Source organism: Podarcis filfolensis (assembly GCF_964270895.1).
Source record: "Podarcis filfolensis genome assembly, chromosome: 1".
Lineage (NCBI taxonomy): Eukaryota > Metazoa > Chordata > Lepidosauria > Squamata > Lacertidae > Podarcis > Podarcis filfolensis.
Genome location: NC_139604.1, coordinates 43,266,779 through 43,338,867, shown reverse-complemented (window position 1 = coordinate 43,338,867; position 72,089 = coordinate 43,266,779).

Here is a 72,089-nt window from a genome sequence, read left to right as displayed (position 1 = left end):
TACAAACATGAGTCTGACCAAACTGCGGGAGGCAGTGGAAGACAGGAGTGCCTGGCGTGCTCTGGTCCATGGGGTCACGAAGAGTCGGACACGACTAAACGACTAAACAACAACAACAGTTCCTTACTCAGTGTAAGCCTAATAAATTGGCATCATAGCCTAACAGCACAACTGGAGTCAGTGTGGTGTAGTGGTTAGCGTGTTGGACTAGGACCCAGAAGACCAGGGTTCAAATCCTCACTTGGCCTTGAAGCTCACCGGGTGACCTTGGGCCAGTCACTGCCACTCAGACTAACCAACCTCACAGGGTTGTTGTGGGGATTAAATGAGGAAGGGAAGAACCATGTACGCCACCTTGAGCTCCTTGGAGAAATACAATTAATCAGTAATGCTTGAAGTAGATAGGAACGTCACTGGGAAAAAGATGGAAGTAGTGTGTGTGTGGAAATGAGCATAGAAGTAACCTTCCCATTGGCACCTGGTTGGCCACTGTGAGAACAGGATGCTGGACAAATGGGCCTTTGGTCTGATCCAGGTTCTGATGCTCTTATGTTAATAGCTCTGAAGACTGGGCATTCTTTCCAGGATTGGGGTAATTCAAGGCAGGGGAGAAAAAGATAACTGGAACACAATGCAGTCTTCCTTCTATCCACCTCTGGCCACTGCCATTGCCCTGAGAGAAACACTATAAGAAATTTGAGCTCCCCCCATCCATACCATACATACATCTACCACCTTCAGTTTCACCCCAAAATCCACTGAATAAACTGCTTATGTTACTTACATTGCAGTGGCCAACCAGATGACTATGGGAAGTCCACAAGCAGGGCATAAGTGTAATAGCAATCTCATGAGGTCCAGCGCCAAGGGCCTTCTGGTGGTTCCCTCACTGCAAGAAGCAAAGTTACAAGGAACCAGGCAGAGGGCCTCCTTGGTAGTGGCTCCCGCCCTGTGGAACGCCCTCCCTTCAGATGTCAAAGGAATAAACAACTATCTGACGTTTAGAAGACATCTGCAGGCAGCCCTGTTTATGAAAGCTGTTAATGACTGGTGTTTTAATGTATTTTTAATTTCCTGTTGGAAGCTGCCCAGAATGGCTGGGGAAACCCAGCCAGATGGGCGGAGTATAAGTAATAATTTTTATTATTTATTTATTTATTATTATTATTAAGCTTGGTGAAATTTACAAACCATAAAAATAGGTTCTGGATTTGCAGCCACTATGGCCACCTGGCTTTGAAATAAAATCATGGAATTATAAAAGGAATTTGGAGTTGAAAGGGACAGTGAGCTTGACAGTGGGGTGTGTGTATGTGTGTGTGTGTGTTAATAAGACTTAAATTCATGGCGTCTTCGTATTATCTCGTGAGTTTATATTATCTCATACTGAGTAACTGTAACCAAGGAGTCATCTGGGCTTACGACTGCTGCCAAACCTTTTCCAGAGATTTTCTGTGAGCTCACCATATTTAATTCACATTCCCTTACAAAGCTTATACAGCCCCATAAAATAACCTGCTTTCCTGAATTGCCTCTTACTTACAAGATATAATTTTATTCTATTTCACATGATCTCATTATCTCATTTTTGTCACTTGATCTCATTTTTCTTGGGGTTTCGCAAAGGATGTAACAATGAACGATAAGGATGAAATTATCAGCACAAAAAATAGACAATAATTAAATGTCAGTCATCCCTGTGACAGAGCAAATGCAATTCTGTATTGCACTATTTTTGGTGCTGACTAGTGCGATACTCATTAAGGTTTTCTTTTCTTTTTTTATACTCTTAATGCCATGAGTTTTGCAGTTATTTCAAACAGATGAAATGCATTCCACTTACCCACCTTTCATTCATTCGCAGATCTGTTTCTTTCCACTGGAAGATTAGCTAGAAAACCAGCTAGAATTTCAAATAGGATTGTTTATGCACCACAGAATAAGTATTAATAGCAAAAAAATGTATTTGAGGTATATGATTGTTTTCTCCTGATGAAAATGAATTGCCACTTTAAATGAAAGAAAGAAAGAAAAGCAACCTATTCATTATAGAAGATTTGTCCTGATACCTTGCAATCATGCTCCCACATTATAAATAAATACGTATGCATAGGTCATTAAGTAGTCTACAGCAGTGAGCTTGGTATCTAGTTATCCAACTTTTTGCAAAATACTAGTAGGGTTTTCAATCAATTAAACATTGTATTGATTAACTGTTCTTCTTTATCCAACTGATTTCTCCCCCACCCCCTGCCAAAATAAGAGCTGGATGGGAAAGAAGAGTGAAAACAGAATATTCTTACTTTTCCACTTGGTTGGTGGAGCATGAGATTCTTAACCATAGGGTCGTGAGTTTGATCCCCAGGTTGGGTAGAAGATTCCTGCATTGCAGGGGGCTGAACTAGATAACCCTTCTGGTCCCAACTCTACAGTTCTATGATTCTATGATCAGCAAATGAAACTGGCAGAAGTTGTGATGTCCACAAGTTTGAATGGCTTTAGAAGACCACGTGACAGAGTAACAGGTAAGTCAGTATCATCTTCTAATAGCCATGATAGCTAAAACGGAACCATCCATATCCAGAAGTGGTGTCCCTTCTGATGGCTGGGTATTGTAGGCAATCAGTAGCAGGTGGTGCCACCACTATTGTTGTGTACTTCCCTGTGGCATCTGGCTAGACAGACTTGAAGAAAGATATCTAGACTTTCTTTTTTTGTCCGCTCCAGCATGACAATTCTTATAATTTTTCTTTCTTTCTTTCTTTCTTTTTTGGCTTTGTACCAAAAAAAAAAAAAGTTTTCAGTTTATTGGTATGGAGAAGTTACATGCCAAGTCATAAATTCAATTATAGCAGCCAGGTAGCTAATGGAAAACACAACCCGTAGGCTCTATTATATACCTTTCTGAGTTATAGGGTCATCTCTTACTTGTGAAAATATGTCACATATCATGTAACCTTCTCTCTCTCTCTCTCTCTCTCTCTCTCTCTCTCTCTCTCTCTCTCTCTCTGTGCTTGCTACTAGTATATGTATTGAACTCCAGATAAATAATTAGTTAGGAAAGCATCTAGTTTGAAAATAAGAAGGCAACAATATTGCAACACTGAAACAAATGGAGAGTCTGAATCTTCCCCTGGGTTTTTCAACCATTTTTCAGTCGCCCCCCCCCCCCATCTTCATATTATTGTATCTTCCCATCTTAGAGATAAATCACCTACTTAAGGTATTTCTAAAAAAATACCACCCATTAAAAATGAACTAAAATCAAACACAGTCCAACAAATAAGTGAAATTGCAGCAATCCAGGCAGCATAGCTAACCAGACGGGCAATTATGACAACTGGGTGGCATGCAGTACGAGGGCAAAGTGATCCAAAGCAGGATTGAGGAGGAGTAGAACTGTGGTTCCACAGTGGCATTCCAAACCCTGCAATCTCACAGTGGCCAGGGCAGAAAGTGCGATCTCTGTATGTGGAGATGTGCTTCCCTCCATTTTTATCTTTTTGCCATGGCAACTCTAGGATTGGGCCCTTTAGGGGATGTGCTGTACTGTTGTTACTTGAAATTTAGTATTGAGTGTGGGCAGGTGAGTAGCTGTGGATTACTGGTAAGCACCCTGAGGGACACTTGGGTGGAGGGCACTTCTCCATCTACCTTCCTTGGCTGACTCCTTGAGTGACCTGATGCTCTTGGGGTCTGGGGGTGCTTCCTGCTGAATGTTGAACATTTACTCTCCAGGGCCTGCAGGCTAACCAACTGTGATGCCCCCCAAGACCTTGGTGATTGGGTGGGGATATATGCAACCAGGTTGTCAGTTTTGTGCACTAACTAGACACACTGCTAGAGCAATGAATAGCAGCATTCTCTCCCAAAAACATGGAGAGCAGCAGCAGCAGTTCAGACACAAGTGTTTTTCTGCCCTATACTGTTAATCATTTCTGCTAATGCAGCACCCCCAAAATCACTGGACTTTCCCACCAAAAGTGAGATTTTTTTTTGTTTATGACCCCTATAGATTCCTATGACTGCCTACTTGCTATATGTGTAAGTTTAATTGGTGTGTTGTACCATCTATGGATGGGATGCAGGTGGCGCTGTGGGTTAAACCACAGAGCCTAGGGCTTGCTGATCAGAAGGTCAGCGGTTCGAATCCCCGTGACTGGGTGAGCTCCTGTTGCTCGATCCCAGCTCCTGCCAACCTAGCAGTTCGAAAGCACGTCAAAGTGCAAGTAGATCATTAGGTACCGCTCCGGCGGGAAGGTAAACGGTGTTTCTGTGCGGTGCTCTGATTTGCCAGAAGCGGCTTAGTCATGCTGGACACACGACCCGGAAGCTGTACGCCGGCTCCCTTGGCCAATAAAGTGAGATGAGTGCCACAACCCCAGAGTCGACCACGACTGGACCTAATGGTCAGGGGTCCCTTTACCTTTACCTTACCATCTATGCACTACGAGAATATTCTCTTATGTCTGCACAGAAACTGCCATATAACATTCCATCACTGCAAGTCATTTTCTTCTGGGATATTGATATTCTTATGTTGGCTTAAGCCCCATTAATGTTCCTGTAAATTTTCCAATTAATATGTTATATATATATATTGAATTCAACATCATGCTCCTCTGGTTATTCCATCAGAGCAAACACATAAGCTTGCCAGATGGAATAACCAACCCTCCCGCCATGTTCTGTTCTGGGGGTTCACAGGGAAAGGAGATGGGGGAAAGCCCCATTGTGTTAGCAGGAGCCCTTGAGCAGGCATGCAAGGTTAGTTGAACCCAAGCCCAAGTTTTTAAGTCCCTTCTCTAGTTCAAATGCCACAAGAGGCCAATTTTTATTTCCTCTGATTGTGGGATCATGTCTGAAGTGAGCATCCTGCACCTGCTGACCTTTTGACCTGCCTCCTCCCTTGTGATCTCTCCTTTCACCATTCCCCTCAAATGACTGTGATATAGGCACCCTGCCAGTAGCAGAAGGCATGGCGGGGGGGTGGTGCTCACCTGGTGTGTTCCGTTGCTGCTTCTTACCAGGAGGAAGAGGGTGAGGGTTGAGGTGGTGGTGAGGTTGGTGCTGTGCAAACACACCAGTGTTCCCACCAGGTTGGTTCTACTAGTGCATTTGCACCATACCAACCTATGTTACTTCCCCACAACTCAACTCGCAGCGCCTCACAACCACCAGCAAGCATTAGCAAATAAAAACGGCATTTCTTAAGAGAAAATAAATATACAAGGAGAAAGTGCAAGAAATGCAAGAAATGTGTCAAAGCAATACAAAATGGCAAAAGCACAAAATAACAATCAATCACGCTAGATATATGTTAGGAAAACCACTTAGCCCTGTGGCAGAAAACAGAGCATCAATCAAGCCACCCTACCTCTCTCTTAGGGTGTTCACAAACTCTCCCTGGCTCACCTGGGGTGACGGGTTCCACTAAAAGGCACTCACCCTGGGGCAGAAACCACTTCTCTCTCCCACCTCAGTCAAGCAGCTGGAAGAGAAATACACAGCAACCCCATGTTAAAACAAGCAGCACACAAAAGAGGTGTGTGTGTGGGGGGGGGTTCTTACAAACCTGACATGTAACAGTAGCAGCTTATAAACATTCTGTACAACTAACACCACATTGTTACACAGGAGCCTTGCTTAAAAGACCACATCAGGTCAGCCAAAGAGCAGGCTGCCAAAGCAGTCAAATAATTTTGCCATGGAAACAAGCATTGCATAATTGCAGCCCCCTCCCATGTACTTAATGGCTTCACAATTTCTGAAAGTTTAGATCTCTAGTAATTTAACAGGAAATTAAAATAAACTTGCATGAACTGACCTGCTACAAATTAGTAACATTCCATGCAAATTGCTCTCTGGGACTCACCACCTTTTAACATTTGCTGTACTGTTCTTAATGTCTGCCAAAAAATTATTTTGTACATGCAAGTTTACACAGACATTATATATATATATATATATATATATATATATATATATATATATATACTGTTGACTTAAGTGCAATATTTTCTTTCCCCATCTAAGTCTTTTAGCCAATCAAAATGAGAGTAGACTCCTGGTTAATTGTCAGGTTTCTGGGACGAACCTTTGAACCTCCTGTGTAAAACATCCCTCTTGTCTGAAATGTACCCACTTGTGCTTTTAACCTCCCTGTGAAACCAACCAATTTAAAACAACCAAATAGAAAACAAAATGGTGGAGTAGTTCCATTCCTTCCTGGGACCAAGAACTGATACACGTGTTTAGCTGTCTGTACTATAGCTGTGTTGGAATGCCTGGTTTTGCTGATTCTCTGTGTCTACCACAAAGAAAAAAGGAAGGGATGGAAAAAATCTATCAATTTTCTCAGTTTCCCATTTCTCTAATCTTAAACTTGGTTCTCTACATTTCTGCAGCAATTTGCAATTTTAATTTTTTTTTAATCCTCATGAAAGTTCATCAGGACTTTAGTAAGAATTTATCCTAATGAGAACATTTATGCAAGCAACATTCCCCAATATAATGCATTTTAGTAAGTTGTTTTCACAAATATATTCATTTTGATGCACAATTTCCTGCAACATGCATCTTTGGAAACATGGTTAAGTTGGAAAACTGCACTGCAGAATTTAGTCAAATACTGGAGGCTAGATGTGTTTCGGTTGGCATATTGTTTTGGAAAGTGTAGACTTCAAATACAAACTGCATCAATTCCCCCCTCCCCCCTAACTGCTCTACACATGGCAGGCTCAACTAGTGGGTTCCATCTAGCCTAGAGGCTCATAAGTTGTGTAGGCCTGAGTTACAACAGCCTCTTCTGGATTTTCAAATCACATTAGTGCATTATTTTGTTCCCACGTGTAAATTTTTATTGCACCACAAAATCTTTCTCTGAAAGCTTTCTTCGGCCTATTTTAATTGTGCTACAGAGAGTCAAAAGCTTTGAAGACTGTCTCAAGTCAACCAAAGGAACAATGAACCAAAAGAACAACACTACACCTCGTCTAGTCACTGATCAGGCCTTAAAAGGGGGTAAGTAACACTGTGGATTTTAAAGAGCAAAAAAGACCAACAAGCAAAAATATATATTTAACAGTACATCCCCCAGGACAGCATACCTGCTACACAAGGCTGTCTGCTCTACTTTTCCTTTTATCAATATTGCCAAGAAAGTAAATTTGTCACTGTAGAGCTGAAAATCTCTCCCAGATCTACTTTAATGTTTCACGCTACGTTTGCAAAACAAGAGTAATAAAAATAATGACACCATTATTACTCTTCCCTCTTTGTTTTCAGTTCATCACTTGCATATTTGAATAATGAATTATATTCACATTATCTCTACATTCTTGCTCTTGAGTTCCTCTGCTGGCTGAAAGTAAAGCTATTATCCACTTGTCAGCTCTGAAGAGCCATTCAACATAGCAAGCCAGTGATCCTGACATGCAGATATACTACTATGCAAAATTATCTAGAGTGCAATTTCAAGTCATAGAAGAGAAAATTACCAGCCAATGTGTAAATGAATCTTGGCCAGTTGTGAAATATTAAAAACCTCATCTAGGCTGAAATTCAGGATGTTAAAAAGAGAGAGAGAGAGAGAACAGAATTAGTTGTGGATTATAAGGGGCTAATTAATATATTTGTATTTTGCTGACTGGCTTGTGCTGCTAGATCACTGCTTTATTCATTGCATCTAGTTCCACAAGGGCGTGTGAACCTACCATGTTTTGTTAGCACAGCCTTCTTGATATTTTGAGTTTATTATTATTATTAATTAAACTGGTTAGCAACTTTATCTTGCCCAAGACAACCCAAATGACTTTATTCACAAGAGGAAATGCATTTTAACAGCCCTTTCCCTAACCAGCACCTTGCACACACCTCTGGTTTTGTCACATGTGTCTCCACTTATCTGATATATTAATCCTTTTTGTTAAATGCATTGTCAAGCTGTACACACACCTCCTTTGTCAATGGACCCTAGGATGTTAAGGGACCCTACCACTTCCCATGGAGTTAGCTTACCATAACTAGTGGAAGACAGCAGGCTTTCAGTTTCAACATTTGAAAGAGCTGGCTTCTGTCACTTCTACTGAACCCAGAAATCAAAAGATATTCATAGGCCTAAGTCACCCTTAGGAGAGTGGGAAGGGAAAGACCATCCAAACTGTTGCATAACACCATATTAAAACTACTTTACTACCTACTATTATGGTAAGAAATTGTTTAGTGAGACCTACAGAGTAATAGGTCTTCTTCACAACTCTACCCCGACTCTATTCTTGTTTACAAAGCCAAATTTTAAAATTCAATTGCTTGCAAAAGAACTGAGAACCACCTATAGTCCTCCAGATGTGGATGAGTTCCAGTTCCTGCCAGTTCCAACCAACATGGCCAATGGTCAGGGATGAGGGCCACAGGTTCTCCAACCTCTGCTCTAGGGCTTCCTGTGTTTTCCTTGTAATGGGATTCTAATTTATTTCAGTGCCTCAAGAGTACAAGACATAGCTATTAGCAGATCATTAGGAAGTCAACACTCTTTGGCGGAGTCCCAATGTCTAGTAAGCTGCACTTACTAGAAAGGAATCCCCATTGAACACTCTTACTTCTTACTTCTGAGCTAATTCTCATAGGATTGCACAGCTTATGCACTGACTATGGAAACTGTTGGGTTTTTTAAAAAGTAAAGATGTATGCCTATTAACCTGTTGATATATGAAGCAGGCGAGTTGAGCAGGCTTCTGATTTATTCTCAGCCTGTGAATTGGATTTAGATAATAGATAGACCTAATGCAGCACTTTTCTGATGATAATATGTTCAGTGTATTTCCAGTATGCCTCCTGACATCAGAATCACTACAGCCTACTTGAACAGGGCTGAGGCAGGGCAGAGTTGGTGTGTGTGTGTGTGTGTGTGTGTGTGTTGGTGTGCATGTGGACATGCCAGCAGGAGTGCTAGAATGCCTTTACCAATATATCTGTGCACCCCAAACCTTGCCACCAATCATGTCCAGGTAAGCTGCTGATGTCAGGAGGGTAGCATTGCCCCACCACACTGGCTGCTAGTGTGCATTTTTGTAATTTGGTATCATGTTTTCTAATCAATGCATTTCTAGTTGAAAAGTGTGTATTTCTACTTTTGGGGGGAATTCTATATTTTGCTGGTTTGTTTTACTTGTTTCTGTTAGGATCTCTGAAGACACTTCTTTGGCTCCCCTGGCGCAGACTTCTTTTTGTTTTAAACAGATCTCTGCAGCCATTTATGTCAGCACAAACCTCCTTCCTGGTATAGGATAGTACCAAGGAGTAACATTTGAACTGATCAACGAAACATAGGAATGTAGATCTGGAAGGGGTCCAAAGACTCATCTAGTTCAACCCCTGCAATGCAGGACTCTTCACTAAAGCATCCATGGCAGATAGTCATCAAATGTCTGCTTAAAAACCTCCAATGAAGGAGAGTTCACAATCTCCTGAGGGAGCCCATTCCACTGTCAAACAGCTTTTCCTGTCAGAAAGTTCTTCTTGATGTTTGGTTGCAAGTAACTTGAATCCATTGGATCAAGTCCTACGCCCTGGAGCACGAGAAAACAAGCTTACTCCACAGCCCTTCATATATTTGAAGATGGTGATGATATTGCCTCTCGTTCTCTTTTCTAGGGTAAACATACCCAGCTCCCTCAACCATTTCTCATAAGGCATGGCGAATGGTGAATTTCTGCCATCGATCTTGCACAGGATGTTGATGTAGCAGAATCAATGTCATTGGAATCAGGAAGATGGAAACTGATCTCTTGTTCACAACAAAAGCGCACACTGCTTTTGGGCCCCAAATCAGGGTTTCCCAAATTAGGATCTCCAGCCATAGGAGCCAACTCTTAGGGGCTGAGGGGTCTTTGCCCCCCCCCCAAGGTGATGGGGGTTGTTGATGGGATAAATGAGAAGCCAGCTGCCAATTCCTATCCCCACTGCCACTACCACTGGCAAGGTAATCCTTGATTGGTTCATAGGCAGACACTACTACCTGTCTGCTTATTCTGCACAGGAAAGTTCCTGGTTCATGTGAGATGAAGTGTATGTGCCTCAGCTGACCAGGAGCAGATGTGTGAGTTGCCTCTTTGAGTGTGGCTTGCTGAGGGATCTCCAGACCCCTGTGGAAAAGGAAGGACCAAGTGGTGGATGGAGAGCCACCTCCTTCCCTCTTCCCCATTGCCACAGATATTACAAAGTCCCCACTCATTGCTGCATGTATTGGGTTAGGATGCTCTGATTTCATGGCATCACAATGCACTATGTGCTTTGATTGGCTGAGCTAACTGTGCTGTCCAGTCAATCAAAGCCCTCACTTCATTGTGAAGTCATGAAGTCTTCATGGTCTGGGAATGGTAACTGCAATTGTTCTGTCATCTTGTTTTTAAAAACAAACCAACAAGCCCATAATGTAACACTGGAGCAGCCTCAGAGAAAACTGGAATCTTGAAGGCAGAGAGTCAAAAGCGTTTCTATAGCACAACAAAGTTTTGAGTGTCTGATCCCTGTCCATTCCTTATGGTCCATGTGTCCTTTTGATAGGAAACAAAACAAAACAGTGCTTCTAGAGACAGAGAAAGACAGTCAGAAGGAATGCTTGTGTGCTTCTACTTCATCAAACAGTCTACTTTTCAGTTATTAGAGGTTGATGCATTTGCTGCTGCATGTACAGCAGGTTTTCCCCCCCTGAACAGAATAATTTTGCAAGAGGTGGGTGGGTACTTAGACATCACCTCTTTCCCCCAAAGTAAGAGAAAATAACTGGAGCCACTCTGTTTTCTTCATGGCACCAATACTTTCCATGGCATAAAAAATTGCTTCTAAGGAATTTCTCTTTCCTACCATGCTGAAATGGCAAAAGAGCTGCAGAGAAGCCCCTTAGATAAGAAATCTTTGTAGTTTTCTTGAATGCATGCCAGTGTTTATTTCATGGAGCAATTAAATTCTTTACCCAAGGAGATCAGTGGCTAGCTGGGCATGTAAGAACATAGCCACGCACATACACATGTGTGAGCCAAATATCCGAGAACGCATAAATGTGTATAAATAAACAATAGTGCATCACTTTGCTGCAGATTCCTGGAATGCGTTCCATTTTTTAATTCCAGTTTTAAGGGCTTTGTGTCCTTGAGGATGCTGTTTCAGACAATAGGGTCCAAGGAGAGAAAGTGATGTCCGGCACAGTAACCACATCTAAACATGCACACACATGTATATATTTCCACATCTATCTCAATGTTCTGAGCCACAAATTATTGCACCAAATTAGAAGACAGTCCGCTCTGAATCAGTGCTATTTGAATTGAATTAGTGTCAGCCCTGCTACACTCCACTCCCATTAACCTACAAAATTTATGAAGGAACACCGAGAATTAATCTGCAAATATATACTAATTCACACTGACCTTTTTCCAAGCTGAAGCCCTTTTAGCACTCGCGGTAGGTTTAACATTGCCCTACTGAGTGTTATTACAATGCGCTCAATGGTTGTCCGTAATTACATAATGCAAATGACATTTGCTTTTTTTGTTTGAGCATATTCCCTCAGATGTTTCCTCCTTTTTATCACACTCCTCGCACATCTGTGTCCCTAAAATGGCAGCGCAAACTCCTCCTCTTTCAGTCCCCAAGTTTCCCTTTCTCTCTTTGCTGTCTGTCACAGAGAAGCAGAGAGCACTTTAGAATTAGCGCGGCTATGACATATCCTTCTGACACAGGTTATGTTGCCAGCTGGTAGGAACAGGTGTACACTGATTCTTACCATCAAATGGCAACACAGATTTGGCACTCCCCCAACGCACAGGCATGAAAAACCTGTTCTCTTCACAATTTTTTTTTTTGGGGGGGGGGGGGGAGATGAGATTGATGGACTTTTCTTTGACAAAACGTGAAGTGACTGTTCAGTCCCCTTTCCTTTGTCACATTGTTTAGGATTTTTCACCGGGACTTCCTGTGCGCCAGGCAAATGATTCATTCCTTTGTCCATGTTCTTGATCAGATTAAACCTTTGGCAGTAACTGCATTAAAGCTGCTGCTTCACAATCCAGTGTTGGAAGGGCTGCATTGATTCCTCAGAAGCCAGCCTGTACTGCATGCTAAAGAAACTCAGAGGAATGTTTTGCTTCAAAGGGTAAACATGAATCACAAAAGCATGGCACTGGGATCATTTTCCAACTTCTGCAGAAAATCAGCATGTTGAGAGAGAGAGAGAGAGAGAGAGAGAGAGAGAGAGAGAGAGAGATGGTTGTTGTGTTTTAATGATATAATAAATTCTCCAGGAGGATTAGGGAGTTAAGCTGCAATCCTATACATGCTTATCTGGGAGTAAGTCCTATTGAACACAGTAGGATGTACTTCAGAGTAGATGTGCCTATGATTCATGTGAGATGCTCACGCATTACACTCAACAAGTATAACAATCTGTGTACACATCAATAAGTGCAAACTCTTTTGTACAAATAGAGTACACATAGAGAGGCAGCTTGCACCTCTGTTCAATGTCACATGTGAACATGCCTACTGTCAGTGTACTATCAAGATCCTAGACTGATGGAGGAGAGGAAGGGAAATTCCCATCTGTATTATGTAGGGAACTGATTGTGCAGAAGGTTGTTAAGTCTTTTCTGCACAATCATTAAATAAAGTGCCGACACCCTCTCTTGTGTTATTCACAATGCTGTATTTGGCCCAACCTGCCGCTCTGTCCTCTTTTCCCAAGAACTGCATGTTGCATAAAATTGTTTGCAAAGGAGCCTCAATGCATAAGCCGTTGCACACGTGTGAAGCTTCTGCAGGATCTGGCACTCTGTCGCACAGGTCTTCTGACTTCATGGAGTCCTTACATAGCAGCATACTCTCACAGGTTGGTGTCTTTGTAGAGAATCATGTACTGCACATAGGTGCTGAAGGAAGGAAATGCTACGAGGTCCCACTCCCAGTTAAATATAGCATTACCCTTCACACAAGTAACATGGGAGCGCATGTTATGATTATGTACAAACCTATTCAGCAAGTGCAGCAAGCAATTTTATAGACTGTATTATGGCACCAATGGCTCCAGGTATTTCCTTTGGGGAAGCCCTTCAATGTTCTGATCAAAGTCCAGTCAAGCACGGATGGCTATCTTTTTTCAGACTATGGTATACACATCATATATCCACATGCCGAAGAACGGTACACTCCTTCTATCTGGGATGGTCGTCCTCTTCCACCGAGCGCACAGTTTCGGGAGGGACGCACATGGAGCGGTGAGGGAGGAAGGGGACACCCGCCTAGCCAGCCAGAGCAGCCGAATCAACCCTGGCGATCAATGGGGTGACAGATGTCGCAGCCAGATCGCCCTCACATCCAGAATAAAATGCCACTGAGTTTGGGCGAGGTAATAGGGCCCTGCTAGCCCAGAGCAAGAAGCCATCTAAGTCCACCATCCTGTTTCTTCCAGTAGTGACCAGCCTCCCTAGTGTCTCGGGAGTATGCAAATAAGATATGAAAGCAATCCTGGTTGTTTGTCTTTAGCAGTTGGTATTCAGAGACACACTGCTTCTGAACATGCATTTTAGCTCCCATTGTTAATAGTTGTTAATATTCTTCTCATCCATTGATTTTTCTGGTCCAGCTTTCCCCAATCTGACGCTCCCTAAATGATGTTGGACTTCAGCTTCCAGCAACCCCACCCAATGGGAAGGGATGATGCAAGCTGCAATTCCAACAATGCTTGGAGGGCATCAGGTTGGGGAAGGCTTCTCGAGTCCCTCTTTTAAAGCCAGCTAACTCAACAACCTATAAGTACAGCTTGTAACATTAAATGCCATAAAATACCTGATATGTTCTGGCTCATTCATCACTCCCAATGTCCTTTTTGAGTGATCGAGATACACAGGGCAAAGTCAATAAATAGTTGCACCAGGGCTCTTGTCCAAGACATATTGCTGCCTGTGCTGCTCCACCACATTGCAAGATAACCTAACTGCCAGTTGAGTCTTACTTCAGCACTGTTGATAGAACAGCTTCTTCCACTGTGTCTGAGGGCAACAGTCTAGCTTATGTGGGCACACAGGGCAGCCTGAGTGGCACTCACAATCCTATCCTTCAACAACCCTCAGCCACTCCCTGCTTCCCATCATCTACTACCTGAGTCTGCTGCCTCAATCTGCCTACTGACCTTGCTCCTACCCCATTTTTACAAGCAACTGACAAGGCCCTGGCATACAAGGGATTATGCCACAATTCATGTGCTTTTATTAGTGCCTTTATTATTCAAGAGAATACAGGGGTTACAATGAGTTGTTTTAAAGGAATACCCTTCAGGCTGCCTGACTGCTGCATTTTCTCCACCCTGCAACCTGAAGCAGCATTTCCCATTCTTTGGTGCACAAGTCTCATGGGGGATAAATTTATCAGTGGTTACTAGTCATGATGGCTCTGCGGAACCTCAGCAGTATGCCTACTGAACATCAGTTGCTAGAGAGCAGCAACCAAAGAAGGCTGTTGCGTTCATACTTCCCAGAGGCATATGGTTGGCCACTGCGGTAAACAATGTTGGATGAGATGGACCATAGGTTTAATCCAGCACAGCTCCTGAATGATGTTTTTGCTAGAGTGCTTCCTATTGAATAGGAGAGTCCTAGCAGAGCCTGGGTGATGGATGCTTTGTTTAGCAGTTGGTTGGATGAGCAGGGTATAAGTAATAAATTTGTTGTTGTTGTTGTTGTTGTTGTTGTTGCTCTGATCATGTGGGGAGCCTTAAGTCTCCTTACCTTTTGCAACAGACTCCACGGCTAAAGTTTTTAGACAGGTACAAAGAGGAGAGCATGGTTTGGCTAAAACTGAAGCATGTAGCTTTTGGAACCATTCCTGTATCACCACCATTGTTTGAGCACTGTAGAGCATGGAATGAAGCACTGCTGAAACCTGGACTGAATTAATCACCCAGATGATCTACACTGGGAAGTTACCTGCTTGAAATCTCATCAATGACATCAGTGATCAATGGAGGCAGGAGGGGAGATGGGTCATAAAAGGAAATTGCCACAGTCACCCCTACCTTGCACACCAGCACATCTCCCTTTAGTTCCCCACCTCTTTCCCATCATCTCAATAAATATATCTGTATTTTAAAAGGAAGGTTCCCTAGGCAATTCACGCAGCTGCTGTTCTCTCAGCAAAATGACTGTAAGGTGATTCTCTGAAAATATAATTGGCTTCTCACTTCTGTGTATCGTTGTGCTATTCCATCACCTTTCCCTAACCCAACGCTCTCCAGATGTTTTAGACTACAATTCCCACCAGCCAAAGCAGCAGCACTCACATTGGATGCAAGTTTTGTGCAGTGCTTTGAAAACTGGAATGGGATTAGGACCTTGGGAGACCTGGGCTCACTGGGTGACCTTAGGCCAGTCACTGTCTCCCATCGTAACCAACCTCATAGGATTGTTGTGAGAATAAAACAGGGAGGATGAGAACCTTGCCCACCATCTTGAGCTCCATAAATGCATGAATGATTAAATCAGTGGATGAATTAAAACAATATTTAGTTTAACAGATCTGCTGCTAATCTAAAAGGAATGCTATTTTATTGCTTTTGTGTAGAATAATGATAATTTAAAAAGATGCAAGGGAGAGGCAGAGATCCCCCAAAATGTTGATTTTAATCAGTTGCTCTCTTGCCATTTCAATTCATGGTACAGCTCAGATGAAAATTTTGTGTTATATTCCTTTAGCAGAAAGAAGTTGCTTCGATATTATATCACATTGGTGATTTATTTTGTTTTAGTATGAGATACTAACATAAAGGGGTATATGTTTACATAAAAGTGCAACACTGAACGATGTTACAATAGACAAGCATTTGCATAGAAATGCATATAAGCTTTGTAGCTGTGCTACAAAAACATTTCATTTCTCCTCCTCCAAATAGTTAATTAGGATGCAAATACTGATTATTTTAAGCTTTACAAAGGAGTTCATTACATAATAGAGTGGCTGTTTCATGCGGCTCATATGATAAAATTCTCACCAGTCTTAAAATGACAGATGTAATATTACCTTTAATAAGTGTCTACCGATGCATGCAAATTGAATTAAATAGTGGGAGTACAAATTTGTCTGATAATTAAGATAAAAATTCATGTCAGCTTAAACCCTGGTGTATATTAGTAACCCTGTATACTTCTTTTGCCACTGTTCTCAACCAATTATTTTAAATGTCGAATTCTTGATTACTGCTAATATGCAGACTTAAGAAATGTTTAAAAATGATCTATGGAAATTATTAAACAAACAATAGGCTTCTTTTTAAAAGCATCTTCAATATGAGCAAATTATCACCATAATTTCAAAAGTCATATGGATTTCTAAATTGCTCCCAATTTCAAATATGATACATTTATATAAGACTAACACTTTTTAAATAATACAGTCACAGAGCTAGTTATTCATCCTTTAAGGTTCCATTGGGGTTCTTATCTTAACTTGAGACATTTTTTAAAGTGCTGCTAAAGAACTGTTTTTAGCTTGGAACGTAGCAGGTGTGGCTGCTATTAATAGAAGAGCTCATTTCAAGCTGGGTGTACATTCTAGCAAATAAAGGTTTTACATGCATTTTTCAGATACAGGATTTGGGATGCAATCCTATGCCTACTTACCAGGGAATGCATTCTACTGAAACAAGTGATATATGCTTCTGAGTAGACTTGTATAGGATGCACTGTGAATCATTACTTGTAAAAGCAGCTTAATAGTGAATTTCTATGCTAAAGTAAGTCCCATGGGTGCAAATATGGCTTACTCCCAGGTAATTGAGTATAGGAGAATAAGATAAGTGAGCCTAAATGCACATCTACCAAGAGGATGTTCGATTTGAAGCATGGTATGATGAAGCCACAGAACTAGAGCCATTGTTCAGTCTAGGCAAAAATGGATCAGCTGATGAAAAATGTCTAACCATGACTCCTCTTTGAAATAAAGAGGCTGACAGCAGTGAACTTTGCCAGGGACAAAGGAGAGGAACAGAGAGATGTGGACCCACCACACTGCTTGCTGAGCTCACTCTGTCCCCCATGTACACACCACCAAGAAAGGGGTTGAAAGAGGTTGCAAATCTGCTTTAAAATCACCTATGCTGGTTTAAATGCATTGATGTGAATGCAGAAACTGACTTAAGCATATACAATCTGTGTCACCATAGGATGTGACCAGGTGACCTGTGTGGCTGCTGTCCAAGGTGCTGCTCACAGTTAATGGGCACCTTCAAGACCCACCTGCTATACCTTCTTTTGGTTCTTTATCTTTAAACTAGTATTGGGCAACTCTGCAACTAGAGGGCTGCCCTCTGACAGCCCTTGAAAGAATGGCTCCCCTATTCTCCCACCTAACACCTTTGGCAGCACCAAATCATCTCGTGCTGTGAGCCATAAGGGAGCCAACAGCTAAGCTAAGTCTAGAATCCATTTACCATCTTTCCCTTTCTTGATTGGTCACATCAGAAAGGGCATGAATGCTACAGATATGCATGGTGAATGGCAACTGTTCATGCAGTCCGGGTGTGGTTGTGTGTGCAAACAGATGGCGGCAGTGGGTCGAAGTTCCTGGAAGCTGCCATGTGCATTCCTCTGCCTCTCTTAGAAGGCCACTTCAGATATGAGCTGGAGGTGGCAAAGTGTCCCCTGGTAGCTATTCTTCGATAGCAGAAGGATCCCCTGGTAAGCTTATAGGTAGTAGTAGGCAGCGGGAACAATGCCATTATCTGCAACAGGGAGCTATACTCCACAGTTCAATTTAATTATCCACAATGCCCTGGTCTCGTATCTCTCAGGGACATTGCAGGGCATTAGAAATGTCAAGTAGCCATTAGTGATGGTGGTGGTAGGCAAGGCTGAATGTGGAGCTGGAGTTGGCCCAGGCTCTCCAGGTTGCTGCAGCTCCAGTGGCACCTCAAGGATGCAAGCAGTAGGAGTCAAAGTGATGAGGCAATGCCACAGATACACCCTCCCAACACTGGCATTACTACTGCAGCTTACTTGGACAGTGCACACTTAGCCAGCATTGTCCCATTGAACTCAGTGGGGCTCACTTCTAAGTCAATGGATATAGGATTGCATTGTAAATGTCTTTCCTGCCAGGAGTAATACAGTCTTTACTCAGTCCTTCTCTTAAATATAAGCGATGCAGTCAAGATGTCAACAAAGCAGGCCATTGCATGGAAACTGCTGAGTGGAGTCAAGATTGAAAATAACAGGTTGTCTGTCAAACTGACAAAGCTAGTACAGATATTGTCTTTCTTGGCACGGACCAGCCCATTATATCATAAAAACAAAACAAATCACAACACTGAGGCTGTAGCTCTATGCAGGCTTATTTGAGAGTCAGCCCCATTGAGAACAGCAGGATTTAACATCTGAAAAAAGAGGCATGGGGTTATATATATATTATTCATTTGTTGCATTTATATCCCACATCTACTATTTCTTTCTCTCACCTAACCTATAGTCTAAATTTCTCCGTCTCTATTCCTTTTTGGGTTTTGTTACAGCATTTCCAATTCCAACAAAGTCCTTTATGATTGGGTGTGTGTTCCAGCTTGATGTCAGCCCTGTAAACTAGGTTGCAACCATTCCCATTTTATAGATGGGAAACAGAGCAATAATTACTCTATTACAACATGTCTGTGGCAGAGGAGGAGCCCAGTCTCTCAGACAAAGACTGCAAAGGGTTATAAATGACTTGATCAGGATGATGACCTTGCATAACATCACAAAGCTCTTCAGTCCTTCCCACCAACGGAAGGTTAAGTAATACACAATTAAGTTCCACATGCTCAGAATCTCTCAACGCAAAGCCCACACAACCAGTAATAAACTTTGGATAACTTCATGCTGGTAGTATTGTCTCCATTTGTTACAACAATGTCTAATTTGGTTTGTGAAGTGTAAGGATTATAAAGGATTGCATTGCCTAATATGTGGAATTACAGAGCTGAATTAAGTTTGAAAGCCAAGAATGGCCTAACAGAGAAAGAGCCTATGATTAACCATCACCACCCTTTTCCTGCCACACCTGAACAAGACAGTCATTACATCAGTGTTGGACAAGTGGAAGGCCACAGAGGTGTGTTTTACATCTCAATTTTCACCCTTTCAATGGCATGGCCCTGGCAAGAGACAGACAAATTCTGCATGGCTGTACTTGCTTAAATGTGTCTCAACCTAAAACTTATATAACTGCGCAGTAGATACTTTCTACCAAGGGAAAAGAGCAAGACGGAAATTCACAGTGCCATATCCTAAAGTGAAAGAGTGTATCACTGCTTGTGAGGTTAGCTAGCAACGGATCAGAGGCTGGATAGTGAGCTGCAAAGTGTGTGGCTTCCGCAGTTGTGTAAGGCACAATTTCCTTCCTTTTGCTGAACAGCAGGCCGGTACAAATGTGTGTGTTTTAGGGTAGTACAGTCCTTGTGTGTGTACTGTAGCCCCTCAGTTTCTAAGCAGGCTGGAAAATCACTTTTTAAAAAAGAACTATACATATGGAAACCATACTCTGGGTGTCAAGCATAGGGAGGGAACAACATTGGAGGAGCCTGTTTGTATGGAACTTTGTGTGCATATATGATCTCTATGTGCATCCCAGAACTGTAAGGCAGGTCTTAGGCTGTACTTCAAAATGGACAACTCTTCAGTGGAAATCTGAGAAAGTATATTGGGATCATCAGCAGTAAGCAGACGGGTGGCAAATCTCCTTCCTATTCCTGATACTGGATCACATAATCAGCTGAAACAGGGATGGGAACTCTGATTCTCCAGACACTGTTGAACTTTCATAATCCCTAAACTTTGACCATGTTGGCTGGAGATTTCCCCACCCTGAGTGTAAAATATGCTACACATAGGGACATGATAACTGCCTCGCTGAATCAATCCAAGGACCTTTGGGTCTAGCATATTGCTTCCAGTAGCAGCCAGGCAGGTGCCACTGGGCACTCAAGAATTACATGGCGGTGATGGTCCTCCCCTGTTTGTCTCCAGCATCCGAAATTCATGGATGTACTGTTTCTGCTCATGGAGGTTTTGCTCATTGATAGGTCTTTCCCCATGAATGTTTGAGAGAAGACTAGGTCATTATTTTTGGTTGTGTGGTACTCTCCATGATGTGTTGGGATGCAGCCCCAATCCCAACCAAAATTGTTCAGAATCACATCAGTCCCACTGCATTAAGTTGGTCTTGCCCCCAGATCAGCACACAAAGGGTTGCTGCCTTAGCCAAAGCAAGTCTCTAGAAAGTGTCTGGCCCAACAATATTCCTTGGGTCCTACAATCAGATTCTGTCCACTTGATCCTGTGTATTTTCTGAGTGCTACCATGTTCTTAATGGAATAAAGAGTAAGAGGGCTGGTATGTTAATGCACACAGCCACTCCTGGCTATAAATGACTATTCAATCTGCATTTCTTCAATGAAGTGCTAGCCACTTCTCAAAATGAGAATACACCGGAGGGGAAATGGCTAACTGTGGTCTTTAATTTGTCAATAATGATTTTAGACCATGACCCTTAATAGGACATTGTCACATTTGCTGTGATTTATGCCTTGTGTGATGACATCAGTACCAATACTGCTGATAAAAGAACACTTATATTGAAGCAAACAGGATGATGAATGGAGTACAAGTCTACTTACTCATCTCATTACTGACTCTTCTGTTCACCACCGAACTAATGTAGCGAGTCATTGTGTGCCTTGGGAGTATTTTGCAGATTGAATTTAATGGCAGACAGGCAGGATATATACAATTGCACTAGCATTTGAAATGGCAAGATAGCGGGGGGTGTGTGTGTGTGTGTTATATAAAAAATGAACATGCATGTTGGGGAAGTGACAAATAAGAACTAACTTCTTCAAGTGAGGTTGCAAACTCAGAAGAAAAAAGGGGGAAATATGCCCCTGTTTCCTTCAGACTTTCCACAATTTAAATGAAAAGGCGACTAAAATATATATTGAAATGCTTTGGATTTCAATAGTTGAGGATTTCATTCTTCGACCTCATTCCAGTACAACATCACTGAATTGTGTAAGGTAGCTTTTGCTAATCTAGTGTCCTTGTACTCCAATGCCCATCAACTCTAGACCATGGTGTCCAAGACATCTGAAAGGCACCAAGTTGGGGAAGGCTGGTGTCAAATATTTTAAATTTGAGTGAGTGTGCATTCAAGTAACAACCAGCACTTATATAGTTAGCTGTACCATTTATACATATGTTCCTTTCATTTATTTTTAATTAGTTTTCATTATTAAGTTACAGACACAGTATGGAAACATCAAAAATGGAGACATGGAGTTTGTTCTGCACTGAATTAACAAAGTTCAGGAAAATGCACAACCTTACATACTGTTGGGCTCATTGTAACAAATACCATTGCTCTAAGTGATGATTTGTACCTCTCTGTTTTACATGTTTATTTCTGTGAAGTGTCTGTTACTTAATAAAAATCATTTATACCGATGTTTCAAGATGTGTTGCTTTGAGTTCTGAACATGCATTGTGTGCCTTGCTGTTCTGTATCTACCTACAATAGTCGGTCAGTTTCTATGACAATGATATTACTTAATTGCTGTGTTTTAATCTCAGTTGAGTTCATGCACCGCAATGTTAAACATGGGAGGCCGACATAAACAGACTCGAACTGAACCACTTATTATTTTTAAGATATATAAAACACATTTCAATATGAGTATAGCTGGGAAATGTCTACTCTGATGGGCAGTGATTACCCAAGATCTGAGACAATAAGGTTTTCCCCCAGTCCTCCTAGATGAGAAGCTTTTAACTGAGGTATGGGGAACCTGTGGCCCTCCAGATGTTGTTGGACTCCAACTCCCATTAGCTGCAGCCAGCATAGCCAACCATCAACATCTGGTAAACCACAGGTTCTGCATCCCTCTTAACTGGACCTTCTGGTTGTCCTGAACCCCCGGCCTACCTGGCAGCAAGTCCCACTGGTGTATACAGTATGTCAAGTCCAAAATCCAACAGTCAGGAAACACAGTCCAGGGTCAGTCCAAATAAGCCAAGTCCAGCAGTCAACAAACACAGTCTAGAGTCAATCCCAAAGCAGTCCCATAGAGATCTAGGCACATCCAAGCCAAGGTCCATTAACATGGGCAGTTGAGCAGACACAGCACCTCAGCTCTGCTGCCCTTTCATACCAGGCAGCATCTAGGCTTGATGAGGCATGTGACCCTCACCTGTTCTGAGCCTAATCCAGCTGAGGAATCACATCCCTCCTCCCAGAAATAATGAGCCTCACCTGGCCAGCTAGTGAGTTGGGCTGTGTGTCCTGGCCTGCCTCAGCCGCCTAGGGTGAACCTCTCACTGCTCCAGAGCCCGCCTTGTTCATAGAGCCGGCGGCCTCTCTGGCTCTGATGAAGGGTCCTGCTCTTCTGGTCCCTGCACACTGACCCCAATCCTTTCACCATCCTCATGCATCATGAACAAAACCCACTCCAAAAGGGTTGGATAAGCAGAACGAAAGTATCCCCGTGTTCTGCATGTATACATACATACTTTTAAAGAGAGATAGGACATGATGTCCTGGAAGATTTTTTTGTGTCCATTCACTTTGAATGAGTGGAAGCTGAACAGGATCTCGGCAGCACCCTTGTGCAGCTCCCATTGATTTCCATTGGCCTTGCATGGGAGAACTTCCAGTAGACAGCACCCAAAGTCATCAACAGATATTAGCCATTCAAACTAAATAATTTATACATTAACAACATCTCTAATGAGATCCGCTCCTTAAGTATAAATACTGTGGGCCATTAATGGAAAAGTCTGCCAGCATAATAAGAAATGGGAAGGAATCCCCTTGGGAGCTGCAAGTCATGTGGATGTCACCAATAATTCTCCTAGCCTTTGTGAGCTAGTGATTTTGCATGTAGAGAAGGGTGTTAAAAGCAGTTTTATTAGTCGGGTTTTAGTGCTGTGGCCAGCTGCACTCTTTGCTCTATAAAAGGTAATTACTTCCAAATAGTAACAAGCTAATTGATTGCTAATTAAATCAATTGGCACACTAACCGCTGTCAGAGGGTGACAGATTAGCCAGTCACGTGACAGGGGGGTTGTAATGAAAAGTGGACATGGTCTGAGTGTGATTGACACCCTAGATGAAAAGTGATTTGGGATCTCATAGGTGGTCATGAAGGGGGCATGGCAAACATGATTGATTCAATGGTGGCTGTCAGAGAGGAAATGAGAACTGAATGGGATTTCGTGTCTGCCTTGGAAACTCACCACATGATGCTCCACGTTGTTCACATGTAAATAAGCTGGACAGAGGTTTCTCGCAAATGAAGTGTAAGCATGTGAGAGAAATTGGGGTGGGAAGGTGCTAGAGGAAACAATTAAAGCTAATACACTTAGGAAGACGTAAAAAAAAATAGAGAAGAAAAAAATGCTTGCTAAGGAAGAAAGAAGAGATCTATCACCTGTATAAACCACTCTAGCTTTATTGGCTTTAGTGGTTCTTGGTCACATGATGCCATCTGCCAATGTGGTTTCCTTGGTTTACCTCAGCTAAGAAACTGCCTTTTTAGGAGTTTTATCCATTTGTTTACTCTTCCCACAAATGATCTTTACATGGAATTCTGACCTTAAAATATGAATATCACTTTTTCTTGCTGATCTTTTCAGCAGCGATATATTCTATCATTTATATTTTAAGTCATATTTCCGCCTCCTTTAATTTAAGAAGTATTAAGCAGCAAAAAATAGTCTTAGCTAAGTTCCATTGATGGCTTTAGTTAGTCATGACTAAGTTGTTCCAATGGGGCTTAGTCAAGACTGATTTTAGCTGGATCTAGAGCAATGGCTTTTATTTATTTTTTAAAAAACTAGAATGACATGTGAGAGGTTCAGAAAACGAGTTTAAATGCTATACATTGTTTCATTATTTCAAAACCACATATTTGCAGCAAAATAATGCATTCATGAACCTTGTTTCTAAGATCTGAAAAAACACTCCCTTAATTTTTTTTAAAATTGGGTGATTTCAGAATTATCTTCTCAGAAAATCAACGTTCCCTTGGGAAATTAGCAGTAGAATTCTCCAATAACCAACCAAGCTTTTAAACAAAATTACTGTGCTTATATGAGGAGATATTCAGCATATGTTGACATTTAATAGAGTGAGCATTATACATATGGTTTAATAAGGCTCTACTTAAGGCCAGGAGATAAAGGCCAGGATGTATTAGCATTTAGTGTAGTGATAAGGTGCTTGACTTTGAGGGGGGAAATGCCTGATCCTCTATCTATATGATGAAGTATCAATCTATTCATCCATTTAGAACAATGGAAATAACTGTTTTGAGCTGCCTTTGCCTACACAATGAGTCCATCCAACCTACTCCAGAACATTTAACACCCATGACACCATATGGCCAGCTTCATACTTTTAAAACAGATTTCATAAGTTCATGTTATCTTTGTTTGTTTAGTATATCTATTTCCTTCTTTTCTTTCATCATGGAACCCAAGGAAACTTAAACAGGAGTTTCCAGGCAATCTGTCATCCAGATACCGATCAGGCCTGCTTAGCTTTATTTTTTTAAAAAAATATTTTTTATTAACTGGCCAATCACATCAAATTAAATCACATCACATAAATTCCAAATTACAAAGCCAAATTTTTAAATTTTGTTGGGGGGAACCCATACTTCAAGATCCAAAGGGGGATTCAGATCATCTTCTTATTACTGCGTTAATGTCCATTTCAGCCCCAATCAGTCCACACAAAGTTCATAATTCTATCCAGTCTTATCTTGGTGTTTCCACATCATATCTTGTTCATATAATTTCTCTTTTTCCTTTACAATCTCTTCTGTTGGTCTCCTTAAGCCGATAAGCAAATATAATAATCCTGTGTGAATTTCCCGTTCCTCCAATCTAAGTCCAGATGGTTTCCATATATCTCCTTCGTAGATAACATCGCTCTTTCCATCATAAATTAGGCATTTGTCACCCTTAAGTCCCACCAAGGAGTTGATCCACGATATGTAAACAGCTCTATTTCTCTCTTTCTCCTCCCAGACCCAACAGCTCCAACAATGCCTCCCAAAATGGTGACGGCATTTTTAACTGTGTCATTCCAAAACTCTTAGCTTTCCAGCTTCGTCTTGAAACATTGCTTTGGTTCGAAAGTTTATCTCCACACAGCCTTAAATCCACAGCTTAAGTCCTTTTCTGACTCATTAGGGGAGGGGATTCTTGTTTAATCACATAAAAAAAGGAAAGGCAGGTTTTTCCCCCCTCCCCCCTCAGTCATTTGTCGTATCTTCTCATATTTTATTCTTGTCTTGTTATCAGAGATCTCTTCTGTCAGCAGTCTTTACTCCCCCTTTTTCCTTGAAGTATGTGCAATTTATCTCGTCCAAATTGTTTCTTTTGAAGATTCTTGCAACTAGTGGCGCGGATCAGGGACGGCGTCCAGGAGTGCCGGGATCCCACAGGAGGGCTTTGTGCCTAGTGCCCCCACCCCCACAAATTTGGGGGTGGTATAGGGCACAGCAGGCAAGGGCCGTCCCCCCCCACAATCCTGGGGGGGGTTAAGGAGGCTAATTACTCCCATCATAGCCTCCAAATTACCTCGTGTGGGTCGGAGAGATGTTATTGTCAGCCATCTTCCGATGCGCCACCTAGTGGCCCCCAGGCCTGCTTAGCTTTAGCAAGGCGGTCATATCACGTGGTTAGTAGTTATGATAGCCTGAGACTATCTCAATATTTTGATACTATATCCCTGATTAACAAAAATGAAAAAATGACTAATCAAAAGATATGCCTTCCTTGTGAATTTCTCTGGCCCACTAAAGACATATAGGCAGTAGGGAGATTAAGATCTACTGGTAGATTTCTGAGTGATTTGCAGTACAAGGATCTCTTAAGTTGTAGTTGCTTAACCATAGCAACAATACAGGGGAATCCCTTCCTAAATTAGCCTGATGGACTTTGGGGAAAAACTAGGAATGGATTCCAGTACAAAAGAACAGTGGGCTCTGTTCTGGTCCTTGAAAATAAATTCTTGGGATGAGATGTACCCAGATGTCCTTTTGTTTGCCCCTCTTTCTAGACAGCTGTTTTGCACTGCTCATGGACCACTGCTCATAGACCTGAGAATTGCATGTAATGCACTGCACTGCATTGCATTCTACACTCTATTTCTGTACACCTGTACATGTCTACATTCTCTGAATGGAGAGCAGTTTATACATTCTGAAATAAATAAAATAAAAAATTATAAAACTGAACATATATAGTATTGGGTTGCTTTTATCCAGTGTGATGTGAATGCAGGGCAGCTCACACAATGACACCTTCACACCTCCTCTTCTCCATTCCCCCCAATCCCTCCCTGAAAGTTGGAGGACCCTCAAGAAAGTCTTGGGATGAAGCGGAGGGGGCTGCAGTGTCATGTTGCTCTTGCAATGTGTCTTGGCCAGATTTGGGGAAATGTTCCCTTCCGGTGGTGAATGGTCAATGCAGTTCTTTGTTTAATCCTAAAGTAAGGAATAGACAGGGGGACGCGGGTGGCGCTGTGGGTAAAACCTCAGCTCCTAGGACCTGCCGATCGCATGGTCGGCGGTTCGAATCCCCGCGGCGGGGTGCGCTCCCGTCGTTCGGTCCCAGCGCCTGCCAACCTAGCAGTTCAAAAGCACCCCCGGGTGCAAGTAGATAAATAGGGACCGCTTACCAGTGGGAAGGTAAACGGCGTTCCGTGTGCTGCGCTGGCTTGCCAGTTGCAGCTTGTCACGTTGGCCACGTGACCCGGAAGTGTCTGCAGACAGCGCTGGCTCCCGACCTATAGAGTGAGATGAGCGCACAACCCTAGAGTCTGTCAAGACTAGCCCGTACGGGCAGGGGTACCTTTACCTTTACCTTAAGGAATAGACAGACACCCCTAGGGGTAAATTCACGTCTTAAGGACACCAGCACTGAGATATCTGACTTCAAAAAGTAATGGGACTTGGAGAAAGACTTCATTGATGGATTTGGGGCAAAGGGGGTTTACACAGGACCAAGCACTCCTTGAGATATTCCAGATCCATACCAATTAAATATGGAGTGTAATCTATGCCAGGAGCAGCCAACATGGTGGCCTCCAGGATTACAACTCACATCATCCCTAACCAGTGGCCATGCTATCTGTGCAGGAGTCCAACAACATCTGGAGGTACATCAACACCCTGGGCACCTCTGGACCATACAATGCTGAAGTAGATGGTAGAAGCTGGCTTACTATGCAGGCTAAGTTTTTTGGAGTGCCTTTCAGGAGTCACAGCAGCTCTTGCCCACGAGGCTTGCCAAGTGATGTGTACGCCTTGTGGTGAAAACCAGCCCACGGTGCAGCGCAATGCCACACAAAAAGCCGTCTGGTGTAAATCAGCCTGTATCGTCATGATAAATAAGTCAACTCAAAATAGCTTTGTTCTGGGTGTGCTGTAAAGAGGGTGACTGGGAGAGAATGGAAAATGTAAATGTTCAGTGTCATAAAAGCAGAAAATAAAGAGGAAGGGGAGTTGAATGGGGAGATATCTTGGGTGCTGGGAAAGATAAAATGGCACCAGCGAATGCCAGGCATAATAGGAGCAGGTGCGGTTGCCCATCCTTCACAATACAACCCACGGCTGTCTTGCTGAAGCTGTCCTGTTCCAGTCGCAGCCCTCCCCAGGGGGCGCATTACCAGAAGTGCCAGAAATATCTGAAATGTGGGCTTAAAAAAAATATGATGATAGGGACGAACGCTTAACTTGAAGCTGCAGCATCATCCATAAGCCATTGCATCTGTGACCCAACACTGCTTTCTGATCCAGGTTTCCTGCCATGAAAAGCTAATGCATTTTACCACTTGCCCTCTCTGCCCCATCCCTTTTATTAAATGTACAGCACACGATAAGGACCGGCCAGGATAGGAAGATAACTAGACACAGCATTTGTACTCCAAAGTCTGTCCTTTCATCCAAGAGAGCAGGTTGCAAGCAAATCCGCTAATCCCCAAAAGAAAACACACACGCGTGCATGAACAAAACAGTTGATTGAGGGAAAAGGTGTTTGGGAAAGGTTTAAACAGCTGGTGTAGCCTAGGAGGAAGGCACATTACTAAGGAGAAGGGCTGGGGGTTTCATTATTTCTTCGTCTTGTCCGATGCCTTTTCATTCAGTAGCCCCAATCCTACTTGTTACAAGAACCACAGAGCAGAGATTGTGGACCTACACAGCAATTCTGAAAGAACAGATAGAAAAATGAAAGGATTTAAGAAGAGGGGAGGGGATTGAATTTTAACGCCATCTAGTAGATTTCTGAAATCCTTGATTTAGAGTTGCATGCTGTCAATCTGAGATGACTGAGCATTAAAAAAAAACACCTATCAAAAACCCTTCTCCCTTAATCTACTCTTTGCAGGTGATAGAGAGTGAATGGGAAGATTCTCCTTTCAGTGATAACTAAATTCTAAGAGTAAGATAAAGGCTGCAGTGAAATTGCACACACACCAGGAAAACACAGTCTCCAGTTCCAAAAGGGCAGCCATACTCGCCGGCTGAAATAGGAAGTGCTATAGGGCAGAAGTCTCCAGCATTTTCAGACCTGTGGCCCACCTTTAGCCCAAGCAGACATTTTGGAACCTATATATTTTGTATGGTGGTAGGAGCTGCTGTTGTGTCTCACCTTAGGTCAGGCTGTGATCCAGTAGTGAGTACTGATCCACCAGTTGAAGATCAGTGTGATAGGTCACTTTGCAAACTAATTGGTTTTGTGCAGAACAGGCGTTCTTTCGACAATGGCTGGTTTCATCATGCAAAATGGTTGCAAGGATCAAGTCTCCTTGAGAAGAATGTGGAACAAATGGAAGACACTGCAACAGGAAGGAAGTTGAACCATTCTCTAGAAACTTGTGATTGCTGAATAACTAAGCATTTGCCCCTGTGATTGCCTATTTCAGTCCGTCCCGTTCCCCAATGGAGGATGTTGTATTCTTCAGGTTTTATTTTATTGTTTTTATGGAAACTGTTAAAAGCCACTCAGGAAGTTTTTCAAGCAAGGGTGTTATATAAATGTTTACACAAACAAACAAAATGGGGCATCCTTCTGTAGCCTAAAATGAAATGGCTGTTCTTAGCAGACAATAGCATCTTTCTTTCTTTTTTTACTAATAAAAGAAATGTCACAAATACCACCATTTTGTATTCAGTGCAGGGTCTTCAACCTGATGCTTACTGAGTTAACTTCGCTTATGCCACCAAAATGAGTGCTACACTTTCAAAACCTTTACCAAATTTCTTCCTCCTCCTCCTCCTCTCTCCCCCTCCCTCTCATATTCTTTTTAATCTATATTATAGCAATGAACAGCACCAAACTAGAAAACCCAAGCGACTGCTACTTTCTGATATGGCAGAGAACTCAGTAATAATTGAAAACCTATAATCTCTGACATTATGGAAGGAATAAGAGATTAGAATCTCAATACATGGATGTTATGAAAATTCTTCCATTGGATGATATTGGATATCCATCGCCATAATGTTTATCATCCTTATCTGATACAGGAGAATGATCAATACTATATTATTATTATTGGCAATCTAGAAAGTCTTCTATCTAAAGAAATCCTGTGTTGCTGTGTGAATATTACTTTTTTAGTAGCTTTGATAGTGCAGCCATTTTAGAGACGGCTAAAGATGGATTCATGTGATCCTTGAACCTGGGGCCGAGTGCTCATTTTCTGGATGGGAGGAAGAATATGTTTGTGATTAAACACCTTGTGGCAGAGTGTTGTCAGTTGACTCTGCCACATGTGCAAGTCTGCATTCCGTGTTCTCCCTTGCTGAATTCATTTAAGGAATGCTTGAACTGGTGTGCATAGCAGAATGTGGGTAGGTGTTTTTTTCCCCATTATTAAATAGTAAGTAAGCCTGTTGCATGTTTAAGGATTATGATAATTAGCTCTGTGGCTGAAGTCTTAAGTGCTGTTGTCCTGGAATAAGCCTCAATGGACCCAGTGGGACTTACTTCTGAGTAAATATGTCTAAAGTGTACATTCTAAGAAACTGAACTTCATGGAAAATTTCATTCACATGGATCATCTTAAAATGCAATTTCTTTTCTTATTAATTCTTTGAGAATGGTTAAAAAATGCAGGAGAATTTTTGGGCACAGCTCTAGTCAAGGCTGGCTTAAGTGCTTGCATTTCCTCTCTGTGTGTGCTCCCTCTTAACTACCATTTAGGAGGAGTCCAGTAGTGCGATGTTCCCCACATAATTAAAGCACATGGTTCCTTCCTACGTGGGGAAAGTTCTTTTCCACAAAATGAAGTCACAAAACACTAGAAGCAAACTTTGCTTTAAAATAGATCTACATCTATCTCTGTGATATGTTTTGGACCCACTTTAGACTATTGCAGTTCTGTCTGTATGAAAACACTGAGTACAAGAATGCATCCTATTGACACAGCAAACTACACAGTGTTTCAGTGCATTCATTGTATGGAGCTGGCCCTACCATTAGACAGAGTGAGGCAGCTGCTTTGGGGTATCATGAAAAAGCAGTGACATGTTAGTTGTTCAGTTTATTTGCACCAAATTTGTACTGCCAGAGAGGGACAGAGGTACTTCTGGTGTTTTCTGCCTCAAAGGGCAAAATAACCTGACCAGCCTTAGGTACCGTCTGCTGCTCTACCTCAGGCAGCAAAATGCCCTGGCTGGGTTGTGTCTCCCAGTTATCACCTCCTTAAGATGTCAGCAGGCAATAGCACCATTCAGCCATTCACTGCCCTGTGCAATTACCATAGTTCATGAGGTGGCAATCCTGTTTGCCCTAACCTTCCCTACACATCCCCGTCACAGTTCCCGTAGCACCTCTACACATTTGGGGCCTGTAAACCTGCATCGGGGAGCTGTTTTACTCTAGGAAGCTCCCTGAACAACCAAGAAGCCTTATCTTTAAGTTCAAAAGGCTCGCTGCTGGAGATGATCAGCCCCCAACATTGAGGTGGGTGGGCTGCAGGGATGGGGATGTGTGTGAAGAAGGCAGAGTCAATGGACTCAATTCTTCTCTCCTTCTTGCCTGATGGTAATTGAATATGAGTGTGTGGGTAGGTGGGTGGATGGAGAGAACAACTGGATAGAGCTAATGTCTCTATTGCCCATCAGATGAATGACAGTTGAGCATCAATATCACCATCCCAAAGGATCCTGCATTTATCAGATTTTTTGATGCTATTATGTTTTAACCTTTCCTTGGAGAGAGAGATGAATAAGCATTTCCACAGAGCAATGTCCATGCAACGAAACTCAAACTACATAGAAAAAATACTTTGCCATTTCTAAATCTCATCCCCTGATCTCCCTTTGAAGAAACTCCAGATTTGAAATGGGATTTTAATGAAATGCTTCATATCCAGTTTTTGAGGGCTTCATGCATATGGCTTCATAACACCATCTCCAAGAGATATATGCACTGGAACAGGGAGGAAGAAAGGTGTCAATTTGATTTTTTGAAATGACCTCAGGCAATTGATTATGTGACTTCATAAGCAGACTTGAAGGCTAACCCTTACTAAGTAAGGAAGACCCACAAAGATTAAAAGAGGAGCAGAGAACAGCTCTGGTAGGAAGTGCTGAAAATCAGCTGTCTGTCAAATATGCAAACATGTCCCTGTGCAATTTTGAAAAAGCAAGGGACGCCATTCATTGCAGCTTGGTCGTTTCCTACAAAGAGTCAGACAACAGCAGCTTCACTCTCTTCTGTTTCTCAGAGTCCAGTAAGAAACACAAAATCTTTCCCTATCTCTTTGTCATGTTCTCACACTCCCCATCAAACACAAGCCTTTGAATGAAATGATAAGATTTAGTATCACACTTGCATAATAATTTAACAAGTGGACCTCGGAGAGCGAGAATAGATGTAGGGGCAGAAATGCTAAAATACTGCTTTGCCAAGGAAATTGATGGGGCTGCTCATGAAAAATTGGTGAAGGAAAATGAAAGGATGAAGCACAAGGAGGAATCCAAGACAATCATTTCCCCCTCCTTGTCATTCTATAAAAGCTAGAAACATTCCCGACTCAGATCGCTCAAACTCTCAGAGAGCCGTAACTTTCAACTATTATTCAGAGAGCCTGGCCACACTGGAGAAATAGCTCACTCTTCTGACCCAGCCGGCAGGTTGCCTTAGGGTGTGGAGAAGCTCAAGATGGTGCTTTGGCTGTTGGATTAGATTTCGGATAGCTGTAATTTGACAGCAACCACTGAGGGCAGATCTCCTCTTGCACCTGCTACGTAGCAGCTGTGGGTTGGGAGAAAGCAACAGGAAGCCATACAACAAGAGGTTGACCTGAGGCTATGCTGTAGATACTAGGCTGTGGAATCAGATCCCACATTTTGGGGAGGCTGGGCATTTCTCCTAAAATATTTACTGGATGGTGCCTATAGCTTTCGCTTTCTATTGTAAAACAAAACAAAACAAAACACATTAATTAGAAACCAAGCATTGTATGAATGGGAGGGAGAGATTCCCCCTTAGCACAGTGATGTGAAACCTGTGCCTTCCCCACTCCATGTTGTTGGACTCCAGCTCCCTTCAGCCCTAGCCAATGTAGGCTGGGCAATGGTGGGAGATGCAGTCCAACAATATTGTAGGGCGACGGGTTCCCCATCCTAGCTTTAGCTGATTATGTGAGTAGGGTCTCAGGTAAGATATAGATTTGGCTCCCTATCTTCCCTCCTTAATGTTGATGACCCCAGTCAACAGCCTCTTAAGCACTGAAGAGTTATCCATTTTGAAGCACCAATTACAATGAACAACTCTCGGCACCCTTAACAAACTGCCACAGCTGTTTTAAGCTGTATGATGCTGCTGTAAATGCAGATATAGTGCAGATGGGGCCTCAAGCTCTGTGTAGTTGCTGGATTCCTGCTGCGCTTTGGATCATGGGGTTGGTATGTTTATTTTGTACCTAAGGAGCACAAAGAACACGAGGGCACGCGTCTGGCTGAAGCAGAGCACAAAATAGTCTATTTATACAGGACCTAGATCATTATTAAAACAAAACTCCTGCTGGCTTTGTTGTGAATTTTGCAAGAACTAGGATGGTAGGGCTGAATATTAATAGCTGTTCTGCTCAATGAAAGCCATGTTAACATCCAGAAATGGTTTATTTAGAATACTGCTCAAGCCTTTTTCTTCTTCTTTATTTGCTCCTTATGTCTATTTGGGGCACCCCCCTACAATAACTGCTGAAAACAAAGAAATAAGCCTTATCGGGACTTGGAGCCCAATATCTTTCACCAGCATAGAGGAGATATTTTGATGATACAGTTTTCATTACTAAAAAATGCTATAGGATAATAAATTAATTCAATGTTGTGCACTTATCTATTAGACACATTACTACAGAAATATAAAAATGTTAATTATTCATTATCATCCCTGTGATTATTTGTTGCCGCTGATAATTACATTGAATGTATTTTATATCAGTAATAACCTTCTGTCTACATTTACGACATATCATATCTGGGGGGCTTGTCAAGCTTTTTCCCCAAAGTCTTTTCTTTATTAAGACACAGACCTCAAGAGTACATAACCTTTATGTTGAAGGCAGATTTTTTCCCCTCCTTCATATAAAGAGCAAATATTATAGATTAATTAATCCAATGTGATTATAATTTAATCACCCTTCCTCAGTGCTCACTGGGGACTCGGCTGTTATTCAGTGGCTCATTCATATTGTTGTGAAGTATAAACGCAGGCATAAAAATATTTGTGCCCTGTTCATTCATGGAACAGCAAACAGAGGTCTGTGGCCCCAATCCCACTTTAGTCACACACAAACTTGGTGTTAAATGTGTGGTCAATCATGCCGAAAGATGGACGGGATTGCAAAGTTGAAAGAATGTTGGACTGAAGCGCAACACAGTGCAGACAGAATCCACCCTCACTCCTATGTTCTACCATTTAAAGCAATGTAGTGCAGACTCCATCCTCCCTCACTCAGGCACATGTGAATTATCTGATTTGTACCAAGTTGAGACATGTGAGCAATCTAAAGCTTTTTTTATGTTTATGAAGCATAAAGAATGAGACCAGTTCTTTTCAAAACCACAATAATACTTTCAAAACAGTAGAAATCCTTTGCAGCCTCAGACTTTGGTTTCAATATTCAGGCTGAAATTCTATATGCACTTAAAAAGGTAAAGGGACTCCTGACCGTTAGGTCCAGTCGCGGATGACTCTGGGGTTGCGGCGCTCATCTTGCTCTATAGGCCAGGGGAGCCGGCGTACAGCTTCCAGGTCATGTGGCCAGCATGACTAAGCCGCTTCTGGCGAACCAGAGCAGCGCACGGAAACACTGTTTACCTTCCCACCAGAGCAGTACATATTTATCTACTTGCACTTACTTGGGCGTAAATCCCATTTAACTCAGTGAGAGTAACTTCTTACTAAACATGCATAGGGTTGAATGAAAGGAAGCTCTGTGCTGAGTTTTACAGCCTTTGGAGGTAACGTGGGCAAGTCTGAGGAGCAGGGCCTTTTCAGTTGTGGCCCCCACTCTATAGAATTGGTTCCCTCAGGTAGCTTGTCAGACTCATTTTGCTCATTTGTAGTAAAACTGGTAATAAATAACCTTGTTTGTTTTTCAGGGTAAGTGTCAGAGAGTTATGACTGCCTTCAGAAACCTCCCTATTGCAGGCATTGAAGTCTTTTCCAGCCTTGCCACTCTGCCACCTGTTGTCCTCAATCAGGAATGACTTGCCCCGGGAATGGGGGGGGGGAAATGAGGTCATAAGAGCAGCTGTCTTGTGTCAGACCAAAGGCATATTTAGTCCAGCCTTTGATTCTAAATGCATTGTGGCCAACCAGGTGCATATGAAAACCCCCACAAGGGGAACAACAGCCCCAACCCCAATGAGAAGGAAAACCTTTGAAAAAATACAACCACTGACGGAAGGACTGGTTGAAGGTTAAATTCTCCCCTCTCCATTCCACCTCGCTGGTGTGAGTCCAGTCGGGCTTGGATTTGACAGCTCACTGGTCACACTCCCTCTCCCAACAAGGCGGAACTGCTACACTAGTGTAAACCAGGGTTAACCAATTTGGTGTCCTCCAGATATTTTGGTCTGCAATTCCCATCAGCCCTGGTCACCATGGCTAACCTTCAGGGATGATGGGAATTGTAGTCCACAACATCTGGAGGGCATCATGTTGGCTACCCAGGTATAAACAAAACAAACCTGGAACTAAATGAAACATGGTGAGGCAGCCAGTTGTATTTTATGTACATATCTGCCCCATTCACATACAGAGAGTGCAGGAAACTGTTTAAAGCTGTGTACCAGAGAAAGGGGAGGGGAAGGGATCTTTGCTTCATTTCTCTGCTTGCTCCTTTCTGTGTAAAGGGTAGACCTCCATCTCTGTCTCCATATATGAACAGGACAGAGACATTCATGGCTGCCCCACCACATCGACCCCATAGTTTGCAGTGGGGTTCACTCCAGGCCCATGTTAGCTGGATTGGATCCATTATCTATGTATTACCAAGGCTGTACAGCACAGTTTAAAACCAATAATTGTCTTGGGTGTTGGTAGCACTCTTGTGAAACACAGTGTTCTCAACCTGTACGTACCTGACCAAAAGCTACATGTCCAAACCTATTTTTATAAAGCCAGAATTTGTTACTCACAGATGGAGAATCTCTTTTTCACTCCAGTCTGTCACGGAAAGAGTGTCTGTTCATGTGTGCATGTGCACATTTCTTGGAATTAAAGCATAGCCACTGGATAATTTAAATCTTTAATTTGCAAATATCTGCCAAAATGCTTTCATACTGCTCTCCCTCAGTTTTGTTTTTTTGGAGGAAATGTAAATTTCTGTGCCAGAGACCTTTGGATAAAGTGTAACTTGTGAGTGCAAATGAAATTACTATTTGATCAAAAAAAAGAAACATTTGGACTGCTAACTCTTGTGACAACAGTGTTTAATTAAATGAAGTTTAATATTTTAGAGACTATCTTGTTTGAGGAAGCTAAGCTAATGTTTCATTAATACTTTAGGAGGAAGTCAAAGTTACATGAGATTTAAATTGCAAAGTCTGTCTTCTTTCATCGCCAAAGCCTATGGAATATATCACTTGGGCTCTAAAAATCATTGTAGTTTCAGTATGTCCCTGACAGAAAACCACATGAATGGGATTCCATCACCCTGAAAAAATGATAATATTTTTATTGGTGAAATGTAGTTTTGATCAGGGAGGAGTACATGTTGCACCATCGCACCTGCACAGCCCCAACCTTACAGCCAATCTCTCTCCTTCCCCCACTGCCATGGTGAATGGCACCATGACACAGCTGCCCCCCACTCCTGTGCCACCTACCACCTTGCCACTGTGGCAGAGCTACAGGATAGTAGGGTGTGGCTGTCAGCTGGCCCACAGGAGAGGGAAGGGGGATTAGGTCCTGCAGCAGCTCCCCATTTGTGGAATGCTTTCCCCAAGGAGTTTCATTGGACACCTTCATTATACATCTCTATGCGCCCAGCGAAAACCTTCCTCTTCAACCTGGCCTTTGGCTGATTAAAATTCTATGGCCTTTTAAATGTACTTGTGGGAAGGGTGGTGGCGGCGGCAATTGTTTTGTTTTCACTTGAATGACTTATTTTGTGCTTCTGTCCCAAGGGTCAGCAAGGTTGATCTTGCCTGGGCCGGATTGGTCCCACGGAGATCCCTCCGTGGGCCAGGTCACATGTGCGCCCGCAATTTTCGGCATCTGCACAAATGCGATTTTTTGCATCTGTACGTGCGCAGACATGATTTTCGGTGCCATGGAAGCGAGTGGGCAACTCAGTTCAGGAGTGGTTTGTGGGCCGGTCAAACGACCTCCACGGGCTGCTTCCAGCCCATGGGCCTTAGGTTGGTGACCCCAGTTCTGTCCTGTGTATTTGTCTTGTCTGCCCTGAGATCTTTGGATGGAGGATGGTATATAAATTTAATAAATAATAAACTGAAAATGAAAATAGATTGGGGTGAGGGTGGCTGGCAGATGGGCAGCTGTGCATGTAGCAACAGCAGCAAGTACTCTGGCAATGGGAACATGTATAGCATTAGAACTGCTTTAGTGGGCAGGCTAGGAGGCGAAGCTACTACTCTTTAAATCCACTGTGAGGAAAAAAGGGCTGGCTCTGAATCTGTCCACCCAAAAACAAAGGGTCACAACAAGAAAGGAGGCAATTTTCTTTCTAACTCAGTGCTGGTACCTCAGGTGTTACCTCATCAGGTGCTATGTGGTTTGGTAGCATTGCTGTGCCAGTGGCTTCTTGGGGAGGCAGGGAATAGCTGTCCTTAGCCCCTAGCAGAAGCACTGAGTATGGACAGTGAGTTACATCTAGGGATGGGAGAACCTGCCAGTTTTGATTTCCCTCACTTTTTCATTTTTCCATGTTCTCCACATTCGTTTGCCATTTTTGTCAAAAAATTCTCATCAAACTTCATCTGCGTTTTAGTGAGAATGTTACCTAATGTAGCCATTTTTGTATGCAATTTCACCTAACTTGCATTTCCCCCCCAAAGCTATTCTCCTTAATATAATGTATTTTTGCACATTCTTTTAATTACAGTGGTACCTTGGGTTAAGTACTTAATTCGTTCCGGAGGTCCGTACTTAACCTGAAACTGTTCTTAACCTGAAGCACCACTCTTGCTGCTGCCGCACCGCTGGAGAACAATTTCTGTTCTCATCCTGAAGCAAAGTTCTTAACCTGAAGCACTATTTCTGGGTTAGCGGAGTCTATAACCTGAAGCGTATGTGGTTACCCGAGGTACCACTGTACGTATGCACACTTTATGCTGCTATGTGCATTTCTGTACATATTACTTGACTGGAGTACTGCTTTGCAAAATTCAGAGGACTGCAAATTTTAAGGGGGGGGGCTGTGTTTTGTTTCAGGTTTTTATTTTGGAAAGTGTGAATTAGTTTTAGGCTTGCCTTTCAACGCAAACTGAATCAAATTTGTCTCCATTCCTCGTTACCCCAATTCCTCCCACATATAAACACACTCCCTGAAATGTTTACGGGGCTTCAGCCTCCTTTTCATTCCTAAACATGAAACATCAAATCAGTCTGTAGTGTTACATCTGAGTGTGGGATTTTGTTGAAAGGTAAGGAACTGCCACTTTGGAAAAGCCCTACTTTATGAATGTTGAACAGTGGGAGCTTTTAAATTCAGCTTTGAACAGGGAGTGAGGGTATTCCCAGTGTGACTATTGACACACACACACACACACACACACACACAGGTTAACAGGTCATCTGAATCCACACTTCATGAGCTGTGCAGGAAGTCTTTCTAAAATACTTCTTTATTGATCACCAGGCTTACCCAGAGTCGCTTCACAGAATACATTTGGGAGGAAAGACACTTTTGTTACTCACTATATTTGAATATAGCGAGATGGGCGCGCAACCCCAGAGTCGGACACAACTGGCCCATACGGGCAGGGGTACCTTTACCTTTACCTTTATATTTGAATAGGCTCATTTGCAGGATAGGTCTCCAAACGCTGGTGCGTGTGAGGGTGGAATATTACAGTTAACAGCTTTGCCTGCAGCTATATCCCCGCCCCAAGCTGTGTTTTTGGCAACGTTTTGTAAGTTAAATGTGATTAGGCTGAATCAACATCTGGGTTGGAATCCAAAGGAATACTGAGGAAGTAATCTGGATGATGAGAAACATGACACTACTGAAATGAGCTTTCATTAGACGCTTGTGGGATGCTTAGAAGGATCAGCATGTTACCCATGGCTGTTGTCATATCTGTTTTGGCCCCGTGTGTTTGGTTCAGTGGGTGCTGCTGAAAAGCAAATAATGTACAACCAACCAATGGTAATAAACCTCTTGTAGAAGTAGAGTCTACAGCAAAAGATGGACTTCTCCCATTTAAGATTAAAACCATAGCTGTCAACGTTTCCCTTATTTTAAGGGAAATTCCCTTATTCCAAGTAGGATTCCTCCATAGTTGACAGCTATGGTTTCAACCAGTCAGTGTCTTCCTTTCTCAATAATCCAGCAGCATTCTGCACCCACAGAGTGCACTCAGTCACCAGTGGGTTGTTCTTCTTCCTTTTCATTCCCTCTGCCCACTGTTAGTTTCTACTTCTGCAAACAGATGTTTTCCCTTGAGGTTTTCCTGGGAGTACCTCTCTTGTGTATGGTGCCATTTTGTACTGGCACTCGAAGGACTGAAGTCACTGTTTTTGTACAGGAAAAATATTGCTGATATAAGCTCTGATTGCAACCTGAGAACTCCAACATGCTTAAAACCATCAATCTCGGGCTCCAATCCACATCTTATTTATTTAGGCAATAAATAACTTACTTCTAAGTTAAGTTGCATAGGATTGTACTGCACATGTCTGAGTGACAAAGCATAATAACATCACAACTATGGTTTGAATAACCAGACAGGAGAGCATGGAAGCTGGGGTAGGCATATTATTTACCTTAGCTACCTAGTTCAAATTCTTTGGGGAAAATTGTTGCAACATTTCATGATCATTTCATTAAAAAAAAACTTAGCTGATCTTTTATTTCAGAGGACATTTGACAAATTCAAAGGGAAGAAATCAGTGGGTGCAGATGGCATGCACTGTAGAGTTTGAAGCTCAAATCTAAAATCATTGATCTTTTAACTAAATTATGCAGCAACATAAAATAAGCCCCCTTGCTATAAATAAAGAGGCAACTAATGTAACACTTCTTACGAAAAAGAGGATTTGGAATGCAGGAATGTCAGCCTGAATTCTGCTCCTGGGAAATTACTAAACAGCAGTATTAAAATGTGACAGAAGGGGACAGAGTGGCAGAGAGCCTTAAGTGTAAGAAGTGCAGACTGAACCAGTACTTGGTTATCTGGAAATAATTCCCACAGAGTTCAATTCACACTTAAATTCAAAGACATTTGCATGGGATTGTAGCCTTAGGTCCAGAAGCCAGCTAAATTTATTTCTGATTGCTCTCACTGTTAGGAAACAGGCAGAGCGATCCTAACTTGAGGACAGTATTGGGCCTGCAGCTACATCTCAAGCCTCCCCAGCTCATACTAACCAAGATGGAAGGTCTTGTATGTGCGGTTCTGCCTTCTTTCTTGCAACACCAGCTGCAAGCTGTTCATAGCTTGAAATACCCAAGGATTGCGCTCCTGATGGGAGGGGAAATGTGTGGACAGTGGATTCAGAGGAGCTACAGCTGTCATCAATGTTTTTGTGTGTGTGTGTGTGTGTGTGTGTGTGTGTGTGTGTATTTATACTATTATATTCCACCAAGACCACTACCATGGCTTGCAATACCTCTCCCAAATAATATTAAACATAAAATTGCAAAACACAGTAAAGCCTGATATCCCCCAGGAAACAACCATGTCTTCTACCAGGGTAGGGGACTGGATGTGTTTTGCCCCACTGGAAGCCTTCAGGCGGTGGCTAGGTAACATAAGAAGAGCCTGTTGAGTCATGTCAATGGCCCATCTCGTTTGGCATCCTGCTCCCATAGTGGCCAACCAGATTCCTGTGGGAAGCTGGCAAGCAGGACCCAAGCACAAGAGCTCTCTCCTCTCCTGTGGCTTCCAGCAACTGGTATTCCACCTACGGAAGCGAAGCATAGCCACCAATGCCAGGAGCCACCTATAGCCCTCTCCTCCAAGAGTTTGTCCAATCATCTTTTAAAGCCATCCAAGTTGGTGGCCATTACTTCCTCCTGTGGAAATGAGGTCCATAGCTTAAATATGCACTGTGTCAAGTGGTACTTTATTTTATCTGTCCCAGATCTTCCATCCATTGGGATGCTTTATCTCTTGATTCCCTGCGTTGAACGAGGGGTTGGACTAGATGGCTGAACTGGCTTTGCCTTTGCCTAACCTGCTTAGTCAAATCCTCACTTGGCCCACCCTACAGGAGTTGCATCACTGGTCTGATGGTAAGGAACAGTGCTCATTTTCCCAAATGCTACGCAGGATATTTACAAGTCTAGAACCATAGTTATTTTAAATCTTAATTAGTGTTTTCAGTCTCTTTAAGCAGTATCATAAAAAATTCCTTGGTGGTGTACAGCTTATAAAAAACGTTTTATACATAAGAATGCAGGCGCCTTTTTAGTTTAAAAAAAATGTAATTGCTCTACAAATGTCATAACCTGTCTGAATGCTAACCGCTCAATAAAAGTTTGTTCTGTCTTCTAAAAAATAGATGCTAATTAATGCTGGATAATAAGAGTTCTGCTGGCTAAGGATGTTGTTAAATTAAAAATGTACTCGCCGTGTCTCATTTAATCCTATTGTTTTGCTTCCCCATCTGTTTGAGATTGATGTCTCTCATGTATGCTTGGGAATGATCTTGACGCTTGGTTGAGAAAGGCTGAGTTTTCAACTAGGTAGGCTGGGTAAAATAGCAACCCTAAACATTTGTGAGGATAGATTATGGGCTGCACCATGAACCCTATGCAGCTGCTGTGGGGCAGGGCAGCTGCAACTTACATATCTCAACACATTGCTAAACCATGGAATTGGTTCACTCAACACATAGTTAAACTATGGAATTGCTACCCCAAGATGTAGTGATGGGCAACAAATTTCAAAAGAGGATTTGACAATAAGGCCATCAGTGGTTACTAGCCATGATAGTTTTGTTCTTGGCAGTAACCTCTGAATACTAGCTGTTGTTGAACTTTGGCTCTGCTTACAGGCTTCCCAAAGGCAACTGGTTGGCCATTGTGAGCTGGAGATGCTGGAGAAGATGGACCTTTGGCCTGATGCAACAGGGCTCTCTTCCATTCTTAATCCCTTTAAATGTCTAGTATAGACAAAGCTGAATAAAAGATATATGAGTTGAGGGGGAGAGGAATAACTCCAAAAGTTTAGTAAGTCTTGATTCAATATATATCAGGCAGGCCAGACAAAGGCAACTACTTCTGCACACAACATGCAATTTATTATTATTATTATTATTATTATTATTATTATTATTATTATTATTATTATTTAAATGCGTATACCGCCCCATACCTACAGGTCTCAGGGCAGTTCCCAGATATCTGGAAGTCACAGTGGCACTGGCTACCTTTTTCAGATCAGCAAAGGTTTCTGGCACTCTGTCATTCAGCAAGAGCCACTTTTTCTATCTAAATTAGGCTGCTGAAATGAAGGAAATGAACCAAGGCAGAAACAGCCCTTACCTTGCCAATGCCAGAGCTCTAACATCAGCAGGGTTGAAAAGGAGGCATGCTGTGGGCAGCCTTGGAGAAAACATTGATCCAAAGGATCCATAACTTTTCCACTTCCCCACCGCACACACTTATGAAATAACAGGGAGAAAACTATTCTAGCCCTGGAGTTGGTGTAGTGAATTTCCATACCATTGTTCCCAGTGGGATGAAAATTGTTAAAGAAGAAGAAGGAAAAAGTGGGAGTAGGGATGGAGGAGCACAAGTGCGAGCACAGGTAAGAAAGAGGCATGGATGAGGCGGTTCCCTCCCTCCACCTCACTTTTTAGGATTGAAGCCTTAGTGCCTCAGCTAGGCACAAGCAATAACCTCCATATCCGAATAGGTCATCTTCAATCTATCACCTCAGGTGTTCTTATCAACTCAAATATGGTGATTCTCAATGGGATCATTTCCCACATTTTCAGCCATCAGTCACAAACAAAGGTGTCAGGTGATGCACATGAGCCAGGCCTTAAAGCTTCTCAAAACATGAGCAAGAATATGCATAGGCACAGATCCATGGAGATGGACCCTCCAGTGAAATGAATGAAGCATCTACAAGAGCATCAGGCCTACCCTTCCAAAACCAATGACCAAATTAGCCTACAGGCAAGTTGGCTAGGAAGTTGAGAAAATCAGACATGACTATACAAGTTGCAAGTCCACTTGACAGCTGGTAAATCAGTGTCTCCATTTCTCATGTATAAAATTGAATTAACTGATGAGAAAGAGAAGGTCATGTTGATAGTTTCCCATTGCTATCTGATAGGTTAGGCTATAAATAATAATAAATTAACTTATGTAGTTCTATGTAATCTAACTGCTTCAGCGTCAATTACATTAAGATAAGGTCTACCCCTATGAAGAAATCAATGCTGGAGGAGGGCAAGCAAGAGCCCTGGAAATTATGAAGCTTTGGCTTATGAGATCTGTCTCAATATATTTCCATTCTGACTCTTTCCACAATCATTTTCTCACCAAAGCCCCAGTGCAGAGGAAATATCTATTTCATTACAGCTTATCAATGACTTGTTTTTAAAAAGAAAATCACATTATTTGCCCAACACGAGGGGTCTGGCTGTTTGACCTGAATATATTAAAATATTGTAATGTTTTGTTACATACCCAAAGATTAAAAAAAAAAAGTACATTGCTTATTAGCTTTCCCTTCCATGTCTCTTATAAAGGTTTGTTTGACAGAGCATAAGATAGTGGTAAAATCCTAAGGTAAAGGTTAAACTCTGTTTTATTATGTTTACAGGATTTAAAGGGTAAATCAGGAAGTGCTTATTTAACGTTGGAGTGAAAGTGGTGGATTAGTAACCAGACCGAGACTTAAAAGCAGCCTTAATCCTTAAAAATCTCTGAGGGTGAAAGGTCACTCTTAACACCACATCGGGTAAAGAATGAAGCAGACTGAAGCTTCTGTTTCATCATTGCCTGACTAATCCACTGAGGAAATGAGCGGCACTGTTTTTGAGCTGGGCAAACGGGCTGCCAAAACTAAGGAAACGCATGGAGAATGAATGGGAAGTAATTAAAGAAGGTTTATTCTCTCTCTGAAATACTGGGGGTGGGGGTGGTAGGAGGGGTTTTAAGAGAGTGACTTAAACAAAAAAAATAAGCTAGCCTCAATGAATATAAAATGAAATATTTTCACTCTTCTTTCATTCAATAAACTAAAGTCCTGTCACGCGTCCAGGCTAGAGGTCAATGCACATGTTTATTCTTGTGGCAGAAGTGTCCTCAAGTCAGTGATGTTCCTATCTAGTTTTCCCCATAGAGAAGCATTTATGGGAAACAAGTCCTAAGGAAAGTCTAACCAGGCCGGGGGTGTAAATGCCAATGGATAACTGGATTCACTTGGATCCCAGTGGCTGCTCTTTCCCATTGACCCAGAAGCAGAATCTCATCTGGCTCCCAACATCATTGACAGGACAGCAGCCCAGTGAGCCAACTCATAAGGGTGCTATGCACAACAAGGAGAACTGCTTTCATAAATAGATAATGATCATGTGGTAGGCGTTGACGCCTTATAGTAGATGGAAACAACACTAGTAGGCATTCCAACAGGTCCATGAATCTCACCACATATTGGGAAGGGTGCAGTACATTTGCAGCTGCAGAAAGATTGCTCCCTCATTCCCCCCCTCCAGAAGGAACACTCAGCTCCATCAGCCAGTTTCTTGGGTGCCATCGATCAGCAGAATAGAATGACTTTGGAGATATGTATTCAGATGTATTTAAAGGCTGGGAGGTTCACACACACCCCTACAACACATGAGAGTGCTCAGATTAAGTAACTTCAATAATTTGTTCCTGAATTCGTCTGCATCCATCTCCCTTCCCTGTTCCTTTCCCCCTTCTGTCCTGTGTCTATTTGTGAGCCCAAGGGCAGAGTTGGTCAGATCATTTGATCTTGCAAGTTCACACCCAAGTTTCCATCGCAAACATTCTTTTTTTTTTTTTAATGAAGCCCTACTGACCTTGATCATAATTAGAACTGGAGCCATATTTTAATTTCCAGTGTATGGTGCAGTTGGGATTTATACATGGTTGAAAAGTGTTTTTTGTTCAAGTAGCTACAGGAAATGAGCAATTGGGAGGAGGGAATTAGAGATACCTGTCCCCATGCTCCCCCCTCCCCAATCTGTCCTGGCACTATCTGTGGAAGAAGAAGAAGAGTTTGGATTTTATATCCCGCTTTATCACTACCTGAAGGAGTCTCAAAGCGGCTAACATTCTCCTTTCCCTTCCTCCCCTACAACAAACACTCTGTGAGGTGAGTGGGGCTAACAGACTTCAAAGAAGTGTGACTAGCCCAAGGTCACCCAGCAGCTGCATGTGGAGGAGCAGGGACGCGAACCCCATTCCCCAGATTACGAGACTACCGCTTTTAACCACTACACCACACTGGCTCTTAATTCACACATTCTATGAGCTGTAATTAAGTGAATGCATTATATACAGGAATCATGACATTTCCATATCTGGAAAAGTTTGACAGCGCATCATGCCCTGTTTCTTTTAATATTCCAACCTTCAAGTGGCCCCTATCTCAGGTTCAGGGTCTGTAAAAAAGGCAGGAGTAAGATGCAAGGAGCTTCAACAAAATTTGCTCCTGGGAATAAAGCGTAATAAGTTATATATGAAATGTTTTAGAGTCCACTATTTTCTAAATCTTCCCTCACCTTGTGTAGACAAATCTTAACTTTTCCTGCACAATCAATACAAAAAGAAGAAGGCATCCCATATTTCAGCTTCTGGGAACAATCCCCCACCTTCCAATATGAGCAGTCTTTTCAATATTTATACCAAGCCAGCCATTATTAAATCACTGGTAAAAAAAGAATAAGAAATCTGCTGTAGTTTCATCATATAAAACGGCACAGACATTCATCTTATAAAATTGCCTCACGGAGACTGATGAACAGTGCTTCTTTGGGGCATATAAGGATCTGAATCTTTTTCCTAGCCTAAGGTGCTGATGACGCATTCGGTTGCTAAGTTATGCAGTTTGGTTTCCCCCCCTCACCGAACCTGTGGTTAAGCATTATGCTTAGTATGTGTGGTGATGTTATTACTTTTTCTGCTTTAACCCCCCCCCAAACCCCTGCAGAATGCTTTGGTGAAACAGAAGGACTGTTTTGCTGCACACTTTTCTGATCTTGCAGCTCCTCTGAAGCATTTACTCCCGCCTTGCTTTCTCATTTTGATTCCATAGTTTGTTTAATTGATTTTAAAGAGGTGAACTGAAATGGAATAACTTGAAATATATTTGTGTGTTCACTTTACCCACACCTCACCTGGCATGTAATGCCAGCACTGCTGTCCTCTAAAGCCAGATCTTTATTGCCATTGTGATAACTGCACAAGTAGAATAGCCATCACACACCAAGCTGGCTAAAATCAAACCATTTGAATAAGCATTAGCGATTCCAAATGTAGCACCCTCTAGATGTTTTGAACTACAACTCCCTTGGGCCTCAGCCAGCATGGCCAATGGCCATAGATGATGCAAGCTGCAGTCCAACAACATCTGGAGGGCCACAGTTTGGGTAAGGTTGTCCTAAGCCATAGATCACACCCTTAGCCACAAAAGTGCATCTGCTCTTCATCATTCCTGACACTAGTGATATGCACATATAATTTCCAGCTCTTCCTCTTGACCTTGTTTTCCTTCTGTAGCCCACATTCCCTTTCCACCCAGGTATTTGGATTTTGGAAGCTTCAGAAGATAGCATACTTCATTTCATTCTGTTTTAGTGGGTCCGAAATGCAAATAGTGGGATTTGATTCCCACCCCCACCCCTTCTGCTATGTAATTGCTTCTGGGCAGGTGAAATTGGAAGGATCAAACAGAAATAGTTTCCTGCAATGGTGGGCTGAAAGCACAAGAAATGAGAAACTGTTATTAATTGCAACAGAAAGTGGCAGAAAGAGAAAGAAATTTTGTATATTTCTTCGAAGGAAAAAGAAATCATTTCTTTTTCCCCCAGAGTCTTTAATTTCGTCTACCTTAAATATATTGTTCGTGCAGGTAGAAAACTCTGCTTTCTGAATGTATATTAGACAGAAAATTATATTCAAGAATCTTTATAGTTCCTGAAATATGACATCCTTTTACTCCACCACACCCTAACAGTAAGGGTCATAATTCACTCAGAAAAAATGATAGCTGGCACCTGTCTTAAAGTTGTTCAGTGATTGCATGAGAATTAAAATAAAATTATCTTCTCACCAAAGGAGTTAGCAATTGCTGCAGGCTAAGGCTGAGCAGGAATTAACAATGAATCCTGCATCTGGAGAATCGCTACACTTTTCAGTGAAATTAGTAACTTCCTTGCAAATTAAATTAATTGCACCAGATATGAAATCTTTATTGGGGAGGGGGGAGAACACTACACGCGCACACACCCTGTGGAGAATTAAAAATAAATAACAGACTGGCCATTGGAACCTTTCTGCATGCTTCCCCACTGCCATCTTTGGGTTTTTTTATTGTCTAACTCCATCATCAGCAAACAATCATAGGACAAGGCATGACATAACGACCTACTGCAACATCAGTACATCTCAATCCAGGGAATCACACTTCCATGTCAGAAGATACACTGGTGCCAGTTTCTCCTCAGACCAATGGTCCATCAAATATGATGACTTCTGTTGTTGTTGTTTTATGATGGTCCAGTTTGGATGCATGAGAAAGCACACAACAGCACAGATGTCCAACCGAGCACTTCTTTCCATGACGTTTGTTGTATCCAGCCACTTAAAGCATAGGGACACCTTCATCAATACAGCATGGTGTGCATTGTTCATGAATTTGTCCAGTTCTATCTCCAAAACAACTTCTAAAAAAACCCAGAAAGCATAATAATAAAATAGCACTTCATTTTTCAGCATTAAAGAGTGTGTTTATTTTACAAATTTATAAACTTCACAGTCTGAAGCCACTGAAGGGGTGTTAATACACCATAAAAATATACCAAAAAAATGCAAGTTCTGAAAAGAAAAAGTGTATTCCCAGTTCCTCATCCCCTTGATTTGCATAGATCTCATAAATTTTGGAAGTTTCCAGTGTTGTACTTGAGCAATAATGCTGGGTCTTTTTTTTAAAAAATGGTTCTGTGCATTCAGATAGTAAACAAATAGGATGTGTTGTATGCAATTAAGGACCCATTCTGAAAACATGGGTCTGAATGGTTTTTCGCTTGACTTATATTTTCTAGAGATGGATTCGAGCAGTTATGCCTTTGCCTCATCACTTTCCTCTGGAAAACCCACTCTTCAGTGATAAATCAGAACAAATGGCAATCCACAGAAAACCTGATTGCTTTTTGTTCCAATTCAATGCTAAATACCTGGTTTCCCAAGGGGAAACAGAGGTGTGGATGAGCCCTAAGTTACACTCAGAGGAGACCCACTTAAATTAATGTACCTAAATTTGCCATGTCTATTCGTTTCAATGGGTCTCTCCTCCTTCTTCGTTGACTGAAAATATACACCAAAGAAATAAATCAAGAGGATTGACAAATTCAGGTGATACGGAGTAAGAGGACTGCCACTGACAATATACTACCATGTCCATTTTATTTCACTCTGTGCTACTTTTATTTCCTTTATTTCCTTTTATTCTTTTTCACTGGATTAGACACATCTAGATAATGTATTCTATGTGCTTCTTCTCTTGGTTTCTTCATACCAGCCATTGGTCATAATAATAAAGATTGGATTCAAATCAATTTTAGATGTGGTTTAAGACCAACAATAATTTTTTAAAAAAAATTGTATATAAGGTGCCATTTCATTTGATACAACAATACTATTCCATCAGCCCACAAAGGTTTCCTGCTCACCCAACCTCTCCTATCCCTGGAGCTAAGAAGTGCACCTTTCTCTCTCCACAAAGGAAATTTAAGGAGATAGGAAGCTGCCTCATATGAGCTTCATCTATTTGCCTCCAACTTGCTGAGAATTGTCTTCTCTGACAGCCAGCAGCTCTCCAGAGTTTCAGGCAGAGGACTGACTTATCACCGGCTTAAAGAGGTATTTTGGTGTTATTACAGCCTATTTTAAGCTGCCCTGAGAATCAGTCCGTTGAAAGGGAAGGTTTGAAACTTCGAAATAAAGAAATAAAGGGGATATGCCAGCAAACCAGGAACACCCAGCTCATTTTGTTCACGAAGCCTTTCGTCTACAACCCCAACTGAAAAAAACCCAAAGCATGACTATGAAAGTGCCTGCTTGCTTCCATTCAACCTCTTTTACTATAAATCTCTGCAAGGGATGTCAGAGAATTCTCCCATGAATCTGTCCATTTCAGTTTCTCTTTTTTCCACGATTAAGTTCAGTTCTCTACATTTCCACACCAGTTTGTGATTTTTTAAAGAAAAAAACTCTGCATGGAAATCCAGCAACATTTTAGTGTGATTTGTTTTTCTGATAAGCACATCTTTGTGTGCCATTTTGTCTAATGTACACCCCTTATATAACACAATTTTCACTAATATCTGAATTTTTATGCTCACTTTACCCTACTATACGTATTTTGGTACACATTATTTGGCTGGAGAACGGCAATACAAAATCCAGACAAGTGTGAATTTTGAAGGGTGGCTGTGTTTTGGTTCTCATGCTCTTCTGGAAAGTGTGAATTAGATAGATTTTCCTATGAATGTGAACTAAATTGAGTTTCTCCCTGCTTCCTAATGCCAGGTATGTGTGCACAACATTGCAAGCTCCATATTTTCTGTGTGGTCCTCCGGCGTTCTCTCCCTGGCCCCCTTTTGCCTTCTGTGGATTATTGGCAACACTCCACAAAGGTGCTTAAACTGGTGAAGAACAATATTATCCTCATAAAAAGAGGCAAAGCTTGGTTTATAGCAGTGAGTAAGCCAATAAAATAGTGAAAGAAAAGCAACAGGCAGGCTCAGCAAATGAAAGCAATGCTTCAGATTTCTTTCCCTTAATCACTGGAATGATGCTGTCATAACACAGCACCCCAAACGTGTCATGTTCAGTAGCAGCAGCAGCAGCAGCAGCAGCAGCCACGGCATGCCAACAAAGCGTGGTGTGCATCCGTATAGACATCAGGTCATCCTTAATTAAAGCTGTGTAAACCAATTTTGCACAGCCAGTTTGGCAGGAAACAAAACTTTTTCCTCTCTCTGCACGTGTGTGTATGTGTTTATAAAAAGAACAGAACTTGTAGCAAATCATTTTTATATATAAAAAAATGAATTCACGTTTGGCAAAGGGGAAAGAGAGTATGACATCAGGAAGAAGTGAGAATTGTCTAGAAGGGGAGTGTGTTTCAAAAGCAGACAAGTACTCAAGGGATCAGATGATCAGCTGGTGTGAACTTGCTGGTATTAAAATGGAAGCTGCATTGATTTACAGCCATATAAATATTTTGGGCTCTTGTTGTAATGCATTTCAGGCTGGAATTTCACTGCCAACCATTTTTCTATCCTTTTTTTTTTTGTGCCACTCAGCTTGCCATGCTTTTCTTGCAATTATGTGTTTTGTTAGCTAATAAAGTATATTGTGTGTGCACATAGATGTACATACCTGTCCTTACTGGAATTTTTTCTTTTTTTAAAAAAAAGCAAGTAAATACTCCCTAGACATCTCACTCATAATGTATGTAAATGAAATCAAGCAGACATAAAATGATGGTACACTGTTCTTTCTTTAAAGTTTTGTCTTTCAGTTATACTGTATGGATAAACAGCAATGTTTTACAGTTTGTTCATTTTGGGGGGGGGACTTGGATAGGATTAATGCTATTTTGAAATGCCCCCCCACAAAAAAATGGTTTTCCAACAAATGTAGACTTTTTCTGCAAAGAACAGAGCAATATAATGTTTGGTCCAAAATTGCAATGCTGGACTTCATCCAGAAATCTATTCTTTCGTTTTAAGAATCCTGTGTTTGCAAATTAACATTTCCTATAGAAAGAAATACAAAAGCCACGATTTTCCTTTAGTCATGAATATGTGCAGAGCATTGCCAGAAATAATGCTCTACTCATATTCATGACTAAAGGAGAATCATGGCTTTTGGAGAGTTTTATGACAGGTCCTTTTACGGATCAGTAAGTGGTTAAGAAATGGGAAGCAGACAGTAGAAATAAATGGAGGGCTCCCAACGGAGGACTGTAGAAAGTGAAGTGCCCCAAGGACTGGCATTGGGACCAGTGTTTTTTAATTTGTTCATTAACGATCTAGAGTTCAGGGTGAGCAGTGAAGTAGCCATGTTTTCTGATGGTACTGAATTGTTCAGGGTGGTTTTGAGAAAAGAATTTAGAGAAACCGCGAAAATATCTGCCTCAAATTGGATCAATGCGCAGTAAAATGCGCAGTTCAATGTAAGCGAGTGTCAGTGATGTACACTGAGTCAAGAAATGTCCTAATTTCACTTACACAATAACAAGGTCTGAGCTGGAAGTGATTATCCAGGAGCAAGACCTCGAGGTCGTAATGAATAGCTCTGTGAAGATGTTGACCCAGTCCATGGCAGCTGTGAAAAGGGCAATTTGCATGTTAGGATAATTAGGAAAAGGATTGAAAATAAGTAGTATCATTCTACTAATCTATGGTGTGACTACATTTGGAATACTGTGTACAGTCACCTCACCTTAGGAAGATATTGTAGAGATGGAAAAGGTTCTGAAGAGGGTAACCAAAACGATCAATGGGTTGGAATGTATGGGACTCTTTAGTTTAGAACAAAGGTGAGTAAGGGGGGAATTGATAATAATAATAAATTATTATTTATACCCCACCCTTCCTGGTTCAGAAAACTGGGCTCAGGGTGGCTAACAACAAATTTAAAACACAACAAAAAACAGCATAAAATAAATAACAATAAATTCAAAGTTCAAAAATTAATTTGGGGGGAAATCCATCCAATAAACATTAGATAGTCACCAGGGCTAGCTGGCTAAATTAGTCCTATTTGGGCCAGCGAGGAGGCCAGGGGAGAATTAGCTGTGGGGTCCCAGAGCAGGTAATCTTCAAAAAAAGGGGAGGGGAAGGGAAGAGAGGGGAATAAAAGATCAGGCTAAATTCAAATTAAAAGCCAGGCAGAATAGCTCTGTTTTACAGGTCCTGCGGAAGGAGGTTAAATCCTGCAGGGCCCTCCAGATGTTGCTGGACTACAACTCTCATTAGCCTGAGTTAATATGGTGAATAGTCAAGGCTGCTGGGAGTTGCAGTCCAACCAAGGGCACCATTTTGGCTACCCTGGGTATAAATGATGCAGGGATGACTGGTTAAAAAACTCCACACCCTTAGCCCTGCAGCTCCAGTTGAATCTCATCCCTCTGGGACTTACTTTTGAGCAAAGCCTCTCCTCCTTCCGGAGGGGAGGGATTGTGAGCGGGAGACGATTCCCGCATCACACAGGGGGCATTATGCCCCCTGACCTCTCATCATCGCTGGTGCGCCATGCCTCCCAGTTGTGCACCCAATCGGGTGCCACCGCGGGGGCATGGTTTAGCTGCTCAAATGTGGCCGCGCCAGCTCTCCCCGCCATTGCGCTTCAGACTTTCCACGAGTCACCCACCCACCACTCCCTTTAGGGTGTAGCTTCTTGCCCAACCTTGTTATGGACCCATGGTTGGTCGCCCTGGTTGCCCAAGGGGCCTGGTAGGAGTTTTTTCCAATTGGCAAATTGGCACTGGCCTCTTGGTTTTTTCGCCTACCTCGTAGCAATCGGCACAACTTTCTTGGTATTTGGCGGTTAGGCATTGGAATGTGTTGTTGGTGTATGGAAGGGCAAGGTGTGGCCATCGCCTACCCCTTCATTTATGGGTATTCCGTTAAAGGAATCCAGAGGTCGTGGATCCTGTCCGATGCCCTGTGTGGTGGGGGGCCATGGCACGACCCTCGGTGACATCAGGGGAGAGCTTATAGTTGTATTTGCATCAACAGGCTCCCCCTACTGGTGGTTAACCCCTCATCAGACTCACTCTTCTCTGAGTGGGTGGAGTCAAATTTGCTGTGGTCCAATGCCTAAGCCAATACCTTCTCACATGCTGTAATCAATAAAGTTGTGGCCTTTTCTTGCCCATTAACCTAATATACTGCGTCCACGTGTTTTCATTCCCCAAGCGGGGATCGGGTCCTCGAATCACAAGCATGTGTTAGTGCACATCCCTCTGCCATTGCCACATCCTCACCTGGTTTATATGTTTTTTTTTTAAAAAAAATCCTCTGATCCAAGCGGTCAAAATAAATTACTTTGGCAGTCTGTCCCATGAACAGCTTTGGGATTCAAACCAGGATGAAGAAGAATACAGCCGCTGCCTATAGAAATTCAAACAAAGAAACTGCAGTTCCCAATTAGTCCTTAGCATAATTGCCAATGCTGTTCAAGTTGTAACAGGTACACAGGGGATAGACTGCTCGGTGCTATTATTTTATGCTCCTCTTGCTGCACTTACTTTCACAACAGCATTCTTTTTCTGTACATCAGGGCCGACATAACCACTGTTTCATTCCAATTTGCTGGTGTCAAGTGGACATGCTTTCATAATTAGGAGGTGTTTCATCAATATTGAATTTCTGTTGTTGTTTTTTGGAAAAAAAAATATTGAAGATTTTCTTGGTTGACAGAAGTACATGCCTTGTCTCTTTTTTCAGGTTGTACAGTCTTTCTTACAAATCAGTTACATTTGTTGTGAAACATTAGTGTTGAGTACAGTATAAGGTTGAGGAAGAAGAGGGCGGAGAGGAGGGGTGGTGAGGCTTACATTCTTTTGAATACTGCACATGTGGGGTTCTGTGTGAGCATCAACTGGGTAGGTTCTCTTTCTATTCGTTTATTACATTTGCTTGGTAGTGAGAGGTATTGTGGGGCAGGGTATGGTTAGTTATCTGTGGTTGGCTGCAGTGGGATTTGCTTGCATTTGCGGGGGGGGGGGCTTGTTGGGTCAGGTAAACCAGATTGATTCGTCTGCTGCTGTCAGTGGATTCTTGTTAATCATAGAATCATAGAGTTGGAAGAGACCACAAGGGCCATCGAGTCCAACCCCCTGCCAAGCAGGAAACACCATCAGAGCACTCCTGACATATGGTTGTCAAGCCTCTGCTTGAAGACCTCCAAAGAAGGAGACTCCACCACACTCCTTGGCAGCAAATTCCACTGTCGAACAGCTCTTACTGTCAGGAAGTTCTTCCTAATGTTTAGGTGGAATCTTCTTTCTTGTAGTTTGGATCCATTGCTCCGTGTCCGCTTCTCTGGAGCAGCAGAAAACAACCTTTCTTCCTCCTCTATGTGACATCCTTTTATATATTTGAACCTGGCTATCATATCACCCCTTAACCTCCTCTTCTCCAGGCTAAACATGCCCAGCTCCCTTAGCCGTTCCTCATAAGGCATCGTTTCCAGGCCTTTGACCATTTTGGTTGCCCTCCTCTGGACACGTTCCAGTTTGTCAGTGTCCTTCTTGAACTGTGGTGCCCAGAACTGGACACAGTACTCCAGGTGAGGTCTGTCCAGAGCAGAATACAGTGGCACTATTACTTCCCTTGATCTAGATGCTATACTCCTATTGATGCAGCCCAGAATTGCATTGGCTTTTTTAGTTGCCGCGTCACACTGTTGGCTCATGTCAAGTTTGTGGTCAACCAAGACTCCTAGATCCTTTTCACATGTACTGCTCTCAAGCCAGGTGTCACCCATCTTGTATTTGTGCCTCTCATTTTTTTTGCCCAAGTGCAATACTTTACATTTCTCCCTGTTAAAATTCATCTTGTTTGTTTTGGCCCAGTTCTCTAATCTGTCAAGGTCGTTTTAAAGTGTGATCCTGTCCTCTGGGGTGTTAGCCACGCCTCCCAGTTTGGTGTCATCTGCAAATTTGATCAGGATGCCCTTGAGTCCATCATCCAAGTCGTTGATAAAGATGTTGAATAAGACCGGGCCCAAGACAGAACCCTGTGGCACCCCACTAGTCACTCTTCTCCAGGATGAAGAGGAACCATTGATGAGCACCCTTTGGGTTCGGTCAGTCAGCCAGTTACAAATCCACTGAGTGGTAGCATAGTCAAGACCGCATTTTACCAGCTTCTTTACAAGAATATCATGGGGCACCTTGTCAAATGCCTTGCTGAAATCAAGGTAGGCTACATCCACTGTGCTCCCTTCATCTACCAGGGTTGTAATTCTGTCAAAAAATGAGATCAGGTTAGTCTGACATGACTCATTTTTCAGAAATCCATGCTGACTATTGGTGATCACAGCATTCCTTTCTAGGTGCTCACAGACTGTTTGCTTAATGATCTGCTCCAGAATCTTCCCTGGTATTGATGTCAGACTGACTGGGCGGTAATTATTTGGGTCCTCTCTTTTCCCCTTTTTGAAAATAGGGACAACATTTGCCCTCCTCCAGTCTGCCGGGACTTCGCCTGTTCTCCAGGAATTCTCAAAGATGACTGCCAGTGGTTCTGAGATCACATCTGCCAGTTCTTTTAATACTCTTGGATGCAGTTCATCTGGCCCTGGAGACTTGAATACATCTAAACTAGCCAAGTATTCTTGTACTATCTCCTTAGTTATTCTGGGCTGTGTTTCCTCTGCTGAATCATTTGCTCCAAATTCTTCAGGTCGGGCATTTTTTTCTTTATCGGAGAAGACTGAGGCAAAGAAGGCATTGAGGAGTTCAGCCCTTTCTGTGTCCCCTGTTTGCATTTCACCATCTTCTCCTCTGAGTGACCCCACTGTTTCTTTGTTCTTCCTTTTGCTACGAACATACCCATAAAAGCCTTTTTTGTTGCTTTTAACCTCTCTAGCAAGCCTGAGTTCATTCTGTGCTTTAGCTTTTCTGACTTTGTGTCTACACGTGCTGGCTATTTGTTTGAATTCCTCTTTGGTGGTTTCCCCCCTTTTCCATTTTTTGTACACATCCTTTTTTAATCTTAACTCAGTTAAAAGTTCTTTAGATAGCCACCCTGGCTTCTTTAGGCACCTTCCATGTTTCCGTCTCATTGGTATTGCCTGAAGTTGTGCTTTTACTATCTCCCTCTTAACAAACTCCCAGCCATCATGAACTCCCTTTCCTTTTAGTATTACTGTCCATGGGATCTCACCCAGCACTTCCCTAAGTTTTATGAGGTCGGCTTTCTTAAAGTCAAGAAATTGAGTCCTAGTATGCTTGGCTGCTCCTTTCCGCTGTATAGTAAACTTCAGAAGAGCATGATCACTCGCGCCTAATGATCCTTCCACTTCTACCCCACTAACCAGGTCATCAACATTGGTTAGGACCAGATCTAAAATGGCTGTTCCTCTTGTTGCTTCTCCCACTTTCTGGACAATGAAGTTGTCTGCAAGGCCAGTGAGGAATCTGTTTGACCTTATGCTCTTGGCTGAGTTTGACATCCAACAAATATCTGGGTAATTGAAGTCCCCCATTACTACTATCTCCCTTCCTTTTGCATGCTTGGCCATCTGTTCCAGGAAGGCATCATCTATGTCCTCCGTTTGGCTTGGGGATCTATAGTAAACTCCGACAATGAGGTCACTGTTATTCTTCTCTCCTTTAATTTTGACCCAAATGTTCTCACTTTGGCTTTGAGGTTCTAAATCTTGGATCTCTTCACAGGTACTGTATACACATCCCTGACATATAACGCCACTCCTCCTCCTTTCTTGTCTGGTCTGTTTCTCTGAAATAGATTGTATCCCTCCATTATTACATTCCAATCGTGGGACTTATCCCACCAGGTTTCAGTGGTGCCTATTATGTCATATTTAGTTTGCTGTACCAAGAGCTCAAGCTCATCTTGTTTATTTCCCATGCTTTGTGCATTAGTGTACAGACATTGAAGTCCATTAATCATTCCCCTGTGTCTCTTATTTAAGGATTTTTTCCTCCCACCACTAGGTCTGCATGCTGTTTGCTCCATTTGGTCTATGACATTTGGATGATCATCTTCATCAGTTGATAGACTCCTACCTTCAGGAGCACTGTCTCCCTCCCCCACATTAGTCAGTTTAAAGCCCTCCTGATGAGGTTTCTGAGATTTTTGGCAAAAACATTCCTCCCAACCGTTGTGAGGTGCAGCCCATCGCTTGCCAGAAGTCCATCTTCAAGAAACTGCAGTCCGTGATCTAAAAATCCAAACTGTTCCTGTTTACACCATTTGCGAAGCCAGCTGTTCACTTCCACTATTTTTGTTGTCTTGTTGGGCTGTGTATGTGATAAAGGGGAGCCATACTGGGGTGAAGGCGTCCTCTTCTATTTGTCCCCATGTCAGTTTCAGTTTATTGGTTAAGGCCGTTTCCCATACAATTTGATACCATTGGTCCATGTTTACTCCTGACAGCTCTCTCTAGTGTCTGACTATGAGGCTTCTAATAGTACATGGGTTATAAGCTCTTTATAATGTGAGTGGTCATTATGATCTTGGAAGATGTTCAGTAGTTGCCAGTTCTGGGGTGAGTTCTAATACCTGTTTACTTATTTTGCATATCTCTTGTAGGACTGCTGTCCAGAAGGGTTGGATTTGGGGGCATTCCCACCACATGTGGTGCAACCTCTCCAACACCTTGGTGGGGTTTCTGGGCATATCAGCACCAGTTTCCATGGTGTTAAGTACTACCTGTAGGTGAGTTTCAGAGTGAGTTCCCTTCTTTGGGCTGATATCGACTTAAAGGGAGGTTTAGATCACATTCTGATCCATTGGGTGGGGTTAATTTCATAGCCTATGTCGTGTTCCCATTGTTCTTTGATTGTGTCAAGGGAGTTTGTAAGATTTTGGATTATGTAGTTGATGGTGTGATAGCCGAGGTATTTGTGTGTCCCCTAGTTTGTCTTGCATTTCTTGTGTTGGTATGGGTTTGTTGTTTTTGTAGAAGCCTTTTAGACAGTGTAGGCCTTTGGCTTACCAGGTTTTTATCTGAAGGTTTTGTGCTGCGTGTTGAAATAGTGGGTGATAGGCAAGAGGGGTTAGTGGGGATGGGGATGGGGATAGTTTGCCTACTTTTCCCTTCCAGTGTAAACCTGTTCAGTGTTGTGGGGATTTTCTTTAGTTTGTTTTAGAGAAATGGGTATGTTGTTGTGGGGATATTTTTGATGGTATCTCTCTCCAAGTGGATCATTGTTTCATCTCATCTTCTAGAATATATGGGATTCTGTGGCGTAATTGGTCGGTGATGTAATATGATTCTATGTTGGGGATTCCCCATCCTCCTTCTGAGGAGGGGAGTGCAGGTATTTGGGGCTTAATCTTGGCTTTGTGTGTGAGAAAATAAACAAGTGTAATTTCCCCCCCTGCCACTTCTGCAGTTGGGTTAGGGGAATCCAGATTGGTATGGCATAAATAGGTTAGTTTTAGGAGGGTGATCATTTTGATCATGGCTATTTTGTCTCAGAGGGTGAAGCTGGTGTTGTTCCATTTCCTCAAGTCTCTGTTGATTTGTTGCCACAGGGGCTTGTAATTGTAGAGGCATAGTTTGTTGAGGTTTCTTGTGATTTGAACCCCTAGGTACCTGAATTTGGTGCGGCAGAGTGATGTTGGTGGATTCCTTTTGGGCATGCAGATGGAGGGGGGGGGAGTGCTGAAGCACACCGCCTCAGATTTTGTAAAGTTTACTTGTAGGCCCGACCCCACTGCAAATGTGTTGAGTTCTTTAGTTAGGGTGGTTGTTGTGTTTATGGCGTCTGGTGTTGTGAACATCAGGTCATCTGCAAAGAGCCCTAGTTTGTAGGTTTTACCTTTTATTTCCACACCCTTGATATCTGGGGCTGCTTGGAGTCAGATTGCTAGGGCTTCCAGGGCCAAGATGAATAGAAAGGGGGCATCCTTGTTTTGTGCCTCTTTGTATTGCTATAGTATAGTATAGTATAGTATAGTATAGTATAGTATAGTCCATATTGTTAATTCTGCATTTTGCTGAGGCTTGGAAGTAAATTTGTTTGAGGGTTTGTAGGAAGTTGGGGCCAAAGTTCATGTTAGTTAATACTGCTAATAGATACTTCCATTCTAAGCAATCAAAGGCTTTAAGGATGTCTAGGGACAGGATTGTCAGTGGGTTGTTTTGCTGTGTTCTATCAGATTCAGTAGTTTCCTAATGGGGTCTGTTATGTTGCAACTGGGGCAACGCCTGCCTGGTCCAGGGCAATTAGTTTGTGTAGGAATATTTTTAGGTGGTTAAACAGGATTGATGTGAATATCTTGTAGTCTTGGTTTATCGATGAGATTGGGTGGTATGATTCTATCTTTGAGTGGTTTGGGGATAGAGACTATTTTGGAAAAGGTCCAGGTTTGGGGGATGGGCCCCCCTTTTAGGCTGTCATTACATAGACGGGTCATATAAGACGTCAGGGGTTCTTTGAATCTGTTGTAGAATTCTGCTGTATAGCCATCCGGGCCTGGGGCTTTGTGTGGTTTCAGGTTTTTGAGTACCGTCTCTGTTTAACTTAGTGTAGGCATAGTGCCATCTTCTTTGCATTTTCAAAAAGGCCTTAGATTGCAGCCTTACTTTACAATAAAGTCCAGTAAAATCAGTGGGACCTACTTTAAATTAACTGTGTACAGGATCCTACTGTTGACGTTCTTCTCTTTAACTTTTAATAGATGCAGCATGTTCAACTGATGATTTCAGCAAGCACTCTGACACATCTTCAAGAACTTCATGTGGGATAATACCTGATTGAGATGGCTAGCCACATGTAAGTACCACTTGGACTCATTCGTCCCAATGCTTACAGTTATTTGGTCTTGAATTTCATCCCCCAGTATGTTTCCTATTTTCTCCTTGTTGCACAGCCCTGCAGAAATGCTTCAAAGTCTACCACTGACTTAAGTGATCTCAAATAATTTCAGTATGTTGTTTATTTACCTCTGCTTGGAGTTATTAGCTGCATTGTAATTGTATTGTGATTTTAATGATACATTATTTTTAAACTTTTGTACATCCCCTTGAGACAGAGGTGGGCAGTGGTAGATGACATGTATCAGTTAATTAATTTGTGTCATCTGCATAAATTGCCACATGGCTGGTCATCTTATTATTATTGACCAGCAATTTGGCCATCTATGTATCAGGCGGTACATATGGAAGAAGATACAGTGGTACCTCAGGTTAAATACTGAATTCGTTCCGGAGGTCCGCTCTTAACCTGAAACTGTTCTTAACCTGAAGCACCACTTTAGCTAATGGGGCCTCCTGCTGCTGCTGCGCCGCCGGAGCACGATTTCTGTTCTCATCCTGAAGCAGAGTTCTTAACCTGAAGCACTATTTCTGGGTTAGCGGAGTCTGTAACCTGAAGTGTATGTAACCTGAAGCGTATGTAACCTGAGGTACCACTGTATTCAGGGCAAAGATCCTGGAGAAGTAGTGCCTCTGTATGCACTCTTCAAGTGGCAACATATCTTGGCTTACAGTAATGCTCTTTAGTCAGTCTTCTATATTCTCATTTTAAGCCTTTTGTATCTGTCTTGCATCCTGGGAGCTGTATGATTTCCCCCCCTGCATACAAATATGATCATAGTCAGCCCATAGGACTAACTAGCTCAGTATTGACTACACTGGCTGACAGCAACACTCTGGGGTTTCAGTCAGGGTTCCTGGCCCATCCAGTTGTACCCAGAGATGCTGAAGACTGAGCCTGGGAGCTTCTTCAGGCAAGGCATATGGTTTACCCCTGAGCTACAGCCATTTTGATTTTCTTCAACAGGTTATCTTTTCCATTTCACATTCAATCAAGACTAGGTTACTCACTTTAGAATTTATCCATTCTCCATCACTAGTAATCTTTCATCTTTGATCTCTGTATATTCACCTTCTTTGTGGGACTTTTTCAATCAGTCAGTGACTGAATTCCCTTGGTTTTAATTTGGGCATTTCCTCTCTTTTCAAATTATTCTGTATTTTGAGATGGCACACCTTTTGCAGCTTTTGTGTATTATATACAGGACCCAGTTCTGCAGATGCTGAAGAGGAAAAAATGGTTATCGATAGTACTATATCAAGTGTTTTTCACTGTAAGTGCAAATAATTATAATAATTACTCATTGAAGTTACTGCCCAAATTTGGGACAATTTCCAAATGAAAATGCTGTGTTCCATGTCTACATCAGCTGTTGCTTGGCACTCGCTCTTCTTATTAACATGATATGCAAATTATGTTAATTATACAGTGCTTGCAAATTTAACAGTATCCTTTCAGCCAATTATTGTCCTGGCCCCTGCCTTAGGCTCTCAGTGTTGGCTTGAGGATGACTTGGATTCAGATGACTCACTAGGTGTCTCACGTGACACAGGGGCCTTCAGCACCTTCTTCTACCCTGCCCTGCCCTGGAGTCATGGCTTTCTCATCACCCTCAGACTCTCATCCATCTTTTTAAGCTCCAGAGCCACACAGGAGCATATGACTACAGAATCAGCTACGGGCTCTTTAAAGATTGCATACAGCTCAGGCAAGGATGTGATACCGGGAAGCCCCCTGGCAGCCTTCCTAAACCTCTAGATCATGCTGAGACTTTAGCCAGCAGGACTTTTTAGGAACTGTCTAGGATCCTGATCCGATCCAATCAGCCTTGCCCTTGACATGAGTTGGATGGGAAGAGGCTTTGGCAATCACTACCATTTCCCCTGCAGGCCCCAAGCCCCAGCAGAATGGAATAATTGTATATTTCAATGGGATATTCAGCCCTGATCAGGGTCCTTGAGTACATTCAAAGTGGTGTATCCATCTGTCTGCCTAACTGTGGATAGTGCCACCATCAATATGTGCATGAATGCATGGTTGTACTCCATATATGACACACACAGTTATCTGGATATCTCCCATAGTGAAGCCAGGTAGTCTTTTACTACACAATAACAAGGAAGCCTGGAGAGGCTGCTGTTTTTGGCCATTCATCTCCATTAACACATAATTCACACAGTCCTGCCCTTATTCACCAACCTTTCTGACTTCTGAGATTTCACCAAGCATTGGCTGTGCACTTAGGGACAAACCATGTAGGTGTGGGTGTGTTTTCTTCTCCTTTTTTAAAAAAATAAACAATAGTGATCACGACCCTGGTGCACATGATTCCCTCTGCATTGTGGTCCAAGTGACAATCACCATTTGCTCTATTTATGAAGTATGTATGCACCACCCCTTCATAAAATAGGGAAGTTATCATTGGTACCTTGGGCAAGGTGTGATTTTTTACTGGGATGGTAGCATTGGTGGGTGCTCAACTTCATCTCCCTATGTGCCATGACCTTCATAAGGATTAGGCCCCCAGTTGTCACACACACACACACACACACACACACACACACACACAGTAAGCAAAGCTGCTGTAAATACATTCAAACATTTGACCTTCTGTCAGGTTTGGACTTCAGAGTTTCAAGATTTTTATTTATTTATGTCTTGTTTTTTTCCACAGTCACAGGGGCTAAAAGCCTGCTTTTCTAAGCCAACATCCTTTGCAAGTTGTGCCCTGGTCCCCATTCCACAGTCGGCACTTTCCCTGCCCTCCCACAGCTCTGACCTTAGAGATTTCCATTTTGCCCAATAGAACGTGGCTTGGTTTGCTTGCAGGAGCCTCCTACACTTGCTTCACCTCAATGTCTAGCATTATATATATATATATATATATATATATATATATATATATATATATATATATATGTATATATAATGTAGTGGTTATATATTGAAAGCCTTGCCACATTGCAGGGAGGCTGACATGTGCTGCTTTCTAGTGCCACAATGTCAGTTTCTAGTTGGAATTCGACACGCAGCTACCATGGGCACCTTTGAAACGTATTGATTTATATTCAAATGTACCCAGCATAGCTAAGCATGTGGCCTGAGCTGACAAGCACCCACACTGAAATGTAAAGGCAAACATCAGAGAAGAACAAATTTATTCCCGGTGACATCCCCCCCCAACTCTGTTTAATGTTTGAAAAGTCTAGAATTATGAAAAAGTTATATGCTTTCATCATTTTGTACATGATCTCTAGCATAGCACAGCGTTTTCTGGTGCTGCAGAGTGGTGGTGGGGGATGTAAGTATGATTTCATTTTAATAAATCTCATGTAATGTTTTGATCTCCAATTCTCATGAATCTGATTACTGGGGGGGGGGTTATTGTAGTTGATTTAACAAATCACTTTGAAAAGACTTATTTAAAAAAACCAAAAACCTTGCTCGCCTCCCGGTGCTACTAGCTGAAAGGAGATCATTATAAAATTGAGGGTGGTAGGTGTCTTGGTGTAAATTCTGCAGACACAAGCCTTGTAAGATGGTACAATGGTTTAAAATGATCAATGGGGTTTCGCAAAACGGTTACGCTTTGTTCTTCTTTGGAAAGAGCTTTATGAAAGGGAGATGACACTGGTGTGCCTACACTAGTCTCAGCCCTTCCGATGACCCTCTTACGCTGTGCTAATTCAGCCATGGCTCTGAGGAATGGGTAAGCTTACTGGGGCTGAGGTGCCACAGGAATCATTGCATTCTTGCTCGTACCCGTAAACATGGCTACTTTCCTGCAGATCCCTTTCACAAGTTGTATCTGTATTTCCAATGGGCATAAATCAGGAATATTGTGAGCAAGGCATATGTTCTGATGATCACATGGGGCAGTGTTTTACTAACCTGTCCCATCAACACCAGGATTCCTGCTAGCGCAGTGGGACTTTCCCCTCTCTCCTCCCCTTGCATGTGGCCCTAGAACAGATTTAGAAGGCATTGGCGGGAGAGATGAGAGGAAAGAAGTCCTATTGTGCTAGCAGTAACCCTTGTGCTGATGGGACCCTAACTTAATGCTATCAATATAGTCATAGTGTGTGTCGTATGGTTCAGTGCCAACACTGCCTTGCTGTAGATCCAGTGCAGACTCTGGCATAATTGTGCCTGCCAATCAGCTGGATATCTCAGCTGAGGCTGCACAATTGCCACTGCATGGGTACAAAAACCAGAAACTGATTGAACACTAGCACATAGCTTCCTTTCAGCTGCCATATTGATTTAAGAAAGTATAAATAAGTCACAGTGTCAAGAAATATTGCTGGCATTCTCAACAGCATTGCAGGAAGAAAGTGTGTTGATCTGCTATATTGCTGCCTGATATTGCCCTGACATGCAAGACTTTAAGAAAAAGAAAAGAAAAAACCCACTAGGTTTTCACTAATGCCCGCTGGGGATGAGCTGTGAGTGTGATTTGATTGATCTTTATGGGCCCAATAAAAATCAGCCCAACTCTTTGTGCAACTGCCAATTCAATGAAAGCAAATATCAGTTGGAAGCAATGCCAATCCCTTTTTAAGAAATCTTTTACAGTTTGAAAGAGAAGAATGGATTGCAGGGCAGACATTGCACCAGCCTTGCCCTTCACTGCACAGCCCCACCTAACCTAACATTGGTTGGCTCACCTTAAGTTTCATGCACTACACACCCTGGAACAATTCAGTTGCTGGAGAAATGAAATATTGTGATCTGTTGTTTAGCAACAGAAGAGGGGAAGAAGGGTTGGAGACACCATAAGGAAAATATGAAATGGCCACAATGTAGCACTTAGAGGGAGTAATAATGGCTTTGATGTCTGTCCTCCACAGATGTAGTACATGTCTAAGGGCACGAGTGGTCCACCCATGAAGCAAGGTAAGGCAGTGGAGGTAGAACACAGCCATTCAGCATTATGAAACAGAGGATCAACTATTTTTGAGAGAGGACCTATTCTTCTAGAGCAGAGCTTTCCAAACTGTGTGTCGCAACACTTTATTGTGTCGGCTGCAGTGTGTAGGTGTGTCACGCAAACACTCCTATAAGGGGTTAGTTTAAAGCCTCTCCTCCTTCCAGAGGGGAGAAGTTGTGAGTGGGAGCCATTTCCCGCGTTGGCAGGGGGCTTTCTGGCCCCTGCTCAGCTGTCCTGGCTGCTGTGCCATGCCCCTGACAGCCAGCCAATCAGGCGGAGGCTCGGGGGCAGGGTTTAGCGGCTCAAATGTGGCCGTGGCAGCACTTCCCTCTCATTGCGCTGCTGGGTTTCGTCAGATCACCCACCCACCCTCCCTTTAGTTCATTGCTTTGTTCTTGACCTTGCTATGGACCCGTGATTGGTCGCCTTGGTTGTCCAAGGGGCCTGGTAGGAATTTTTATCCAACTTGCAAATTGGCACTAGCCACTTGCTTTCTTGGCTACCTCGTAGCAAATCGTCACAACTTTTTAGGTATTGGTGGTTAGGCATTGGAATATGTTTGTGTATTGGAGGGCAGGGTGTGGTCATCGCCTACCCCTCCACTTTAAAGGAATTCACCGGTCGTGAATCCTGCCCGATGCCCTTGCTGGTGGCTAGGGCCATGGCACGACCCCCGGTGACATCAGGGGGAGCTTTCAGTTGTATTTGCATCAACAGGCTCCTCCTACTGCTGGTTAACCCTTGATAGACTCACCCCTTCCTGAGGGGGTGGAGTCACGCTCTATTGTTTTATCCAATGCCTAAGCCAATACCTCTCACATGCTGTAATCAATAAAGTTGTGGCCTTTTTTAGCCCATTAACCTAATATACTGCGTCCATGTGTCTTTCTAATCCTCAAGCGGGTGGCAGGTCCTCGAATCACTGGTTTGCTAGTTAAACCGAATCACTGTGTTGCAAAATGATGCATGTCTAAAAAGTGTGTCACCAACATGAAAAGTTTGGAAAGCTCTGTCTAGACTATCACAATAGAACACATTGGATTTTACAAGAACACTTTGAGAAATAATGTTGTTTGGATTGTTTTAGATATATTCACTTCGTATTTTTAAAAAATCTTATCGAATTCTTACATTAAAAAAATCAAAATATTCCTAAACACCTGATTTTGCAAAAGGACAAAATCATGATTACTCAAAACATTTTACTCACAGAAATCCTTTCTGTATACCCAACTGAAGAGTTGAGAGAAAAAACAGGCAAAGTCCACATTAGAATAGGGGTTGTTGTTGTGTTTGGGTTTTTTTGGCCAAGTAATAGTCCAAAACATTTGGAGGGCACCAGATTGGCAAAAGCTGGCCTAACAATTGTGCTGACATCTGTGAGGGTCTTCAAATTAAAGCTTTTCTTGAAAGCCAGTCCAACAATTTGAACTTGCCCTCCTCTCTTTTTTGGTAGGGAAGAAGTTAAGAAATAAGGCTAGGAAAATCCCCACTGGTTGTGATATCTACTATAAAACAGCTCCAGGCAGCAACAGTATCTGTCACCCAAATGCTGAGCAGCTTTGCTGCAGCGACAGTGTATTTCTGGATGCTTTTATTTCTATTATTTGGAGAGTGAGATGACCGAGATGAACCCATGAAAACTAATGTGTGGACAATCTTCTTTCATTACCTGGCATCCACTCAGCTCTCTGACATCTAAGAGACACCGGAAACAATTTTCACATCATATTCACTTAGCAGATGAGATGTAAACTGAGCTCCTTGGCGCATGACCTGGAGGTTACACTGTCTGTCGCTGTATAGAGATTTCTAAGGAGCACTTGTGCTGCTGTTGCACAGCTGTTTCGGTTTTGGGTGGTGGTTTTTATTCCGGCTCTTCAGCACAACTGGAAGATACAGTAAGAAATAAAAGTGGCTTTTGCATCTCTGTGATGCAGATTAAGTGGATAAAGGATGCTAACTTCCCCAGCAGACAAAAAGCTGTTGTTGTGATTGTGTGGCAAAAAGCAATAGGCATACATTACAGGGCAAAGTGGTGATCAGGCACTCTGCTGGAGCAGCAGAATTGGTAGTGTAGGCCAACTGGAAAGTACAGCAGTATAAATGCTATTGCATGCACTCCAACATTTCTCCAATGGAAATAGGGATGTCCTATTCAACAACAATAACAACAATTTTACTATTTATATTCACCCATCTGACTGGGTTGCCCCAGCCACTCTGGGTGGCTTCCAACATTTATAAAAACATAATAAAACATTAAACATTAAAAAAACACACTTCCCTGTGGTTAGATGGCTCTGGGGGTCAGATAACTCCATACGCTCTAACATTTCTCTGATGAAAATAGGGATGTCCTAAGGAAAAGCAGGACATTCCGGAATAAAATCAGAAACTGGGATGGCTTCTGTAAATCTAGGACTGTCCCTGGAAAATAGGAGCACTTGGAGGATCTGTTATTGTATGTCCATAGGCCTGGGGAAAAGAAATTAAAGAACACCCAAATCACAGAGGTAAAATGTATGGGTACTCATATAAACTAAGAAGAAAAGCAAATCAGGATACAATTAAGCTTGCAAAATCCCTTTTCAGGTTTTTGCAGAAGAATGACGAAATCCAAGAATCCTTGCCAAAGTTTCCATTATTATTTTGTTTGTGTCAGCAAAGAATTAAGCCAGATACCATCCAAAGTCCTTCCTGGGTAGTTCAATAGGATGAAAGTTTTTTGAATGGATGAAAGTATTTTGCTCATCTTTGCAAAATTTGCATACAAAAAGAAGAAGGCTAGATAGCTCAGTTGGTTAGCGCGTGGTGCTGCTAAGGCCAAGGTTGCAGGTTCAAACCCTTTATGGGACAGCTTTATAGTTCTGCATTGCAGGGGGTTGGACTAGATGATCCTCAGGGACCCTTTCAACCTTTCCAACTATGATTCTAAGTAGTAATGCTTCTGCTATAGGGATTGAAAATTGCAGCTGCCATGTGCTTAAAGTGTCAGGTGAACAGGATCAGTGGGAGGAAGCGATCCACATGTGGCTGTCCAAAATTTTGTTGCCACACTCTCAGTTTAAATGAGTACCACTGATATATTCATCATTAGCAGAAAATCCCTGGGATTGCTTGTGGGCGGGGGATGGGAATCAATGTTTTGAAAAAAGTTGTTAAAATTGGTTCTGTTTTGAACGATTCAGTTCACCATCTTGATTCAAAGTGGCATTGAATCATATCCAAACACAGGCTCCTTGCAAAATTTGCTTTCAATGTTGTAAAATGCATAGATAACAGAGAAAGAGACAAGCAATTTTCCAAGCTATATAATAGCTTCTGGCTGTTTGATGTGGCTATGCCTGTCATCAAAAGGTCAGTTAGAATCCAAAACCACGTTACTTATGCAGTCATTGGGATCCTGACAAAAATTGTGTCCCTGTAGCAACCTCTCCATCACTCTAGTCCTCCTGTAACACTTGGAAGTTATCATTTTGTAGAGCATCATTATCTCATTTTTAGTCTCCTTGCTTCTGCTTCACGTTCCCGGGCAGCTGCCATTGAATCAACATGCTTTTCAGCCCTAGAAGTGAATGCTCATTATTTAAAATGTAAGACTAATTACCTAAGGTTAATCTCATACAACAAATTGGCTGAATTAAGCATTTGATGTTGCATGGATTAATTTGACATGTTACTACCGCTACTATAATTTCATATTTATTTTAGTTTCCAACATCAGGCACCATGAGCTGCACACATGATTGACCAAGCCAGTGAGAAGTGAATGAGCCAGAAAATGCATACAACTATTTTGCTTGTATCGTGATGCTTTCTGCTCCACAGGAGTTGTGTGTCTTCAGGTTAGAATTACCAAAGATGACAGGAGAGGACCAAAACACGTGCTCTGTGCTCCATCTCTGAGGACCAGATGGATCGACACACATTTTTACAAAAAGCCTTGCAGTGCCCAGTGAACTTTCAACGTGGTCTTCTGTTGGAACAATCTCAAGAGTAAGTGCAGTACTAGCTAAGATGTTTAAGACCTGTTGTTACTATTGCTCTGGATTCCTTAATCCAATTGCCTCTTAAAGATCCAGACATATACATTTGATATGAATATATCACTATGAGCCATTGATCAGACAGTCTCTTTCACATCCCACAATAGACATCATATGGCATGGTGCAGATTTCCGACATACAGTGGTACTCAGGTTAAGAACTTAATTCACTCTGGAGGTCCGTTCTTAACCTGAAACTGTTCTTAACCTGAGGCACCACTTTAGCTAATGGGGCCTCCCGCTGCCACCACCATGCGATTTCTGTTCTTATCCTGAAGCAAAGTTCTTAACCCAAGGTACTATTTCTGGGTTAGCGGAGTCTGTAACCTGAAGCATCTGTAACCCGAGGTACTACTGTATTATTTCAGTAGAAATTACTGCCATTGCCATCTGTGAAGCAAACGTATAAAGCTTCCCCTATAGAGGAATATGATCCATTGTTTTAAAAAGAGTAATGTATGCCCTCTCGGATTATCAGTAGGTATGCTTTGCCTTTTGTACAGACACCAAAGACTTATCAGAGTGATTATTTGAATTGCATATCTTCTGCAGCCATTCTCCTGCAAACAAAATATAGGGGAAAGCCTTGTCCTTCCTGTGCAACTTCAGAACTCTGCTCTCCTAAAATGCAGCATCAGCTGCCTGGCCAGGCATCAGCCTGAGTCTCGCCTTGCAGCAGGCCTCACCATCCGGGAGATCAGCGCTCTCCTCACAACAGTGCCTGCAGATGGGGACGTTGTGTGCATCTTAGCACCAAGTGCAATGCAAGAAGGAACTCCTCTCTTATAAAGTTATGCATTTTATGGGGTCTCCGTTGCTGGATATCCAGAACTGGAATGCATACCATCCAACATTTCTCTAATGAAAATAAGGATGCCCTACTCCATAATAATAACAATTTTATTATTTATACCTTGCCCATCTGACTGAGCTACCCCAGCCACTCTGGGCAGCTTCCAACACATATAAAAACATTGCAAATTAAAAAAAAACTTCCCTATATAGGGCTTCCTTCAGATGTCTTCTAAAGGTTGTCTTCTCCTTGGCTTGAGGGTTGCATAACTCCACATCCTCCAGCATTTCTCCAATGAACATAAGGATGTCCTTAGGAAAAGTGGGACATTCCAGGTTCTAATCAGAAACTGGGATGGCTTCTATAATTCTGGGGCTGTCCCTGGAAAATAGGGAGACTTGGAGGGTCTGGAATGGGCTGTCCAGATTGTCAATTATCATTTTCTTAGAGGCACAGCGGCCAATAGAATAAAACACTCCAAAACCAGAAAGGTATGGTTGACAACATGGTGACTTACAGCCACGATGACTATTCATATTTATAGGTCTATCACAAGCGCATGACAGTGAGAAAAGAAGGGATTCAAAGCCAGGTGTCTTGAGTCCAACGGTGGCCACTAGGCAATCTCTTTTTCTTCCCCAGCCTATCTGTATTTCAAAGGCTTTGTTCATAACATTTTACAATATGTTTAGATAGAAAAACTCAGTTCAAATCAGAGTGTAATATTTTAGCAATTATGCATTTTCTTTCTCAGCATCCAATTGTCCTCCCACCAACTTTCCCCCCCTCTATTGAAAGTGATTTTTGAAGATTAGGTAACCCCTGAGTCGCTGGGTACAGAGCTGAGTACACACAGAAAGATGAATGCATACAGCTGGTTCTTTAGAGACAGGAGTGTTAGATTTAAAGGACTGTGGGGTTTTTTGATCTGTCTTTGTGTTTCTCTTGCTGTCATTGGCTTTGTACATTTACCCCAATGCTGTCACTGGCTTTGTATATTTTCTCATACACATGACCTTCCTCCTCCCCGACCCTCAGTACTAATTTCATAACAGCAACACATACCCAAAACATTGGGAGCTGTGTTGCTGCTGAAAAGATGCATTTAACAGCCTTCTTAGCGAGTTCATCCAGCAATTTCACAGAGGAAAGCCTGCCTAATAGAATTCCCTGGCCACATTTTCAAAACACATTCCTTCAGTGGCAGTTTGAAGCATATGTTTTTGATAAATTCTTGCTTCAGAAGCAAAGATTGACAGTAAAACCAAAAGCTTTGATACTTATATAAATCGCTAAGTGGTTGCACTGGAAAGTACATTTCAATTAATATGTCACATTGCATCAAGGGTGGCTTAAGGTTGCTGCTTCCTGGCTCTTTAACAGCAGCATTCAGATTTACCTTAAATCCCTTATATACAATGCAATTAGCTCCTTGGACCCTTCTCTGAATATAGAATTTAAGATCAATCAGGTTAACTAGATTTGCCAGGTGGCAACCTGGAGACTCCGCCAGCCCCCGCCCACAATTTGCTTCTCCCACTCCTACAAAGCACAGGTCTGAGCTGTTTTCCATTTATCTCACCTCTTTCCCCTGGAAAACCTGCTCTTTACTGCGGAATTGGAGCAAACGTCAATCCATGGAAAACCCAGTTGACATTTGCTCCGATTCAGCAGTAAGGTGGGGGTTTTCCTGGGAGGAATTGGTGGGACGAGCTTGTGGACAAGCTCCAAGTTACACCAAGATTCCTGCTCATTACAGAGAGTATAGGCCACGTTCTGGCAACTTTAAAGTTCACTCATGTAGGCAAAGCTTTCCTTCCTTCCTTCCTTCCTTCCTTCTCGGCACCATGTACATAACACTTCTGAGTACAAGAGGACAGCTCTCTGTCCTAAGGAGCTTACAGCATAAAATTTGACACAAGAGAAACCATAGTGCCTGGACAGCCAACACATGGCCCTCGAGATGTTGTGAACTGGACTCTAAGGACTATCAGCCCTAGATAGCATGGTCAGGAATTGAAGGAGAGTCCAACCATTTCTGAGCATACCAGGTGGGACCCTCCTACAAGAGAGGGCAGGGGAAGACGTGGAGGCAGAGGTATAGCCATTGTTCAATGGTGGAGCATCTATTTTGCATACAGAAGGTCCCACATTCAATTCTCAGCATAGGTAAGGATGGGAATGTCCCCTGCCTAAAACCCTGCAGAGCCGCTGCCAATCAGTCTCAAAAATACTGGGCTAGATGGACCGATGGTCTCACTCAGCATAAGGTAGCTTCCTATGTTCCTATGTAAGCAGGGATGCAATATGCAGTTTTTTCAGTCTTAGTTACAGGATGCATTATAGTAGAGCATGGAAACAAAGGGCTTGAGCCAAAGCCTGCTCTGAGGAACATAATAAGAACCCTGCTGGTTCAGGTCAAAGGCCCATCTGGTCCAGCATCGTCTTCTTACAGTCAGCAACTAGAAGCCTATGGGAAGCCTGTAAGCAGGACTTTCCCAGCTGGTCGTTTTTAGAGATATACTGCCTCTGACACTTATTGGGTTAGATATAGGAACTTTATTTATTGTTTTCCCCATTTCCCCCTGTATTGTTTCCCATGTGTGCAAAAGAAGACTGGGGTGTGCAATTCTGGTCTCAAAAACTATTGGAGGGGAGGGAGACACAGCTTGCTTAGGTTACACTGATTAAAACAAAAACAGAAAACAGAGCAAATGAGGGTCTGAGTCACAGATTTGCATTTGCAAGCAAGATGTTTAAGGACTGTTTCCTTCTCTGTGAGCCTGA